This window comes from Pinus tabuliformis, chromosome X (genome assembly GCF_031772625.1).
Source record: "Pinus tabuliformis cultivar Carrire ecotype Pingquan chromosome X, CPIR1, whole genome shotgun sequence".
In the NCBI taxonomy this organism is placed as follows: domain Eukaryota; kingdom Viridiplantae; phylum Streptophyta; class Pinopsida; order Pinales; family Pinaceae; genus Pinus; species Pinus tabuliformis.
In genome coordinates this window covers 166,504,253-166,576,341 of record NC_142308.1, presented here as the reverse complement: position 1 = coordinate 166,576,341, position 72,089 = coordinate 166,504,253, and positions in this window count along the sequence as shown.

Sequence of the window (72,089 nt, the reverse complement as noted above, 5' to 3'; positions counted from 1 at the left end):
GATCAAGTTTATAGTCCAAATATTATTATGAGACAATAATATTTGACTTTTCTATTTTTTGATAGCCAGTCTAAAAATAGACTTTGATCACTCACACTTTGATCAAAAATAGAAGTCCATCTATTTTTCCCAACTTGACCAATCATCCATAAACAGCAACCTGCAATCCATAGACATGATCCATATGTCTAAAAATAGACTTGCACCAAAAATAGCCTGCGGGCCCACTTAGTGAAGGCGACTCTTTTCACTAAGCTCCGTCATCTTGTTGCACTCTCAACAAGCATTTCTTGTTGCACACTTTTCAACAAATTTTTCCCAAGTCTCAGCATCAGGTAATTGGATCATCAGCATCCTTCTATATATTTCATCTGTCTCGATGTACTTGGAAAAAGTAGGCTTATTAACAAACAAGTGTTTTACCTCATGTTGGAGGTAAAACAAGTTTTCAAATGAGTAGTATAGCACTTTGCCTGTTGGCAATGCCATGACTGATGATGTACTAGCCTGTTATTTTGCTAGTTCTCTGATTTTGTTGTTGTAATCTTGTTGAGTCATGAGCTTGTCATTTATTACTAAGGGACTGGGTATCCCTTTCTCCCTCAAAATTTGAAACTTAGCCATAAATCTACCAATGGCTACTTGCATATTCTGACATTTTTCCTCCAAGTTTAACATCATGTTTCTCTTGGAAAGGACCTTCCTAACCCTCAAAATTATTTCTATTCTATCCTCTATATCCAATTCCTGAAGCTCATATCTATTTTTACTGTTAAGGAATTGGATGATTCTGGTGGCATCTTCGGGCATCTCTCCTAATTCCTCTTTTACCTTTTGGATGCCTTATGTAGCCATCTTTATTAGATCTATCTATTCAAAAATTACCTGAATATATGGCAAAATATCATTGACAAAGTCAATGATATTTTCCCATAGCAGTTCCTTAGCTTGTCCAAGAGGTTCTTTTAGTGTTAGGTACTTTTCCATGGCCTTTAATCTCTCATTAATTCTGGCAGCTTTCTGCACTTCTTCCTTGTGCATGATTTTGGCAAGCTTGTAGTCAGTTTCCAAGCTTGTCACCTTCTCTTCCAACTTATTCATTTTTGTAGCCTGTATGGACATCTCTTCCATAGCCTTGACCAACTTTTCTGCTTCTTCTCCTAAAGTACCTGCTATTGATGTAGACTGTGTTGAAACTTGTTCTGTTGTGGCCATAGGAGATGTCGGAGCCAATGAAGTTGCCAATGTAGAAGGAATAGCTGTTGAGACATTGGGATGACTTTTACAGATGTAGTGGCAATATTACTTTTCTTCAATTGAATTAAAGTGTCTAATTCCTTCTCTACTTCCCTTAACTAATCATTGAGTTTGAAGGCTAAGTCCATCAACTCGTCATGCCTAGCTTGGTTTTCCAAAACTTCTTGTGTCTAGGGATGATGCAACTGAGGTATCTTTAATTTCATTTTAAGGGCTGCAATGTCATCATTCTTCTTCTTGATTAGTTGCTCACTAGCTTTGATATCTTTGGGATCGTGTCCCAATTCAATCATTAAGTCTTCCAAAGACTTAATTCTAGTATCCTTAGCTTGTGAGGAGGCATTCTCCAACTGATACTGAGCTGAGATATTTGTCAATGAATTCTGCAATTGATGGGAAGCTATGGCTTTTCCAGTTAGGGTGGATTAAATAATTTCTCCAGCCTGTTTGTGGAATTCAATTTGGTCAATGGGATGAATATCCCTTGCTAATACCTCAAAATCAATCTTTTTATAATATGTTGATGTCTTTGGCTATGGTACAATTGAGTTCACAAAGGACATTTTCATCTTTCCCTCCTTGATGTCAAAAGATAACATCAACCTCATTTGATTTGTAGGTGTAAGCTTGAGATACTGATCATAAGACTGTGCCTTCAGTTTCTCATTTCTCATTTTAATTTCTTGATACATGTCTTTAATGTCTTTGTCTTTATCAGTAGGCCTACTGAATGAGGAGACTTCTACACTGAACTGCCTTTCCAACATTTGAGTCTGTGATGTGTATGGCTCTTGAGTTTCTCCAGATGGAGTTATGCGCCTGCTTAGGTAAAACTCAGTATTAGTTACCTCTGTTGAGCCTTCTGTGTCTTCCTATTTTGAAACAGGATTGAGCCTTGGCCTTTTGCTCTGGATGACTTCGTACTACACATTGGATGTGTCCATGGCTGAAGTGGTGGCTCCCTCTCTTCTCTTTTAGGATTCTTTTCCTCATTCTGAGGGATCTGCATAATAGTAGGGGTGCTCATGGTTCTTTCTTGTTGTTCAAGTACCTGCAAAAATGAGCTTTCATCAAGCTGTATTTCTAAATCAATCAAGGCATTCTCAACATCTACCTTTGTACTGTCCCTATCTACAAGAGTGTTTTCCAACCACTCATATTGATTTGCATATCTTTCAATATCTAGTATGGGATGATGAATGTAAGGCCCTAATTCGACCTTTTGTCTAATTCTGGTCATAAGCCCTTGAGGGTCATATCTACACATAAAACTATTTTGAAACTTCATCTGTTGTAGAATTAGATCTGCCTCCTACCCTGCTTATCTAGAGTTGAAAATGAAACGGCCTAACTAATTTTTGACTTTGAATTGAGTTCCTTTCTTGGCCGATACAAAATTGACTTCATTAGAGTTCATTATTTTCCTATAATACTATAGAGAAAATAACCTCATGGGGAGGTATTTGGGGAGTTTGTATGGGGCAAGCTGACACCCGTAGATTCTTATCTCAGTGTGGTTTTGGTAAAGGTACCAATATCCCAACTTACATAACTTGGACAACTGAAGGAATCTTTTGATATCTTGGCTTATTCTGGGTGGAGGACTTCCTGTCAGCACAATCATGACTGGATGGACAAAAGAATCAATGAAGTCTGTATAAGTGTATGGTGATGAATACTTGTGGAGAAGTGGTGTCCAAAATATGACAGACCTGGACTAGCCTCTGGTATCAAGCTTCTAGAGGGTAAAGGGAAATTTGTCTGACTGGTAATATAGAAACAAGTGGTAAAATAAAGATGAGTATAGGAATACTCTCTCATTGTGCATTCTGGTAAATTGTTCATACATACTCTCAGCTATGAACTGGGCATAATTGTATATTGTAGTAGGAGGATTTCCTAGGGTAAAAATGGACATGAAGGCTAGGATTAGCTCATCAAAAAATTCATTAGTGGTACAGCCTAAAACACATGATATCATAGTCACAATATGTTTGCCCCTTTCAGAGAAAATGGCAAAAACATATGGAGGGGCATCTTTGGGAATGTGTTTCTCTTCTACAATGAAAGTTTGAAACAGTTAGGTTAGTTTTGATGGACTCAACTTGGTGTATTGGTCTAACAATTATCCAATTGAGAGTGAGGCCAGGTTTGGACCTAGTTGGACTTGTAACATCTCATTGATTGACTCAGCTCTGATGGTAAACAGGACTTTCTGGTCATGGGACATTATAGCTCTCTGGCTGGGAATGTAACAGTCATGGAAAATATAGTCAATTTCTGGGAAAACCATGTACTTGGGGAAATTGGCATTAAGGAAAATTGGATTCCCAAAGACCAATGTCATCAGAATGGTTCAGATATTTGTCCCTACTCAAACAATGAAGTTTGATCAGGACCTCATATGCACTTGTTTCTCTGATTTGGAAATCCCTATCTGCCAGGAGAAGGTGGTCTAGGTCTAAATGGGGAGTTGTGATAGGTCAGACGTCCATGGTGATAGGGGCATCCATAATTCAGTTCTTGTGGACGTGAATTTGGCAGTGTAGGGTTGTATCAGAGGTTTTGACAGAAACTGGCAGTTTTGAGAAGGGTTTAGGCAACAGACTTTCAAATTTGAAGTAATTTTAATGAATTTTACTTAATTAAAACACTTTACAGGTCGAAAATTTTCAAATTTGAAAGGGTGAGTGGTAATTCATGGTGAAATACCTAGAATTGGGTGAATTATCTTCAAATTTGGATTTCATGGTAGCTGCAGAAGTTCGAATGGATCTGGTATGGACTGAGAGGTTGATTGGGGTCTCTGTAGCTTCTTTAGGAGTGAATTTGGAGTTCAATTGGTGAATTCGGCGTTTGCAAGAATCACACTGGTTTGCAGAGGTTCACAAAGAAAACGAGCGATAAAAGGCGAAAAAGGGCTTCTTGGCCTTCTTAAGGAGCAAAGGCCTTTTTTGGCGGTTGATTTTATGAATGAACAGTATATGGTTTATCAGGTTGAGAGGCTAGGTGCTTTCCCAGGCCATCGCACCGCTTTTATAGAGGAGGTGGTATTGACGAGGGGTCACCTGATCTACTCCAGCGCTCGACACATAGTAATCAGGGGGCCGAGAAAAACCACCTTATTGGGCGGGTAAAGGTCGGCCGTCAGGTGCAGCCAATATGATTGTGGACCATCATATGAAGGGGATGGTGATCAAAAGACAGTCGGGGGAGGGAGGTGTGTGGGTGCTAAGAGCATGGGCGTCAGGGGGGGCCAAGGCTTTTAATCTTCAGTGATTTGGAGTTAATTAGAATTTAATCATGGGTTAAAATGATCGGTTGGGGCTTAATGACAGGATTAGCTTAACCCTACCACACAATGATGTATTAAATGGATTTTGTCAGGAATATGGGGTAAGGGGTCAACTATAGTTTATAAATAAACTAAGGTTTGGGATATTTATTTAGGGGATTTATTTAATTTACCGGAAAAGATATATCAGGGGATTTATATAATTAAGTTAGAAATTAATATGAAATGAGCAGAGTGAGCATACTCTTAGCATAAATGTAAAATTTGCGCATTTTATTCACATATATTTCATACTTAGGATAAAACACTTTTATGGGTTTTTTGAGTGAAATAGAATTTACATGGGGGTTTTCACTTTTCCTAGGCAAATGAAGCTTAACCTTAGGAAAAGGGGGTTTATTAGGGTAATGAAGGGGGAAATGAATTTCATGAAGGAGATTCTAACACTTGATGTCCATAATTCATTGAGCCAAGGGTCCGGTCCCACCAAAAGTCAAAGAAATGCTCTGAGCCTCTTTGATTTGAAGGATTTAAAGTGTTAGAATATACTTGTGGATAGGAAATTAGTAAGGGGAAAAATGAATGAGGGGGATTTAATAATATTAACTTGCAAACCTTTATTTTTGCTTCCATAATTGATCATACATATAGAAATATGTGTCTAAGCATGATGCATGTGTTTTGATCCAATCAACTTTATACTTCAGCAACCTTTCTTCTACTTACCCATTACTTACCCTGCCATTTTTTCTTCATTTATTTGGGTGCATTTAGGCTAGCAAACCCTTATCCTACCTTTTATTTTATAAAATAAACTATCTACTTCTAACATTATATCATCCAAGGGCTTGGATTAGACTAATGAGCTTCTTTATTTTCTCTACCTATCAAATGATCTGCCAAGATTAAACTGTTTGGTTAGATTTTATTCTCCGATCTATAAACATAAAATTCAAAGCATGAAATAACCAAGATTAAACAGTTTGATTACCATGGATGTGGCATGAATAAGAAGTTGCACACAATCATTATTATGAATAAAAGTAAATAGAGTGGCATTTAGACTTGCACACTTTCATGGTCTCTTTTTGTTTTTGGGGTTCATATATTTTTATTTTTTCACCTTCTCTTATTCTTTTTGTCCTTTGATTTTTCTTTTAGGACATACCCTCTTTACATTTTTTTATTTTTTAATATGCAAAACATTTGCAGAAAGAAAAGGTATGTACAATATTACAAGGCTTAACCTTAGTCATTCAAAATTATTACTCCTATTGGTATAGGCCTAACCATGGCTCCACTTGGGGATGGCATTTTCTAGTGAAACGTCAAGAAATCTAAAGATCAGTAGCCTTTGAATTGTTGCTAATGTTACCTTGCAAAGTGTCTTTCTGAGAATCTGCATTATTGATACTTATGATAGTAAATCTTTTAAAGCTTAGGGCCTTCTCTTCGGGCTTTAACTTCAAAGATCACCATCCAACCCAAACTAGACTTTGTAAATAAATTATGTACAAATGAGAAATGAAAATTAGTAACTTGGTTCAAAGTAATGTTTTAGCATTCGACCATTTACTGGCCCACCTTCTGCATCTGTACCATTAATTTCTCTCAAGAAGAAAGCATTATTTCCTCTGTAAGCATAAATGACATAGGGACCTTTCCATAGGAAACAAAATTTCCCATGTTTTCCTTTGTCTTCCCTCCTTGAATCCCACTTAAGCACTTTGTCACTAATGTAGAAATCTTCTACCTTGGTTCTCTTCTCAAAAATCTTTTTAATATTTTCCTGCACAACTTGAGATCTGACATAGACCTCTTCTCTAGTTTTTTGTTGATGAATAGTTTGGTTGATTATTCTTTGGATACTATTCAGTTAAACCTACAATTCTTGAAGTATCTTCATTACTGGTACTCCCAAAGAGGATGGTAAGACAACTTCCATCCCATACACTAATTGATAGGGAGAAGTACCAATTGATTTCTTAGTAGTCAATCTGTCTACCCCTAAGGCATTGACTAGCTTTTTATTCCAAGTTTTCTTATTGTCCTCTAGTAACTTCTTGATGATTTTTACTAGGCTTTTGTTTGAGGATTCTACCAGTCCATTACCTTGAGGGTAATAAGTTTTGGAATGGCCAAGGGTGATATGGTATTTATTGCAGAAATATATCATTATTTTCGATTTAAAGGTTGTTGCATTATCAGTAATGAGCTTAGTTGGACATCCAAATCTTGATAGAATATTGGTTTCAAGGGAATGATAACAGTATCTGTGGGTTGCCTTGAAGGTATGGCCTCTATCAATTTTGTGAAGTAGTTTGTGGCTGTGAGGATCCATTTGTGTTGGGCAAAGGAGGGTGGGTGAATTTCACCAATGAAGTCTAAACCCTATTTTTGAAAGGGTATTTGGCTTGAGAGGTAAAGATAAGAGCTTGTTCTTCCCCTCAAAAATTTGGCATTTGTGACAAGAGGTCACATATTTTTTGACATCAACAAACAAGGTAGGCTAATAGAAACCAGCTCTAAGGATTTTATCTACAGTGGTCTTCCAGTATAGGTGTCCTCCACAGTCACCTGAATGAAACTCTTTCGAAACATTGTTACCTCATTTTTTAATAAGAAATTGAGAAGAATACCTTCATGATCTCTCCAAAATAGAGAATTGTCTAATATACAAAATTTCAAGGATTTCATCTTCAAAAACTTGCTTTTAGTCCTAGATAATTTAGAAGGAGCTTGTAAATTCAGTAAAACATAAATAATATCAACTTACCAAGGTGATTCAATAAAGGCCTGGCTGATTAGTGGAGTCGCCATCTCCTCTTCATTATCTATTTCTGCAATAAAGTTTATATCCAAGGCCTAACAGTTTGATTCAGCCATGAGTTTGGCTAAACCTTGGCCCTTGATTAACTTAGTAGGTTTGGTTTCTATATCATACTCCAAAATAGTAGCAATCCACTTTCCCCTCTTTCCATCAGGACCATCCTGAGTGAGGATGTCTTTAACTACTGAATTGGGAATGTAGGCTACTATATGAGAATATAAGATGTATACCCTAAAGTCCTTAATGGCTTTGACTAAAGCCAAGGCTTGTTTTTCCATAATACTATATTTCAAGGTGGCATCTCTCAGGGATTTACTGAAGAAAGCAATTTGTTGTCCATAGCCCTAGTCATTTTTCTGCAATATAACTACAACAATTGTGTGCTCAGAAGCAAAGGAAAACAAGATGAAATCTCTGTCAAATTTAGGAATGGTTAACACAGGTGTTTTAGTCAAGGCTAGTTTAATGTCTTCAAAGGATTTTTTAGCCTCAATAGTCCATTTTATGGTGGATTCCTTTTTCAGCATGTTGTTTAGTGATCTAATTAACTCTGCTAGATTAGATATAAATCTTCTAAGAAAAATAATTTTTCCTAAGAAAGCTTGTAACTCTTTAATGTTCCTAGGGTGTTTTATTTGTAGGATGGCTTCTATTCTAGCAGGGTCTATTCTTATACCATCTTTTGAAATTATGTGACCTAACAACTTTCCTTCTTCTAACCCAAACAAGGAATTTTTGGGGTTTAAGGAGATTCCAAATTTCCTGCATTTAATAAAAACTTGCCTTAGATGATCCAAATGTTGATTGTCAGATTTTGAAAATACAGTAATATCATCTAGATATATCACAAGGAAATAATGAATTTCTTTTGTGAAGGCTATATCCATATCCCTCTAGAAAGTGGCTCCTGCATTCATTAGCCCAAAAGGCATTTTCACATACACAAATGTGCCCCAAGGAGTAGTAAAGGCAGTTTTGGTTTGGTCATCTGGATGAACCAAGATTTGATTGTAACCAGAAAATCCATCCAACAATGAGATTCCCAACTACTCTCTGTAAAATGTGGCCCATTTTGGGGAGAGGGTAATTATCTTTTAGTGACACTTTATTGAGGTTTTTGAGATCCACACAGCTAATCTCACCATTTTTCTTTCTAGTTCGCACCAAGTTTGAGACCCAATCAGAAAATATCATTGGTGCAATTATTTTGGCATCATACATCCTCTGAATTTATTTTTCAATTGTAGGTAATTAGACAGGATTGATCCTTCTAATTTTTTGTTTGAAAGGCTTTTGATTTTATTTAATAGGAATTGTGTGCTGGATGATGTTGGTGTCATAGGATTTGAGGTCCTCATAACTCCACACAAAGACATCCCGAAATTCTTTCAACAACTCAATGTATTTCACTTTTTCAGTTGGGGGTAATGATTTTTAAATTTTGATCAGTTAGGATCTTCATCGATGCCTATATTACATTCCTCTATATCAAACCATAAAGGTTCCATTTTAGGTTTCCCAGGAACATCATTTGAATCAAATAAATCTTCCAGAGGGGTTAATCCCTTTGGTAAGAAGTTATCCTTGAGATTAACTACTACGGTTTCTTCATTGATTATCTCATCAATCTCAATTTTCTCTAAGATATCTACGTCTAATTTGGTAAATTTAGTTGGGTTAAGTCAATCTATTTCATCACCATCTATCTCATTTATTTCTATCTCATCCTTAGTGTCATCATCTATTGATGCATCAATATCTATATTGTTCTTGGTAAACTCTTCTTCTGAAATTAAAAAGTTATTTATCTGGTTATCATCAGAAAATATTTGCCATTGCTTCAAATTGTCTATAATTGCAGGTCTATGTCTAACTTCAGCCGTGTACTGATGGTTAGGTTGGAAGGGTAACTTGTAGGTGCTAGAAAACATTGCTAAACTATGGGCGTGCATGTTATGTTTTCTAGGAATTATTGCAAGCCTTGTTTCTAGGAAAGTGTTAAGTATTTCTACAATAGTTCCCCTATAACAACTTAATCTAGGGTCCTTTGTCATATATACACCATCAATATATTTTATAATTAGTTCAGAGTCTCCCATGATAGAAACTCTTTTAGCTCCTAGATTCCTAACTAACTTAAGACCTAAAATTAATGCTTCATACTCAGCCATATTATTGGTACATTTAAAATTCAATCTATATGCATGGCCTTCTGAGTAATCATTTTCCAAATTATATATCCACACTCCTGCTCTTGCTCCTAACCTATTGACTAATCCATCAAATTATAAATGCCATAACATCTCATGATCTATATTTACACTATCTGGTGCAACAAACTTTTCATCATTTATAGCAATTTGACCATCTTGTTCATTGAATAGTTATGTAGTCTAGTTAGTTTCATTTTGTGTAGAAACTGCAATTTCTTTTGGTTTTGTATTAGTATTGTTTGAAATTTTTTCTTGTGTTTGATCAACATTATACAGGATAAAATAATCAATATCTGAGTGTATGGAGTAGATGGGAAATTTTTGAGGTTGATCCTGGCTACTTACCATATATTTCATTAAGGTTTCTCGATACATTTTCTTAGGTTGTCCAAAAACAGAGATTGTTGCATATGACATATCTAGTTGTAAGGATCCCTGAAGTTTGGATCTCCATGATCTGGATAACAGCATGCCATACTTTGGTGGGATGTCAGAAACTACAATATCCATAAGGAAGCTTTTCGCAGGATATGGACTAAAGTGACACACAAGACTTTAATCAATCCTAGACACTTTACATGACTGGAGTCAAATGAGAATAAGTATTTATAAGGCCTTGTAATGTCTAGGTTTAATTTCTCCATCACTGATTTGACCATTAAGTTGTGAGAGGCCCCAAAATCCAACATTGCATTGTCTAGAATTTTATCATGGATACTAAGGCTAATGTAAAAAGGTGGAACTCCTCCTTCTAATGGTTTTCCATTAACATCTGGGCCAAATATGAGTTCTGGTTGGTCATCAAACAAGTTGACTGAATCCTCATTTTCAGTAATGCTTAAGGTCTAGGTTATCTTTGATTTATAAGTTTCATTATTGATTAGTTCTGTTAAAGGAACTGAAACCTTTAGATTTGCTATCTCGGCTCCCAAACTGAATGGAAAAGAGACTTTTTCTGTAAGAAGGTTTTTAGTTTTTGCAGCAGGGATTTGAGTAGGTTTGTCTTCTTTCCCTTTAATTGGGTCCTCCTTATGTGGATTTTCAAATATGATGTTTTGAGCTTTGTCCACTGGTTCCTTAGGTGGAATTGAAGTGGATGGTTTATCAGAAGAAGGTTGATCAGAGGTTATGTCTACAATTGTGGGGCTAGAAGGTTTAGGGTTTTCCCTAGGGAGAATTTGAATACTTTTTGAAACAAGGTCCTCTTTTATTTTCTTGGATTGATTTTGTATTGTTCTCTTAGTTTGGTTAGGGACATCAACATTATTTTTGCTTCTTAGGTTATACTGTTTATGAACTTCAAAGATGGAAGAATCATATCCCTGTTTGTAATCAAATGATTCCCCACACTATACCTATAATTGTTGTAGAATATACAATTCCTGCTCATCTTAGGTTAGAAAAACAGTTTCCTCATCATTTATTTCCATTAGCTTAATTTGTGTATCTTGTCCTGGATCTTCTAGATGCGATGTCTCTGCAAAAATTTCTTGAAAAGGAGGCCTAATGTTTTGATATGGTCTGTTTTTCCCAATGTTTTGGCTTTTTTTGAAATTGGGGTTTCTAACTGGAGGTGCTTGTTGGTTATCCCATGGGGGTTTCCTTTCCATGTTCTTTATTATATCCATTAGTCTTTCCATACTTTTAGTTAAACTATCTATTTTAATGTCAGATGGTGAAGTTTCATCCTTTGCAGTTCCTCTCCTTTCATTTCTAACTCTATCCCTTTTAGCTAACAAATTAGCTTCAACACTAATAACTACACTTTGCATTTCTTCTAATGTTGGGAGGTTTCTTTCCCTAAGTTGGTATGCCATATCTGTGTCAAAACCATCAAGGAACTTTATTAACTCTAAGTTAGGTGGGGGTCTAAGGTTAACTGGGATTGCATTATATATATTATTGAATCTAGTGCAGTAAGCTTGAACAGTTTCATTAGGCCCCCTTCTAATGTTCTCATATTCTGAAAGGATTTGTAGGGGATTATTTTTCTTTTCCCACCTATCAATAAATAATCTCTGAAAATTTGCTAGGTCTACAATAAGGTTGGCTGGAAAGGCTTTAAACCACTTCTTGACATCACCAGTCAAAGTTTTCGCAAAGAGTCTCATCTTGACATCTGCTTCATATATTGCATGTAGTTCAAAAAAGTTAGACATCTATTTACATGTTGATGTGCAGTGTAATGACCAGTATCATCAAACGGGAAAACCTTACTCTGATAATCTGCAAGCATAGAATGAAGTTGGGCAGGTAAAACATGAGCAGAACATCTGTTTGCCATTGCTATAAGTTGGGAGGGGTTGAGATGTGGGGTTGAGGTACTTGGAGATGATGCAGCAGTGGATGAAGAACTCGGACTAGTATATGATGAATGAGTAACAATAGGTTGGCGAGGGAGTGTAGGTATAAATGGTGGTGAAGAATGGACTTCAGAAGGTATTATTGTTGACATTGAAGGGAATAATGATGAACCCAAAGTAGTGGACAATTGTTCAGAAAGCTCAGGGGTCGTGGTAGTATTAATGGATGATTGTGGAGATTTCAATATGTATTCATCAATTGATTTGCTGGCCTATTGAAATTCAAGGTCTACAATAAAATTAGGATCCAGAACAGTTTCATCGATAACATTTTCAGATTTTGTTCTGAATAATGAAAGATCAAATGGCACATCAAAGGGAAGTTATTCTAAAAATAACCACTCATCATGACATGAATTAGATTTAACTAATGGTATTTGGTTAACCAAACTTTCTTATTTTTTAGATTTTCTTGAAATTAGGTTGGGATTATCAACTATTGGGGCAGGGTTTGGATATGGATGAGCCCTAGTGAAATGAGTCTTCCTAGAAGCCATAATTTCAAACTTTTTAATTGTTTTTGTGAAATTTTTTCAAAATAACTTCTAACAAATGACCCTAAGAGGCTCAAAATGTAGATTTAGAATTTTCTTAAATATTTATTAGGACTGAGGATTTGTTGTTCCCCAGTGGAGTCGCCACTATGTTATCACTCAAAAATTTCTCTAGAAGTCATTAGAAGAAAGAAAATGACCGAGGTAACCACAAACCAACTTTGGAGCATAGGTTCTAGTGAACCTAGGCTCAAAGAGGGCTCTCTCTATATGATTTAGTTTTGTTTTCTTTGATTTCAGGCTAGTTATGAATGTTCTGGGGGTTTTTTATTTGTATTCAAGATTAGATGGTGGGATCCTTGGAATAGATGGATAGAATAATGTCTTTAGACCATTGGGTTATGGAGTCAACAGAAAGGCAGTGAAACTGGATCAACTCACTAAAGGGAATGTTCAAAGGGAAAGCTAGCAAAGTAAAGTGCACGTCTTTGGAAAAGGGGGTTGAAATGGCTTTAATCAGGGTGAGAGAACAATTAAGGATTCTCAGACCAATATATAAATGAGGAATAGAGGGTAATCGAAAACAAAGGGAAATTAATAATCCTTTGATCTGGATTAGCAAGAAACAACCTAAACTAAGGAGCAATTAAGAATTCCTTAACTTAGATAACAGTTGAAAACATTTACATGTATTACTGTTAAGGTAGAGTGTAATTAAACAAATTCTGTGATATTGTTCCAGTTATAGCATTCAGATTCAAAAATACATTAAACATTATGGAAAAATATTTAAGAAAGATAACAATAACATAAGGAAATACTTGTCTGCACTTTGCTCAACACATGAATCCTGTGAAATATCTTGTCTTTATTCATCAATCCAGCTTGTTCGCCCAGTCAATGATACAATAGCTTTATAGTCTTTTTTATCAAAATTCTATAGAAATGTCTAAGAATCCACACCTCATAATTCGATTTGTGAAGTATTCATACAAAAATTATTACAAAATATCTAAAAACTAACTTGAGATTTAATCTAGGAAATAAAAATATCTTCTTGCAAGAAGATAAAGACAGCTATTGAACTACTTTTATGGTGTCCCTTTTATTATGGTATTGCTAGCATTTATTGTTTGATTTTATCCCTTTGTGTTGCTTTGCTATTTGATATTTCATGCTGGAATCTTCATTTACTTTTTCTTTTATTTGATACTCTTTGACACTGATACTCTTTGACTCTGCTGATCTGTCTTCACCATTTCACCTAGTTGTTTTACTTTCACTGTACACTAACCTTTTTACTGCATTTTTCTTACAGTAAATCAGTCAATTTTTCGAAAGTCTCAGCATCAAGTAATTAGATCTTCTGCATCTTTCTATATATTTCATCTCCCTGGTGTACCTTGAAAAAGTAGGCTTATTAACAAACTAGTCTTTTACCTCATGCTGGAGGTAAAACAAGTTTTCAAATGTCGGGAATAGCACTTTCCCTGCTGACAATGCCTTGAATGATGATGTACTACCCTGTTCTTTTGCTAGTTCTTTGATTTTGTTGTTGTAATCCTACTGAGTCATGAGCTTGTCATTTATTACTAAGCGACTGGGTAACCCTTTATCCCTCAAAATTTGAAACTTAGCCATAAATCTATCAATGGCTACCTGCATATTCTGACATTTTTCCTCCAAGTTTAACATCAAGTTTCTCTTAGAAAGGACCTTCCTCACCTCCAAAATTATTTCTATTCTATCCTCTATATCCAACTCCTGAAGCTCATATCTATTTTTAATGTTAAGGAATTGGATGATTCTAGTGGAATCTTGAGGCATCTCTCCTAATTCCTCTTTTACCTTTTGGATGGCTTCTGTAGCCATCTTTACTAGATCTATCTGTTCAAAAATTATCTGAATAGATGGCCAAATATCATTGACAGAGTCAATGGTATTGGCCCATAGCAGTTCCTTAGCTTGTCTAAGAGGTTCTTTCAGTGTTAGGCCTTTCTCCATGGTCTTTAATCTCTTATTCATTCTAGCAGCTCTCTACACTTCTTCCTGGTGCATGATTCTAGCAAGCTTGTAATCAATTTCCAAGCTTGTCACCTTCTCTTTCAACTTATTCATTTTTGTAGCCTGTATGGACATCTCTTCCATAAATTTGTTGCTTCTTCTCCTGAAGTACATGCTACTGATGTAGACTGTGTTTAAACCTGTTATGTTGTGGCCATAGGAGTTGTGGGAGCCAATGAGGCTGCCAATGTAGAAGGAACAGTTGTTGAGACTGTTGGGATGACTTTTACAGATGTAGTGGCAATATCACTTTTCTTCAATTGAATTAAAGTGTCTAATTCATTATTTCTTTCCCTTAACTGATCATTGAGTTTGAGGACTAAGTCCATCAACACTTCATGCCTGGTTTGGTTTTCTAAAACTTCTTGTGTTTAGGGATGCTGCAGCTGAGGTATCTTTAATTTCTTTTTAAGGGCTGCAATGTCATCATTATTTTTCTTGATTAGTTGCTTAGTGGCTTTTATATCTTTGGGATCATCTCCCAATTCAATCACTAAGTCTTCCAAAGACTTAATTCTGGTATCCTTGGCCTATGAGGAGGCCTTCTCCAACTGGTACTGAGTTGAGATATTGGTCAATGAATTCTACAATTTATGGACAGTTATGGATTTTCCAGTTAGGGTGGAGTAAATCATTTCTCTAGCCTGTTTGTGGAATTCAATTTGGTCAATGGGATGAATATCCCTTGCCAATACCTCAAAAGCAATATTTTTATAATCTGCTGAAGTATTTGGTTGTGGTGCAGTTGGTTTCAAAAATGACATTTGCATCTTTCCCTCCTTGACGTCAAAAGCTGACATCAACCTGGTTTGATTTGTAGGTGTAAACTTGAGATACTGAGCATAAGATTGTGCCTTCATTTTCTCATTTCTCATTTTAATTTCTTTATACATGTCTTTAATGTCTTTATCTTATCAGCAAGCCTACTGAATGAGGAGACTTCTACACTGAGCTGCCTTTCCAACATTTGATTCTGTGATGTGGATGGCTATTGAGTTTCTCCAGATGGAGTTGTGTGCCCGCTCATGTCAAACTCAGTATTAGTTACCTCTACTGAGCATTCTGTGTCTCCCTGTTCTAAAACAGGATTGAGCCTTCGCCTTTTGCACTAGTTGCCTTTGTACTGCACATTGGATGTGTCCATGGCTAAAGTGGAGGCTCCCTCTCTGCTCCTTTTAGGATTCTTTTCCTCATTCTGAGGTTTCTGCGTAATAGGACGGGTGCTCATGATTCTTTCTTGTTGTTTAGGTACCTGCAGAAACAAGCTTTCATCAAGTTTTCTTTCTAAATCAATCAAGGCATTCACAACATCTACTTTTTTGCTATCCCTGTCTACAAGAGTGTTTTCCAACCACTCAGATTGAATTGCATATCTTTCAATCTCTAGTATGGGATGATGAATGTAAGGCCCTGTTGTGCTGTACAACACCCCCCCATTTCATAAAAATTTTCTTTAAAAATCATAATATGAAATGGGTCCCTTTTAAACATAGATGTGTGAATAAATTGGTATTAACTTATTATTAGAAAAAAGGTCCGACTGAAATATGATATCCCTTTTAAAAAATGATAAATAGGTCTTTTAAACAAATCATAAATATTTTTATTATTACGATAAAGCGATCGCAAGATCGCATATCGCAATAATAAGAGAAACATAAATAAAGGCCCATTGAATTACTCCCATCCAAAAAGGGAAATCGCTATCGGATATTGGGGAAAGGCAAAGCGCATCATTTATAAGGCATCCCCCATTCCTCCGATGCGATAAAAGGTATCGCTATCGGCAATCGGTTGTGGTAATCAATGCATTAACTATGACACCTTCAAATCCTCCGATGCGATAAGGCATATCGCTATTGGCAATCAGCGATTTTGCAATGCCATAAATAAAGTGACCCGAGCCCTATCCCGATTGCGATGCATTAAATCAAGGCGCGTGTTTCTAAGCATATTAAAGATTGGCATGCATTATATCACCTTTGGTGATTGAACGATATTTTGGACTATTATGAAAACCCTCCCTTTCACGTCGCCAATCATCAAATGCAATTAGCCGCCAAAAATCTAAGCCACGCTTGAATCAATTATTCACCATATAGACGTTATGATGGATATTTAAAAGCTCCCTTATCATGATTGACAGGTAAAGCAGCCCATTAATGAAGCAGTTATGCCAATATTTTCCACTTAGATTATATCTGCGGCAATTTCACTATGATCTTTGATTGTTCGTTAAAAGATATAACTCTTCCATATTGGCTCATGTTATCTATTTCTCTGTATCACGCTCATTTCCTTCCTTGTGTATAATTTCATCGAAGTATCAAGTTTAAAGCAAATGGAAAAGAAATCTAAGAGATCCACTGTGGCAGCGGCCCCTGCAGTAACAGTCCATCCCACCAGTGACCCAGGACCAAGCAAAAAGGGCCTAATTTCGGACACTACATGTCTCGGCCTTGGAAATACAAGCTGGCAAAGCATTTATAATTTAATTGAGGCAGAAGAACCGGAGGAAGTGTCGGAAGAAGCTACTGCAGGCTCAACTAATAAATCAGAAGCCTCGCTGAAAGATTTGGCCAACTCATTTTTACACAGGATAGTAGCTCGGGAGAAAATTCTCCCTTACACTGATGTGGTCAGATGGGTGGTAGAACAAATTCTTGTTTCTAATAGGACCTTTTGCACAGTTGATGGAAGAGTTTTCGGTTCATTTCATCCTGACGACTTGAGGAAAATGTACCATTTTCCTGAACCTGAAAAGAAATACAACAAAGCTTTTCTGGAGAAATTCGCAGAGGAGAATGAGACGGAATCAGCCCCGATTAGACATTGGAGATAGAATCCTGCAAAGCACAAACATGAATCATCGGGTAAGTACTCTGTGGATTCCTTAGCATCTCCTTACTGTTACTCTAGGGCAATGATGTGTAGGATATGGGGAATGCATGATTCAGCAAAATTTAATATCGAAATGGTTCCTTTAATGGAAGCGGCAACTAGTAGTTATGTCATGGATTGGGCGAATATATTGTCTGATAAATTAACCTCTGCAATTCTTGATTTTAGATTCAATTCATGCAAAACCACCAGGACTATTCCCCCCTTTTATTACAGTGCTTATGTTATGGATATGCTTTGCTTTAATTCTGAATACCCGATACTTGGGTGGAGGTGGACGCCACAGGACCCTAAGCCAATCCACATCTATCATCAGATGTTATGGAAGGCATATTATAAAGACCACTTGTATCAAATCTGTAATGGTTTCATGTTGCCTATCTATTATGCCATTTTTTATAAGCCTTCCCCAAGGATTTCCGAGGAGGCAGAAGTTGACTTGACTGCTGTGGGAAATTGGTTCGGGGAAGATAAATTCACCTATATAAGGGTGTTTGGTAGTGCCACAAGACCCCATGTCCTCCCATTGTATGTACCTGATAAACTATTGGCACGAGAATTAGCTTACCAAACAACAACCATTGGAATGTCCAAAACTCTTAGGACTTCCAAAAAGCAGCTATGGCCCATATTCCCTTTGAGATATGGTGTTTATACCATACTTGACTGGAAACATGCTGAGAAAGAGATAGGAAAAATTAATATGCTCAATCTTGCGACCATTCCTAACAGGCAATTCGATCCTCGGAAGGTTGCCTATAATGTGCTTGAACAGGCCAAACTTACTAAGTTTGACCATGAAAAAGATGAATTTGATGATCTATTTTCTTCAGTAGAATCATTGTCTCAGGTTAAAACATTGGCCAAGATGTAATATAATGATGAAGGACTGGTAGAATTCGATAGGCTCAGAGAATAGAGGTTGCAAACTCTACCTCTAGATTTATTGGCTACTACACCAACAACTAAGTCAAGCGAGCTTGGGCAGAAGAGTATTGACGAGCCTCCTGCTACAGAGAAAATTCCCGAAAAGGGAAAAGAGTCAGAAAAAGGTAAAGAGAAGGAAACAGAGTAGGAGAAAGAAAAGAAGCAGGACAGTGAAGTTATTGATTTAGAGACTCAAATTGATCCCAAACTCCTCCAAGAGTGGCAACAATTTGACTCTATTATAAACAATCCCAAGACTTCTCAAGGATTCGGCACACCCCAAGTGACAGTCAGTCAAGAAACAACCACAACTACGGTTCCAAGTGAAGGGACCAGCGGCCTACCCAGTAGCAAAGATGCAGAAATAATTCCCAAAGATCCATCCGATCAGATTGTTTTACAGATAGAAGACATACCACCATTAGATGTCTTTTACAGTCCTAAACACAGGGTTGTGGTGAAAAGACAAAGGAAAAGGAGGAAACTTGATCAATCTTCCCTTTTGCCAAATCAAACAGAGATGGCTAATGTGGTGTGGAAGGAGGAATTGAACCCTTCCGATGACCTTACGAAACTCTCCCAATATGCCGGAGCATATTCAGCAGCCACCATGGATAAAGCCTCAGAAGTGAGCAGTCTCCTTAAGGAAAAAGATCAAATGATTGATTCATTGTAGTCGCAGGTGTCTGAAGCACAGCGGAAAATAGAACAATTGGAACAACAACTATCAACACAGTGGCAGACAAACAGCCAATTAAATGAGCAATTGCTCAAAGAGAAACAGAGGATAGATTCGAGTGCAGTGCAGAAACAGAAGGAATTGTCCGAAGCATTGACTAGATTAAAGGTGATGAATGAACAAATGAGCAAGACTAAGGATGAGAAAATTGCTCAAATGTCACAAGAAGTAGAAAAGTTCAGGAGCCTTCCTCAAGTAGCAGAGTTCAGAACAGAAGCTCTACAAATCAATAAGGCATTGATTACACAGCTAAAACTGCTATGTCATAACATTTCTCTAGTTGAACCTCTTTGTGAGATTACTACATCGATAGTTGATAAATCATTTGAAGCTAGACAAGATTTAGAACAGGCCGATGAGACCTTAACCAGTTTTCTTGCTTGGCAAGACTCCCTTGAAGGACAGGCTTCAGATCTGCCCAAAATTCTAGAGTCACACAAAGACATCTTGTTCCTAGAATGGCAGACGCAACTAATGAAGCTAGAAAGAGAAACCTCAATATGTCGGTTATCTACTAGCAATTTAATTGAATTTGTCAACGACACTCTTTATCTGTCTAATATGATTTCACAGTGTAATCCAAGAAAATTGGCAGCGGCCAAAGCCTTGGAACAAACATGCAATCAAGAATTGGAAAAGAAAGGAATACTAATTGTTGGCATCCAAAGTTTAACTTGGGATACCTTTTGGTTTTCTTAATCAAGCCATACAGTCAGAGGGTTGCACTCAAATGTTTAACTGATGCCATCAGTTGCATGATCCCCGACATCCAAGATGCCACATATTCACCTCAATTGAATTCTCGCCTAAGTCGCCCTCCAGAGTTGCAACCGATGCTAGATATCTGCCAACTCAAACCGAAGGGAGATCATCCGAAACAATGAATCATGCTGCCGACTGAGGACAAGCTGATTTTGAGGAGATATTCATAGCATAGTTGTACCAATTAAATAGCACTTTTATTTTGTAATTAGTTAGCTTAATTAGTATTTATAGGCCCTTTCATGCATTTGGAAAGGGTCCTCAGTTTTTGTATAAACTCAAATCAGGAAGTCACACTATTGTGCTTCTGATCTATTTTTTATAAAGACTGGGCTAGTATTCTGAATTTTGATGAAGAAGGCTTTAATGATATGTGCACTATTGCCTTTTGTGGAAGTGTTTCTAAGTTGGAAAAAGGAATTTGAATGCGATTGATATTGGGAGTGACTCAAATCAACATATGGTACTATTATCTATGCTCTTGTGTCATTTTTATGTGAATTGGCATTCGTTTAAATTTTGCTATCATTGAATATACGTATGTGTTTTAACAGCAATCCTTGTACTTTTCACTATTGAATGTCTAAGGACTATTATTCTTTCAGTCATATCTATGTCTATGATATATATGAGGAATAGTGTAATAATGTTTTCTCGATTGCTTTGTTCAACTATTTGGGCTTAGTAATTATCATATGAATAAACATCTTTGCTTACCAACAAGAGTCATCTATATGCCTGTTTGTAAATGAGGACCATCCAAAGTTATACTAAAAGCAGCAATTTCCCGGGATAGGATAGTTGTTTATAATTTTACTTTTAGATTAAATCATTCATCCATTATCATTAGATATTAGAGAATCAATCATTTATCCATCCTATTTACCAATCATTGGGAAACGGGTCCCATTATATCCAGTCGGAGCCACCACACCAAACGGAAAAGGAGTTGCCTTTAAGGTCCAGACCGGGTGGTTATCCCCGATATTGATGCAGCGATTTTCGAGGCATCAACAGGCCCTAATTTGACCTTTTGTCTAAGTCTGGTCATAAACCCTTGAGGGTCATATCTCCAAATAAAACTATTTTGAAACTTCATCTGTTGCAGAATCAGATCTACCTCCTGCTCTGCTTCTCTAGAGTTGCAAATGAAAGGGCTTAATTGATTTTTGACTTTGAATTGAGTTCTTTTCTTGGTCGATACAAAATTGACTTCATAATAGTTCATTATAATACTCTAGAGAAAATAACCTCATGGGGAGGTATTTGGGGAGTTTGTATGGGGCAAGCTAACACCCGTAGATTCTTATCTCAGTGTGGTTTTGGTAAAGGTACCAATCTCCCACCTTACATAACTTGGACAACTAAAGGAATATTTTGATATCTTGGCTTATTATGGGTGGAGGACTTTCTGTCAGCATAGTCATGATTGGATGGACAAAAGAATCAATGAAGTCTATATAAGTGTATGGTGATAAATACTTGTGGAAAAGTGGTGTCCAAAATATGACAGACCTGGGATGGCCTCTAGTATCAAGCTTCTGGAGGGTAAAGGGAAATTTTTTTGACTGGTAATATAGAAACATGTGGTAAAATACAGATGAGTATAGGAATACTCTCTCATTGTGCAAACTGGTAAATTGTTCATACATCCTCTCAATTATGAACTGGCCATAATTGTATATAGTAGCAGAAGGCTTTCCTGGGGTGAAAATGGACATGAAGACCAGGATAAGCTCATCAAAAAAATTCATTAGTGGTACAGCCTAAAACACAAGATATCATAGTCACAATATGCTTGCCCCTTTTAGAGAAAATGGTAGAAACATATGGAGGGTCATCTTTGGGAATGTGTTTCTCTTATACAATGTTAGTTTCAAACAATTGGGTCAGTTTTGATGGACTCAACTTGGTGTATTGGCCTAACAAATCTCCAATTGAGAGTGGGGTCAGGTTTGGACCTGGTTGGACTTGTAACATCTCATTGATTGACTCAACTCTGATGGTAAACAAGACTTTATGGTCAGGGGACATTACAGCTTTATGACTAGGAATGTAATAGGCATGGCACATATGGACAATTTCTGGAAAAACATGTACTTGGGGAAATTGGTATTTGGGAAAATTGGATTCTCAAATACCAATGTCATCAGAATGGTTCAGATATTTTTCCCTACTCAAACAATGAAGTTTGAGCAGGACCTCATATGCACTTGTATCTCTGATTTGGAAATCCCTATATACCAAGGGAAGGTGCTCTAGGTCTAAATGGGGAGTTGTGATAGGTCAGACATCCATGGCAATAGGGGTTGCCGTAATTCAGTTCTTGTGGATTTGAATTTGGTAGTGTAGGGTTGTATCAGAGGTTTTGATGGAAACCGGAAGTTTTGAGAAGGGTTTGGGTGACAGACATTCAAATTTGAAGTAATTTTAATTAATTTTACTTAATTAAAATACTTTACAGGCTGAATGTTTTCAAATTTGAAAGGGTGAGTGGTAATTCGTGGTGTAATACCTGGAATTGGGTCAATTATCTTCAAATTTGGAGTTCACGGCAGCTGCAGAAGTTTGAATGGCTCTGGTACAGACTGAGAGGTTGATTGGGGTCTCTGCAGCTTCTTTAGGAGCGAATTTAGAGTTCAATTGGTCAATTCAGCGTTTGCAAGAATCACATTGGTTTGCAGAGGTTCACAAAGAAAATGAGCGAAAAAAGGTGAAAACAGGCTTCTCGACCTTTTTATTAAGCAATGGTATTTTTTTGGTGGGTGATTTTATGAATGAACAGTAGATAGTTTATCGGGTTGAGCGGGAAGGTGGTTTTCCAGTCCATTGCACCGCTTTTGTGGAGGAGGTGGTATTGACCCAATCTACTCCAGCTCTCGACACGTAGCAGTCGGGTGGCCGGGGAAAACCACCTTATCGGGCGAGTAAAGGTCGGCTGTCGGGTGCAGCTGATATGATTGTGGACTATCAAATGAGGGGGATGGTGATCGAATGGGAGTCAGGCAAGGGAGATGTGCAAGCGATAATAGAATGGGCTTCAAGGGGGCCCAGGGATTTTAATCTTTGGCAGTTTGGGGTTAATTAGAATTTAATCATGGGTTAAAATGATCAGGCGGGGCTTAATGATGGTATTAGCTTACCCCTACCATGCAATGATGTTTAAATGTATTTTGTCTGGAATACGGGATAAGGGGTCAACTATATTTTATAACTAAACTAAGGGTTGGGATATTTATTTAGGGGATTTATTTAATTTACAGGAAAAGGTGTATCGGGGGATTTATATAATTAAGTTAGAAATTAATATGAAATGAGCGGAGTGAGCATACCCTTAGCATAAATGTAAAATTTGTGCATTTTATTCACATACATTTCATACTTAGGATAAAACACTTTTATGGGTTTTTTCAGTGAAATAGAATTTACATGGGGGTTTTCACTTTTCCTAGGCAAATGAATTTTAACCTTAGGAAAAGGGTTTTATTAGGGTAATGAAGGGGGAAATGAATTTCATTAAGGGGATTCTAACAATTGATGTCCATAAGTCATTAAGCCGAGGATCCGGTCCCACCAAAAGTCAAAGAAATGCTCTGAACCTCTTTGATTTGAAGGATTTAAAGTGCTAGAATATACTTGTGGATAGGAAATTAGTAAGGGGAAAAATGAATGAGGGGGAGTTAATTATATTAGCTTGCAAACCTTTGTTTTTGCTTCCATAATTGATCATACATATAGAAATGTGTCTAGGAATGATACATGTATTTTGATCCAATCAGCTTTATACTTCAGAAACCTTTATTCTACTTACCCATTACTTACCCTAACATTTTTTCTTCATTTATTTGGGTGCATTTAGGCTAGAAAACCCTTATCCTACCTTTTCTTTTATAAAAAAAACTATCTACTTCTAACCTTATATCATCTAAGGGCTTAGATTAGAATAATGAGCTCCTTTATTTTCTCTACCTATCAAATGACCTGCCAAGATTAAACTATTTGGTCAGATTTTATTATGTGATCTATAAACATAAAATTCAAGCATGAAATAACCAAGATTAAACAGTTTGATTACCATGGATTGTGGCATGAATAGCAAGCTGCACACAATAATTATTATGCATAAAAGTAAATCGTAGTGGCATTTAGACTTGCACACTTTCATGGTCTCTTTTTGTTTTTGGGGTTCATATATTTTTATTTTTTGACCTTCTCTTATTCTTTTTGTCCTTTGATTTTTCTTTTAGGGCATACCCTCTTTACATTTTTTTATTTTTTAATATGGAAAATATTTGCAAAAAGCAAAGGTATGTACAATATTAAAGGCTTAACCTTAGTCATTCAAAATTATAACTCCTACTGGTATAGGAACCTAACACATACCTCCTCCATTTTTTCCTGGCCTCCTTGGTGATCCTTCCATCACAAATTTTTCATGTGTATCTCCATCCACGAAAGAACCCAATGTTGATCATTTGCAGGACACACCGATGTCAGTCCATCATCTAAAAATGGAGAGTACCAATCATTATTTGAACATCCACTTGATTTTTTGTCTATCATTTCCAAAAAGGCAGAGGATGAACATTCTTGCTTCTCATCTACCCTTCTGTGTGATTCATCAAATCATGAGAATGCCAACCAACATCCTGAGTTTTTTGATCTTGGTTTTTGTGACCTCTTTACCTCATCATCTAATCACAATGTTGATTCACTCGTTGTTAATCCATCTGAGCCACTCATATACGATGATCCATCTGTTAATGAAGTTGAAACCCTACAAACTTTGGAGGCACTTCAAACCATGCTGATGGTTATGTCAAGCCCTCGTTGTCCTAATGTTGGTTTCACTTCTTATCAGGAAATTGTTCAAAGATACACGACTCCTCATCCCTCATTTGTATGCATTGAAGATCAGTCTAACACTCAAATTTCACTTCCTTCACTCGAACTACACGATCCCATCACTCATGCATTGGAGGAATCTTACTTAGCCAGCACACTTACACAACGTAAGTGGTCTACCTTCCTCATGTTTGCTTGCATGTCACAACCAAGAGTGTGTGTATGCATAACATTTGTACATAGTATAGCACAGCACCATGGAAATTCCATAAAGTGCATGTCATGTGCTTTCACTCATTTTTATTCTATGGATGCTTATAAGCTCAAAGTGTGTCTGTTTTCACTTTTGTATCTTTCACTTTTGCTAGTTTGCATAACTGGGTTGTTCGCGGACCAAGCCTTCACCAACATGGGTTAACCACTGCGTCGATCGCTGCATTGGAAATATCACTTCATGTGATGAGGCCCATGCACAGTTATCTTCGGAGTAGGAGTAATGTTTTCTTTCAGTTTTCTTTCTTGAATGCTTGTTTTCTTTCTTGCTTATTTTGCTTACTTGTTTGCTTGCTTGTTTTCTTACTCACTTTTCTTTTTCATTTACTTATGCTTTTTCTTTGCATTGTTATTTGATTTCTTGTTTTCGTTCATAGGTTAGTTTCGCATGAAATCATGCATGACTCTTGAAACAAGCTGGGTAAAGTACAAGAGGCCTTGTGCAGCTATCACTACTTGTTTATCTATCATCCTTCCTCTATATCAAGAACTTGTCACTTTTATTCCATGATGTGTTGGAAAATACATACTATTCGAAATGAATCTTGGTGAAAACATAACGCTTGTGCACTAACTAGTGTCACCTACTCTAGTCAATTGTTTTTGGGTTAAGCCTTGCCAGCTCAGTCAAGTAGAGTAAGGTGAGGGGGAAAACCTTAACAGGCATGTCCGAGGTATATAATAAACTACTTCTCTGAAGGAACAACCTCTTCTTCTCTCAAGAAGTCGAGATCCCTCTTCCGCCTCTAAAATGAATAAGTGTTATGCACAATTATAAAGAAACAAAACAAACGAAAAGTGAAAAATGGAAAAAAAAATGAATAGGGTGAAAGAAGAGAAAGCCTTCCTGCGCAGAGAGGCGATGCAAGTAACTCCACCGGGGTACTGACTAGGCTTGCTAGCAGCAGAGCGATGCTTGTGTTCCTGCGTGACTCTGTCGGGGTACTGTCCAGGCCTACTGGTAGTGGAGCAACACCAAAGATGAAACTAAGACTTTGATGACTATATTGTTTGTGTACCAATATACCCTTCGAAAAACTATCTTGACTTGGCTTGCAATGTGTGTCAATTGACTAAGAGCTTGGAAGATGCTACATCTTACAATCAAGCAAGTGTGGAAAACAAGACGAACTAAGAACTGAACAATACTTCTAGAGGTGTTAGACTCGCTTTTCATGAACAAGGTCCATTCAGAGAGTTGGAGTTCTACGAGTGTGTCACCGAGTGTTCTAGTGGCTATAGCTGTTGGTGCACTAAGATTTATTTTTACATGACACCTTAATTCCTACATTAATTGTCAACCCAAGGCAAGTCTTTTTATTTCAAGAGTGTCATCGCTATATATGCAATGAATTCAGAGGTTAATTAATAATAAATTGTTGCAATTGCTAATGACTATCTCTTCAAACTCAATCCAAACAAGTCTGAAAGAAGTAATTCTGAAATAAAATTATAACATACTTTGCAATTCTACTTAACCTATTATGACAGCAAAGGAATCTAAATACAACTGAAGAAATCACACTTGGAAACATTAAATGGAATTGAAACTAACTCACTCAATCATTAAATAGAACTACGGCAATTGAACAACAAATCCCAATTGAACAACGAATGATAATAGAACAACAAATGATATGTGAACAGAAAATAACTATATTACAGAAAGCGATCAATTCTATCTCTAAAATCTATTATAACATTGCTTGGAATGAATCAATGATCTAATGCTAGAACTAACATAACCAATCCAATGAAAATCATTACTCATATATAACACACGGCTAAATCTGAATCTCGAATGAACAACAAAAGAAAATCAGAATTGACAGTCCTCATGATAATCAAAATGATATTAACTTAACATTAAAAAATAGTAAATAATAAAATAGAAAAGATTATAGCATAGGCTAAGCAGTAGATCTTCTCTTGACTGGGCTTAGAGTAGCCAGAAGTCTCCGCCATGAGATACTCAGAATATAATTATGATTTAAACGCAATCTTATTTGTTAAAACGAATAACAGAGTTACAGCATCACCAAAGTAAATATATTATATGTCCAAAAGAATAATTATAAAGTGTGAATTTTTGAACTAGACGTGCAGTTTTCCTTTCAGCCTTATATATAAAAATTATAAAAGTAAATAGATAAAAATGAATCCCCATGATCAAGGGATCCTAAGGATTTCACAATACTCGATCTGATTCTGTCATAAAATAGCATCGGTCTTTCCAGTCTTCTGTTGTCTTGCTTTTCCTCTGACGTCACCTTTTTCCTTTATAAGATGTTGTTGTTCTGTCGATTGAAAAACTGTCGTCAAATTCACATCTTTTGCACATAAAGATAGTAAAAATAAGTTTTTCCTACTTAGATTCGTCTAATTTGTTACTGATTACTTTTACCCAACTTTAGTTGTTATTTCCTCTACTTTTATCCATAAACAAAGATAATCATGTGAGGATGAGTGCTAAATAAAGCTATTACCAAGGAGAAAACATACTTTTTTCTTGACCCAACATACTCCCCAACTTACCTTGTTGCATGTCCTCATGCAATTAAATGGTTTAGGTGTCGCTGGGTTAGGGAATAGGAAGGGTATACCTCCTCCATATAAAATTTGAAGCCATTTTTCTTCTTAAGTACAGTGAAAGCCTGGTTTACTTCTTGATCCTTCAAGTTGTAGTCACTATGGTAGGTTCTTGGCCCTTGCTGTTCTGTTGATAGGTTTTATGGAGGTGGGGCCAGAGTAAGATTTACAATTTTTTCCCAAGTTAGTTGTTGTTGGGCCAATCCATGCATGATAATAATTTTAATCAGTCCATGATGACTGATTATTGTGTGTGGGTCCTTGGCTTTCCTAACTCGACGAGCGACATCATGCAATAGGGACTTCAAATAAAACGACAAATTAACTGAAAATTTCTATTTTAGGATGGCTAACAATTTGAGTTGGTGGGGATTTACCACATCCTAAAGATCATCGCGTGTGATGTACCATTGCACAATGACTGCCAATTCCTGCCATGGTTGTCTTAATGCTGAAGGGTGAATCCCTTTCCCTGTTCACACCAATTGCTCGCCTGGGTCCTGGAACACCACAACCACATTGTGTAGAAGGACGTGTTTGTCTATCCATTTTTTTCCCTCATCCATAAGTCCAGTGACTTTAGCTATGACTACTTCAGAGACCGTTATGTCCCTGCCTCTTATTGTGGTGCTACCATTCTGCAAATTCTGCAGGAATTCGAGTGTGTTTTCTTCGTGAAATCCCTACAACTTATTCAGATATTGCAGCCAGCCATCATGCTCAAGAATTGCACAAGCCTGGTCTGATACCATGAGCATGGTGAGTTAATTTCAGATAGCTCTACCTCCCATGGTTGTTGTTTTTCTGTGACAAGTTCACTCGCATGCACTTCTCTTGTACTTTCGCAGTTTAGAACAACAAAAAAGAACGTTAAAGCAATTAACAGGAAAATGACGTTGTTTTGGGAATTAAAAGCATATACAGTCAAGTCATTTGTCTCGTTAGCTCTATTTAACGTAGGCTCATAATCAATCTACATGCCATCCATAATGGTCATCATCCTTTTTCCAATCAGAAATACTTTGATAATTATTACACATACACAAATCATCATGCAGTCCTTTACCCGGAAATCAATTTAATAATTATCACTCAATTATTCATAATTGTCACACATGTTGTTCATACACAGACCATCCCCCCTCCAATGAGAAAAGGGTGTCCACGTCCGCCAAGCATGTGAAAATCAAGAGAAAGAATTGGTAATTCATAAATGCAGGCAACCAATCCATAAAAGCGGTGCGATTTATGACAAACAAATTAAATAAATACACATATGAGAGCTGAAATTGCTGAAAAATAAAAAACAGATATTTAAATCATTATTTCAAAATATTTTCACCTTAAGTGGTATTAGTAACAAAAGAATAATTGGCGGTAAGTATTAATGACTATCATAAAGTGATTGTACAAATATAATATAATGAATATATAACATAAGTTACCATGCATGTTGGCTTGTAAGAGTGTTGTTCAAATGGGAAATTTCCTTTAGAAACAAATCCATAGGTGGTAATAGAATAGAGATCATTTGGTAGTGTAAGATAATACTCTGATACCACAAGCAGAGCCACTGCTTCCAGCAGGCATTCATAGCCTCGACAGGGTTGCCTTTTAACCCCACAAATGAGCCAGAGTCATCATTTTAGCATGTAGATTATTCTTTATTTTCTTGTCATAAAGAGACCACTATGCTGGCATGGTGACTAGATAATCATAGTGCCATTCACCAGGATATAACGAAGTGATCAGGTTGGCTCGTGATGAGACCCCCTATCCTTCTGACAATTTTAATTATCAAGAAGGTCATTACCTTGGTTTAGTGGTCAACCTGAAATGTCACTTGTTACATCCTTATGATCATGGTAGGTTGGCTTGTGATGAGACCTCTTATCCTCTTTTTGTTGTATTTTCATATTTTGTTATTATCATATTTTGATGTTTTTATTGTAAAGAGGGAGGCTCATTTACTCCTTAAGAGTCAGGGATGGTGTAAGAAGTAAGAAAAATGCCAATGAAAGTTTATACTTTTACCCCTATCTCATCATATCAAAGGGATTTAGCCATTCAAAGTGTGAAAAATAAGTCAGCATGGTTTTAAAATAATGAATCATTTTATGATGTGTCCAAAGAAAATATGTTCAGCCAGTCATTATACAGATGCACCATATCAGCTTTTTAACAAAGATAACCATCAAAAGGCTTCATAGGTCATGATGGTATTAAAATTACTCTTTTTCTTTATGTTTTACATAAATCCACTCGGATGGTGTTTATTCAAAACATAAAAGAAAAGAAAAAATGATGGCACAATGACCGGCAATGAAACAATAAAAGAAATCATAATTCTTCCTATAAAAAGCTCGAAAAGAAAAGAAAATTTTGGTTGAATTGATTGAACAGCAATCATTCAATCATTTGAACAGCAAAATCGAAAAAAATAAATAAATAAAATGTTGTTCAATTGATTGAACAGCAAAATCAAAGGAAAAAAATGAAAAAGTGTTGTTCAATAGATTGAACAACAATCGTTCAATTGTTTGAACAGCAAAAATCAAAAAGAAAACAACACAAAAGTGTTGTTCAATCGATTGAACAACAATCGTTCAATCGTTTGAACAGCAAAAATCGAAAAGAAAACAACGTGAACGTGTTGTTCAATCGATTGAACAACAATCGTTCAATCGTTTAAACAACAAAAATTGAAAAGAAAAATAACAAACATGATAGTGTTGTTCAATCAATTGAAAAACAATCGTTCAGCAAAATTGAAAAAGAAAAACACAAAAGTGTTGTTCAATCGATTGAACAACAATCGTTCAATCATTTGAACATCAAAATTGAAAAAGAAAAACTCAAAAGTGTTGTTCAATCGATTGAACAACAATCGGTCAATCGTTTCCACAGCAAAATTGAAAACGAAAAATGCAAAAGTGTTTTTCACTCGATTGAACAACAATCGTTCAATCGTTTGAATAGAAAAATTGAAAAAGAAAAACTCAAAAGTGTTGTTCAATCGATTAAAAAACAATCATTCAATTGTCTGAACAACAAAATTGAAAAAGAAAAACACAAAAGTTTTGTTCAATCAATTGAACAATAATCGTTCAATCATTTGAACAACAAATATCAAAAAGAAAAAAATGAAAAAAGTGTTGTTCAATCAATTGAACAATAATCATTCAACTGTTTGAATAGCAAATCAAAAACACAAAAGTGTTGTTCAATCGATTGAACAGTAATCGTTCAATTGTTTGAATAGCAAAATCGAAGAATGCAAAAAGTGTTGTTCAATCAATCGAACAACAAAAATAAAAAATGAAAATGCAAAAAGTGTTGTTCAGTCGATTGAACAGTAATCATTCAATCGTTTAAACAGCAAAATACAAAAAAAATGCAAAAAGTGTTGTTCAGTTGATTGAACAACAATCGTTCAATCGTTTGAACAACAAAATTCCAAAAATACAAAAACATGTTATTCAATTGATTGAATAGAAATCATTCAATCGATTGAATAACACTTACCAGAAACAAAAGAAAATCTCATATTTACATTGCTATTCCTACTGAATTAAAATCAATCAAAATAACATATACATTATTTACAGTCTAAAGAAAATCACAATTTTACGAAAGAAAATTTGTCGGGTCATCACTCCCTGCAACTAAGATTTGCATGGAGGGGTCCTCATGTACCTGTTGGCAGAAAGACTCCTTGGTGAGTGGTTTATGGTAGAGACGCACCTGATGCCCATTCACCTCGAAGGAATGGCTAGACCCGTTAATGGTAGTTAAATTGAGAGTACCATTGTTATGTAGTTCTTGAATTTCATAAGGGTCGATCCATCTTGTTTGCAACTTTCCTGAAAATCCTAGAATCTAGAGTCATAGAGGAGTGCCCAATCCTCTTTTTGAAACGTCTTCTTTTTTATAAGGTTGTCATGCCACTTTTCCCTTTGTTGTTGAACAATTGCGGTCTGTTGTAGAGCAAGCAGTCGAGCCTAATCTAGTTCGTTGATTTGTTGAAGTCACTTGGTTTGGGCTTCTGTTAAATCCAGTCCCACTTCCTGAGCCATTCTTAGAGTCTTTATTTCGAATTCAATCAGAAAAATAGGTTCCTTGCCGAACATGAGTTGGTACGAAGAATATCAAGTAGTATTCCTCCAAGTCATGTGATATGCCCACAAGGCCTCTGGCATTCTAGCAGCCCAGTCTCACCGATGTGTTGAGACTGTCTTTGTCAGAATTGCTTCAGTGACCTTATTGGTGCTTTTGACCTGCCCGTTCGCTTACAGGTGATAGGAGGAAGTGATCATGTGTGTAATGTGATGATTTCTAAGAGTGGTTGTAATCTTGTGTCCTACACATTTCCCTCCTCCATCTGTTATCACTTCCTACGGTAAACCATGTGGCACGAATAGCCCAAAGAGGAAGTTAATCACTGCTTCCTAACTCTTGGTAAATCTATTGTTTCCTACCATTTCGTCACATAATCTATGGCAACCAATATGTAGGCTTTTTGATTTTATGGCGGATGGAATGGGTCAAGAAAGTCTAATTCCCATTGTTCGAAGGCCTCTATGACTAGTTGGGGTTGTAGCGGAATTTCATCAGATTGGCTAGGCCAGCCCATCCTTTGGCAGCTATCACAAGCCTGGGCATATTTCTTAGCATCTTTAGAAATAATGGGCCAATAGTAGCCCATCTGTAGTATCTTATGCCTTGTCCTTCAATCTACGAAGTGTCCCCCGCAGGACTTGTCATGGAAATACTTCCGAATGTCATAAATCTCATCCTCACAAATGCATCTGTGTATACACATATCGGACCCTATGTGAAAAAGATATCCACCAATCCAAGAGAATCGAGTTCTGCACTGAACGATCTATTTCCTTTCCCTTGCTATCAAATGCCTGGGTAGATTCCCCACTGCCAGATAATTTTCCACATCTACATACCATGGTGTCTTGACTGCTACGGCAAACAAATGTTCATCTAGAAATTGGTCGTCTACTGCCAGTGGATCATTTATCTTCGGAACTTGGGATAGAAAATCAACGACTGGGTTTTCCTTCCCGGATTATCTTTGATAGTGATGTCAAACTCCTACAAGAGAAATAGCCAACGAGTCACTCGACCATTTGTGATAGGTTTGTTAGCTAAATACCGAATGGAAGAGTGATCAGTATATAGAAAAACTTGGTAGCCAATTATATAATGTCTAAATTTGTTTATGGCATAAATGAAAGATAAGAATTCTTTTTCTGTTACTATATAATTGAGCTCTATAGCAGTAATATTTTTGCTAATATAATATATATCATATGGTTTTATGTCCTCCTCCTGGTCGAGGACAGCGCCTATCGCTGCATCCATGGACATGTGAAAAGGCAACTCCAGTTTGGTCCTCGTAATAATGGTGTCGTCAAGACTAGTTTCTTTAAACTTGTAAAAGTAATGTCACATTTGTCAGACCAAATGAAATCAACATTTCCAGTTAAAGCATATAAAGGCACAACAATTTTTGAAATTTTTTAATAAACCTACGATAATAGCCTGCATATCCTAGGAAGCTACATACCTCTGTCTGAGTACAAGGTGTAAGTAATAAAAGGATTACTTGCATTTTTGTTGGATCTACCTGTATCCCTACTGCAGAAATATAATGCCCCAAGATTACACCTTCAGTAATCATCATGTGACACTTGACATTGCTTAAACATAACCTGGTAAAAATGCATCATTCTAAAACATTTTCTAATGTTTGCAGTGCTTGATCAAAGTCATCCCCATATGGAGTAAAGTCATCCATATATACCTCAAGTCCTTCATTTATCAGGTCAGGAAAAATGTTGACTATAGCTCTTTGAAATGTGGCTGGGGCATTGCATAAGCAAAATGGTAACACTTTGTAAGTGAATGTACCCCAGGGACATGTGAAGGTTATTGTTTCTTAATCTTCAGGGGTGATTTGAATCTTATTGTAGCCGCTAAAGCTATATAGAAAGGAAAAGAACTGCTTCCCTGCCAAAGTATCAAGGACCTGATCAATAAAGGGAAGAGGGAAGTGATCTTTTTGTGTTGCCTTATTCAATTCCCGGTTATCCACATAGATATGCCACTTCCCACTTTTCTTGGGGACGACCACCAATGTAGAAACCCATTTGCTATCTGAAACAGGATAAATGAAATTTACATCCAACAACTTATATAACTCTTCTTTCACAGTGTCCTTGAGATGCAGATTCAATCTCCACTGAGGCTGCCGGATAAGGTGAGCATCCCTTTCAGTATAGATGTGATGCGCACACAATTGTGGGTCTATAGCCTTCATGTCAAGATAATCCTAGTCAAAAGCCCCTTTATATTTTTGCAGGACCTGAATGAGCTTTTGCTGCTAATCACTGTCTAGGCTATCATTAATGTTTAAAACTTTGTCTGGTTCAATTTCCACAGGCTTGTTGTTCTGAACAACAGTCGTTTGGATGTGCTGATCATCGGTATCCTTCAAGGGATCTTCCAAGGTTTCATTATCCAGAATTGCTTTTAACATTTGACACTTCACATTGCTCACATTATCTGGCTAATTGATAAAGTTGTTGATAGCATCATCTTTAGATTGATCTTTGAATTGAAGTGCCTCTGCCACTATGAGTGGTGAATGGATTCCTTCTTCTAGGTATGTTGGTGGTTATTTACATATTTTTACAATGGGAAGACTTGGTTTGGCGGGGAGATATAAAACAAGAATTTTTACAGCATCCCCCTTTGCAATAGTCATGTTACCCTCTCGGAAACCTATATATGCATCAGTTGTCGCCAGCCAAGGTTGGCCCAGTATCAGAGGGTGCCCATCAAATCGACTCTTTGGGTTTATAACAAGAAAATCTACTTGATACTCCCATGAATCAACAGAAACCATAATATCTTGTAAAGTTCCTTCTGGCCTTACCATCGAATGATCAGCAAGTTCTAGTAAGGTGGTGGTTGGTTCCAAGGCTGTAATACCAAGTGCTTGACAGGTTTATGCTATTAAAATGTTAATGGCTGCACCCAGATCAACTAGCATATTGGCAAAAGAGCGACCATATATTTGAACTGTCACTATGGGATTCCTAGGATCTTCATACTTTACTGGAGTTTCCCCTCCCAAGAGTAAATCAGATAAGGTTCCCACAACATGAATGGTGGGTGAAGTTTTTGCTTTCCTCACAGGCTTCTTTACACATAGCGATTTATTTTTTTTAGCATATATGGAATGTCCTGGATGGCCTAGAGGAGCAGAATTTTTATACAAAGCCTAGAGGAGCAGAATTTTTATACAAAGATTTTTTAGTTCCCCTACAATATCAACATCTGGGTATACAATCGGCTTAGGCATCGTTAACCTTTAGGGGAATGGGGGAGAAGTGACTATGAGTTCCTCGGGATCTTTATGCTACTATTTCTCTTCTCCTTGTTTTATTTCAGTATCAATTACAGGTGGTGGTATATCTACAGGTGGTGTTTCGATCTCAATTGATGGTTGATCCCTATTTTCCTTAGGGATGATGATACGTCCTGACCTCAGTTTTAGTTCATTACATTCTTTTTGTTCAATATCATAGTCTGAGCTTTCGACGATCTGCACCTGCTGAACGGTATGTATTGGGATTCGGATTCGATTGCACTGGTAATTGAGGGTGCAGAAGAGGTTGAGGATTTTTTTGTAATGGATAAGGAGCTGAAAATTCAGGTTGAGGTTGAGGACCTATCCCCATAGGAATATTGGATATTCCCAAAGGTCACTACCAATTTGTAGACCAATTCAGCTTTTGAGAAGTGGAGGCAGGCCACTGGGATGGATAGGGATTACCTTGCCAAACAGGAGTAAAAGGAGAATTTGGCCAGCCATTACCAGAAAAGGATTGAGTTGACCATGGTGTCATAGGGAATGAATGAGGTTGCTAATTTGAGTAAGGTGATTGGCCTTGACAATGTTGCCCCAGGGTTTTTTTGTTGATTAAACTGTGAAGAAGGAAATAACAGGGATGCATCTTGTGACATACCTATAGGTTTGGCCTGCCACTATCGACGTTGGTTCAATAGATATATTGGCTCTGTCTCTTCTTTTGTTTCCTTGAACACTACTTTCAGCCCTGGCAGTGATGGACATTGTTAAGTGGTGTGACCCTTGGTACAGATAACACTTGTTTGAACCATGTCTAATGGACACTCTCATTGGTTATGCTTCTTTCAACAGCGTGGACAAAAAATGGCCAAGTTTTTTTTTCTGCTAAGACTTGTTTCTGTTTATCCTGTAGGATGTCCCGCTGCATCATGAGGGTGCCCAATATGTCCATCTTGAAATCTTCCAGGAGGTTACTGATTTCCATTCATGTTACACCTCCATTGTGTGGTTTGTTTCCCCTACTCATAGGATCTCGGCTTCCTACTCTTGTACGTGTGCTTCCTCATGAACACCTGACACACAAGTGAACAATTTCATCATAATCTTCTTGAGAAATATCCCCTTTCCCCATTAATTTTATAGTTTCTATCCACTCTTCTTTCATTAATTTAAATAAGATATCTCTTAGGAATTCTTTTGGTAAGGTGGTGTGTGGAGATCTCTACAAGTTATAATGAAACCGTTCGGCGTATTCTTCTAGAGTTTCATTATCCTTTGCAGCGATCTTAAAGATTTCATCTTTTAATCTCCCTAGTCTTGTAAAAGTCCTGGTATCTTGTGAGGAAGGAAGTCTTCATATCATCCAAAGAATTAATATTGCATCCACCCAGACCCATGAACCATCTTAAAGTTGGACCTTTCAGAGTAGAAGGGAACATTTTTAGCTTTTGAGGGTCAGTGGTGTAGTCATACCCTCTGCAGAGGACATTAAATTCAAACAGGAAGGCATCAAGCTCCTTTGTGATCATCCCTTGAAAATTTTGGATGCTCTGCAAAGGAATAGCCTTCATGGGGGCATTAGCTACTTAGTCAACTATGGGGTATTCCAATGTCGAGGTTTGACCTTGAGGTGGTTGATTTTCCATTTGGTCAAAGATGTGCCAATATCCTTCAAGGATTTTAGGGGGTGCTTTTTGAGTAAGTGGAGGATTAGCAATCTGGGTTGGCTTTGCAGCACTGCCTAGATCTGGGATCACAGGAGATCCTTGTTCCAACAGCTGAGGTCCTACCTTAGCAGTTCCACTGGTTTCTCCCTCTCCTTCTCTTAAGTTACACGACTTTCCCTCTTGTAGAGGATCAGAATGTAAATTTGTTGTAACCTAAAGACTCTATTCAGATCCTCCAATTTGGCTTTGAATCTCAATGTAAGCTACAGATGGTGAGCCTGTTGCCTGAGGGATTATAGTAGGACTTTTTCCAGATACAGCCCGGAATCCTACTGATGCTTGAGACTCTGCTTTTCTTACAATTTTGTCTATAAAGGTCATTCTCCCAAGGTTCACTGATCCCTTGGGTTTTGTGGATTTAGGTTGGGGGTTTTGATCTTTTTCTATCTTTCTATTCATAGTCAGTCATAAAAAACTATTCCTATTTAACCTCTAAGCTTTTGCTGAAAAGTGGGATGGTAAGCAAGCACTTTACTTGCTAGGTATGTAGGTTCTTACCTCCCACTTTTAAAACCCAATTCTTTTGTAGCAAGATAAAAAGGAAATCACTTTGAAACACTCTCCCTGGCAACGGCGCCAAAATGTTGGTGCACTAAGATGTCTTTTTACAGGCAATCTTAATTCCTACATTAATTGTCAACCCAAGGCAAGTCTTTTTATTTTAAGAGTTTCAACACTATATATGCAGTGAATTCAGAGGTTAACTAATAATAAATCATTGCAATTGCTAATGATTATCTCTTCAAACTCAATCTAAACAATTATGAAAGAAATTCATAACATACTTTGCAATTATACTTAACCTATTATGACAGCAAAGGAATCTGAATACAACTGTAGAAATCACACTTGGAAATCTTAAATGGAATTGAAACTAACTCACTCAATCATTAAAGAGAACTACGGAAATTGAATAGAAAATGATAATTGAATAGTAAATCTCAATTGAACAACAACTGATAATTGAACGGAAAATTATAATAGAACAACAAATGATATCTGAACAACAAATAACTATATTACGAAAAGCAATCAATTATATCTCTGAAATCTATGATAACATTACTTGGAATGAATCAGTGATCTAATGCTGGAACTAACATAACCAATCCAACCAAAAGAATTACTCATATATAACACACGGCTAAATCTGAATCTCGAATGAACAACAAAAGCAAATCGGAATCGACAATCCTCACGATAATCAAAATGATATTAACTTAACATTAACAAACAGTAAAGAATAAAATAGAAAAGATTATAGCATAGGCAAAGCAGTAGATCTTCTCTTGACTGGGCCCAGAGTCGCCAGAAGTCTCCACTATGAGATACTCAGAATATAATTATGATTTAAACGCGGCCTTCTTCATTAATACGAATAACATAGTTATAGCATCACCAAAATAATTGTATGATATTTCCAAAAGAATAATTATAAACTGTGAATTTCTGAACTAGTCATGTAGTTTGCCTTTCAACCTTATATATAACAATTAGAAAAGTAAATAGATAAAATCGAATCCTTGGGATCAGGGGATCCTGAGGATTTCACAACACACGATCTAATTCTGTCATAAAATAGCATCACTCTGCCCGGTCTTCCATTGTCTTGCTTTGCCTCTGATGTAGTCTTTTTCCTTTATAAGATGTTGTTGTTCTATCGATTGAATAGCTATCATCCAATTCACATCTTCTGCACATAAAGATAGTAAAAATTAGTTTTTCCTGCGTAGATTCATCTAATTTGTGACTGATTACTTTTTCCCAACTTTAGTTTTTATTTCCTCTACTTTTACATACCTTTTTCTTGACCCAACAATAGCCACCCTCCAAAATTTTTCCTTAGCTTTGTTTTGGAGCCTCCCTACCAAACTTTCACAGTAGCATCTCTTTCCTTGTCAAGTACACAAGCTTCAGTGATTTTCTTGCAGAATGCCAGCATTTCCATCAAATCTTATTGCATCTCCTCACGGGTTATTTCACCAGACTTGGGTCTAGTGGTAGGCTAAGCGGCGCCCTCAAGAAATTGGCAATTTTGGAGGGGAACTAGCCTTCCCTCCAAAAATTGCACAATTTTGTCTGGTAGCCTATTGGGCTCCATAATTGTGTAAATATAACTGTCACTGTTCACAGGAAAAATTGCGTAATACCTCCCAGCAGGACTACTCCGCCCAGAAATTGTGCAATTATGGGCGGTAGTCAGCTGCTTGATCCAGGTGGATATTGGTGGCCACCTGCTAAGTCCACCTGGACCCCCACCATTGTTTCACTCAGCATTTTCAGTTTCCTTAATTGTAGCACAACTTACTATTTTTAGCAGTTTTTCGGGTCCTGAACTTCTGGAGCCGTTTTGAGGCCCTAAACGACGTTTTTTGGGAAATTTGGGGGCAACATGGGTCCATGGACCGATGTTTCCCTTCCCAAAGTGGTAGTGCTCGGATAGATCTTTCTAACGAGCTATTGTACGCGTCAAACGGAGATCGTATGCCAAAGTTACGACCCCGGGAAGTTGATGTACCAATTTACCCAAACAGGGCCCACAGTTTGGCGTTTCATCTCTTAGGGTTAGGTTTTGGAATGTTAAGGGTTTTCCATTGTTTCTCAACAATAAATAGGCCTTTGAGCCTCATTGTAACACAGTTTAGAGGCATGTAGCCACCACATCTCTTCTCAGAGATAAGCTACCATCGCCCTAGCTGGTTTATTTCCATTTTTGGTTGTAAGCATATTTCAGTATTTTCCATTAATGAAATGAAGTATTATTTCCGATGCATCTTTGTGTATATGGTTATCTCTGTAATTTGTTGCGTTCCTATTTAAATCTGGATCAGTGGTATCAGAGCGGTATGCTTTTTCTCTGTTTTTCTTTGCATGTCCCCAACAAGGTTGGGATATAAGGAGTTAGGGCTTGAACTGGTCGAACCTTTGCAAGACCAGCCTCGCAAATCCCGACGGCCTCCCATGGCGGATGAGAAGAAAGACGAGGGGGCAGGAGATCCCATCAAAATCTTGCTTAAAGAAGCCCTCGAGCGACAACGGAACGCGATGATGGACAGCTTTGCCCAGATCCTTCAGCGGCTACCCAAAAGCGACGCATCGGCTTCCAGCAGCTACTCTGGAAACGCCACGCCCTTTAAGGTACCAGTTAATTTTGAAATCCCCATATTCGAGGGTTAGATAGACACAGATGCCATAGATAAATGGTTAAATCTGCTAGAGGGTTATTTTTCTGTTCATGAATTTTCGAGTCGGGAAAAGATTGTTTTCGCTCTTCTCAAAGCAGCCCCCCACATCAAGAACTAGTGGGAAACCTACTACGAGCAGAAGGATGAAAGTACTGGCTCACTATTTTCAGCCGCGCCCACCTGGAATTCATTCCGGGATGCCATCAAGGAGCAGTACTACCCTGTCGGAAGCTATGAGGATGCATACATAAAGTGGACCACGCTGCGGCAGGGAAGGGACCAAGACGTGCCAGAGTTCACCAATCTTTTCCATACCCTTCGCACAAAGTTGGGTATCAAGGATTCAGAGCAACATTTGATACTCAAATACCGTGGCTGCCTGCACAAGTACATCCATGAAGAAATACAATCCCTGAACATCTCCTCGCTCGGCGCAGCTTACCGATATGCCATCAAGGTCGACCAGAAGTTTAAACAAAAGAAGCGAGACTTTGGAGCTGCGAATCCAAAGCAGGGGAAAGGTGCCCCTAAACCACAGAACAAAGGACAAAGCCAAGGCGGGACAGCCCAAGACAACCCGCCGAAGCTGCAAGCAAAGAACAGTGCCGCAAAGCCGAACAAGGACACTAGAAAATGGTGTGAGTTCCATAAGAGCTCCACTCACAACACAAGTGAGTGTCGGGCCAAGCAGTCACTGGTGGCTGAGCTAAAGGTTTCAGAATCAGATGCATGTTCCGACTCTAAGTCAGAACCCGATAAGGGGAATGACAAAGGGAAGCAGATCATTGATGCGGATCCCAACGCCACTGTTGCTACCGCTAAGATCCAGAAAAATGAACCCGAAAATCCAGAGGAGGAGGAGCATCTCTTCCACTCCCAAATGTGGGTAAAGGGCTCCCCGATACAGTTCATTGTTGATAGAAGGAGTCAAAAGAACCTCATTTCCGCAGAGGTCGTGAAGCAGTTGGGCTTACTGACCACAGCACATCCACAACCATACACTATTGGGTGGCTTCACCAAGGACGAGATCTTCGCGTGAGCCAACAGTGTTGCCTTCCATACAACATCAAGCCCTTCACGGATGAGGTATTGTGTGACATTGCTCCCCTTGAAGTTTGTGATGTATTATTAGGACAGCCATACTTTTGGAAGCGTCATGCTGTGTATGAATCAAGGCCCCGTGCTATTATTATTACATTGGGAAATAATTTGTACAGGATACCATAGGTAGCACCACCTACCGCCATCTCTTTGATTACTGCAAAACAATGCAGTAAGATCATTTCCAAAACCAGGAAATTTGTTTTCCTGATGATACACCCTCAAGGAAAGAAGAAGATGGTGGCCGCGGCCTCCAGACGGGGTCCCTCTGCACGACAACTACAGATCGACAAGGTTGTGGAGGAGTACGAGGACATCTTCACCTCCCCTGCAGGGGTTCCTCTGCACTGTCAGGTCAAGCACTCCATCGATCTGACCCCAGGTGCGCCGCTACCCAATGGACCAATTTATCGGCGCTCCATTCTGGAGAACAATGAAATAAAGAGGCAGATTCAGGAGCTCCTGCAGAAAGGTCACATCCGTCTGAGTTCATCGCCTTATGGGAGCCTGATCGTGTTGGTACAGAAGAAGGATGGGACGTGGAGACTCTGTATTGACTATCGGGCGCTGAACAAGATCACTGTCCGTAATAGGTACCCGATCCCGTGGATTGATGACTTCCTGGACCAACTAAAGGGGGCGAAATATTTCAGCAAGATCGATCTGAAGTCAGGATATCATCAGGTACCAATCGAACCCTCTAATGTGTGGAAGACTGCCTTCAAATCCAAGGAGGGCCTTTTCGAATGGTTGGTTATGCCTTTCGGATTGACGAATGCTCCTGCAACCTTCATGAGGCTAATGGATGACATCTTGCGGCCATTCACCAACTCCTTTGTAGTAGTATACTTGGATGACATTCTGATCTTCAACCAGAGTTGGGAAGAGCACCTCCACCACATCCGACAGGTTCTCCAAACACTGCGGCAACACAAGCTATGTGCCAATTTGGAGAAATGCACTTTTGGCATGACCCAGGTTCAGTATCTGGGATACATCATTAATGAACAGGGGGTGCATGTCGATCCAGCCAAGATCCAAGTCATTTGAGATTGGCCATCTCCAACCACTCTAATAGAGCTCTGCAGCTTTCTAGGTCTTGCCAACTTCTACCGCAGGTTCGTGTTGGGGTTTTCTCATATTACTTGGCCCTTGAGTCAAGTCACCAAGGGAGGGGCGAAATAAAAATTCTTTTGGTCTAAATCTCAACAGAAGGCATTCATGGAGTTGAAGGATCGCCTCTACACGGCACCAGTACTCGCGTTACCAGATTTACAACAACCATTTGAGATCGAGACAGATGCCTCTGACTATGCTATTGGGGCAGTCCTTACTCAACATGGACCTCCAGTGGCATATCACAGTGAAACACTTTCAGACACAGTTTGGAAGTACCCCACTTATGATAAAGAGATGTATTCCATTGTACAGGCTTGCCGACAATGGAAGAATTACATTTTGGGGAAGGAAACAGTCATCCACACAGACCACCGACTCCTGCAGTTCATACAGACCCAAGGGAAATTGCAGAATGATCGCCATCAGAAGTGGTCTACATACCTGCAACAGTTACACTTGAATATCAAGTATAAGAAGGGCAGCACCAAAAATGTTGCAGATTGCCTCAATCGACCACCGATCATGGCGTTAACCACCGTGCTCAACTCTTGTGGGCACGAGACTTCTGATTGGCCACTTCTCTACAAAAGCGACCCAAAATTCGGCCACACATACCAAACACTCTTGGAGTGTCGGCATGTTCCAGATTTTCACCTCCAGGATGCCCTATTATGCCACCTGGGTCACCTTTGTGTTCCTTCAAGCGAGCGTGCCAAGATGATTTGGGAAGCACACTACAGTCGAGCTGCTGGGCATTTCGGGGTCGAGAAAACAGTGGAAGTACTGCAAAATTATTTCTATTGGCCGAATCTTCAACAGGATGTTAGGAAGTACATCAGATCATGTACTGCCTGTGCCATTGCCAAACCGACCATTAATAAGCACGGCCTCTATACCCCGTTGCCTACCCTTAGTCGACCTTTGGAATCCATCTCCATGGATTACATGTCAGGCCTTCCTTCCACTAAGCATGGAAATGACTGTGTTTTTGTGGTCGTCGATAGGTTCTCGAAGATGGCCATTATGGCGGCCTGCAAGAAGAATATCACAGCAGAAGCCACTGCTAAACTCTTCTTTTAACGAGTGTGGGTGCACTTTGGGATCCCACAGTCTATCATCTCAAATCGTGACAGTCGGTTTCTCAGCACATTTTGGTCCAGTCTCTGGTCAATGCTAGACACCAAACTCACGAAGTCCACAGCCTTTCATCCTCAAACTGATGGCCAAACAGAGGTTGTCAATAGGATGATTGTGCACATTCTGCGCATGTATAACTCAAAGCATCCATGCACATGGGACGAGAGCCTCCCCTATGTTCAGCACAGCTACAACCGAGCTCTTCACAGCTCCACTGACCATATCCCTTTTCAGGTGGGTTTGGGATTCCAGCCACTATGCCCCATTGATGTGGCCATGCCACTTGCAGCTACTCACATAAATTCAGCTCATGTCCAGTCCGAAACAGATAAGGCCGCCAGCTTCATTGAGCACATCCAACATATTCGCCAGCAGGTCCATGAAATTCTGGAGAAATCAAATGCCAATTACAAGCAGCGACATGATCAACATCGGGTGCCACACAAGTTTCAAGTGGGCGACAAAGTCTGGTTGCATTTGCAAAAGGAACGCCTTACTGGAGCCTATCGGAAATTGAGACCACTCTGATATGGTCCTTACACCATTACTAAGGCTATGGGAGACAATGCATTTGAGCTCAGCATTCCCCCATTCCTTAGCCTGCACCCAGTGTTGAATGTGGACCGCTATCGGCCATACTTTCCACCATTGCTAGACACATCTGACATTGCAGAACAGCTAAAACCCACAGAATTAAATCCAGATTGCATGGAACAAGCTGCAACTGATCAGATCATGGACACACAGATCAAGAACACTCGCCAACAGAATATCCAACTGTATCGAGTTGTCAAAGCAGGCCAACTCCTTCAGCAGGGCAAGTGGCTCACCAGGGAACAAGTTCAGCAAAAGTTTCCTCATCTCATGGAGGAACTCAACGCAATGGGGACCATTGCTTCCTAAGGGGGGAGGAATGATCCAGGTGGATATTGGTGGCGACCTGCCAAGTCCACCTGGACCCCCACCATTGTTTCTCTCAGCATTTTCAGTTTCCTTAATTGTAGCACAACTTACTATTTTTAGCAGTTTTTCGGGTCCTGAACTTCTGGAGCCGTTTTGAGGCCCTAAACAACGTTTTTTGGGAAATTTGGGGGAAACATGGGTCCATGGACCGATTTTTCCCTTCCCATAGTGGTAGTGCTCGGATAGATCTTTCTAACAAGCTATTGTACGCGTCAAACGGAGATCGTATGCCAAAGTTACGACCCCGGGAAGTTGATGTACCAATTTACCCAAACGGGGCCCATAGTTTGGCGTTTCATCTCCTAGGGTTAGGTTTTGGAATGTTAAGGGTTTTCCATTGTTTCTCAACAATAAATAGGTCTTTGAGCCTCATTGTAACACAGTTCAGAGGCATGTAGCCACCACATCTCTTCTTAGAGATAAGCTACCATCGCCCTAGCTGGTTTATTTCCATTTCTGGTTGTAAGCATATTTCAGTATTTTCCATTAATGAAATGAAGTATTATTTCCACTGCATCTTTGTGTATATGGTTATCTCTGTAATTTGTTGCGTTCCTATTTAAATCCGGATCACTGCTCTACCTAGAAATTGTACAATCCCTCTGGGAAGCCAACCCATCTCCCTCCCAGAAATGCACATTTTTTCCTCCTAGCTAAGCAGACTTTTGCATGTGTAGTTGAGTTGACAGGTTCCCTCTGGGACCGAGAAAAACTGATTTGCATGCATGGGCTGTGTCTCCCAAGGAAGCATGCAAAGGAATCTCTTAATTCAAGGATCAACTTTTAGCAGCTCGAGGTTACATGCAAGGATCATTTCATAAACCTCCCATCAAGTGTCAATCTTCCTAGATTTGTGGCATGCACGTCACATCTTCGATTTTATCGAAACTCATGAAACGGATGCTACATAGATCATTCCTCACATCGACCTTGCAGCTATGACAACCCACATTACATCTAGGAGTCATCGGCACATTCGGCTCAGTTGTTTTAGGGTAAGCCCGACTTCCATGTCTTGTGTTGCATTTCTGTGGTTTTTTTGTTTCGCTTTGTGTGACTATTGTCTGCTTGATTTCAGTGAGTGCTTGTTGTCCTTTTGATGCATGTTAGCTTGCAGAAGAACCATTTTAGTTTTTGTTAGCATCTCACTACAGTCTCATGCATGACACTATTTTTCACGGGCGGTCATTGTTGCAACGACTCACTTCACACACATGCATGCTTTTCTATTTTTTGAATCATGCACTTATTGTTTGCATGAACGGTCATTCACTCTTGTTTTAACTCATCTCATCATGCATTCACACTTCTCGTGTTTTCAATCGCCTGTCGGTCGGAGTGGATTGCCTTGGCCTAGACCGTGCCTTGCCCAGCTAGCACTGCACATTTCTGGAAGCAAAGGCTCTGCCTTCCCTCTAAAAGTTGCACAAGTCTAGCCAGGCACTGACCTCCAGGCATGCATTGTGCAATTCTTGGAGGCGGTGTCATGTTGGCCCCAAAAACTGTGCAACGCAGTTTGTTGGTTGCATGTCACTGCTAACTGAAATTGTGCATTACGCAGTTTCAATCCTCATCAGGCCAATGTGGAATGTGCATTGTGCAATTCCAATAGTAATTCAGCCTCATGACAACCCAGACTGTGCTTTGCACAGTTTTGGCAGTCAGTCTCCCAACCTCTTGGTGGAAATTATTCCACCTTCATGATCAGTCACACAGGTATGTTGCAAGTCGGTTCTCAAGTTCGTTTTGGTTTTCGACTGACAGATTGCTTGCCATGAGTGTTTCCATGTCTGAGGCTATCACAGGTGTTCACCTGCCTCTCAATATCATAGGTACAATGGTTTCCAGGAGGGCAGAGTCGAATACACAGTTCGGAGCACACTTGGGGATGTAGTCGATCAAGTGTCTATGGAATTGCCTACCCATAAAGATATCAAGTTGTTCATAGACAAGGACATTAAGATATGATGGTAGCAGCATCACAGCAAGTAGCACCATCAACAGCATTTGAAGGCAGCATACATGATGCAACGAACGTAAGAGGAAGGTTGTTGACAACACAAAGGCGGAACAAAGTTGCAAGCTCAATCAGATCCACTTGTGATGAAAGCAACTTTAGAGACTTAGGCTATGAGGTGATGGCGCGACGTGAAGATCACGTGAAGGCAGAGAATGGAACAGAGAAGGAGTTTCATATGCTAAACCATAAACTCAAGGAATAACAGGAGCTACATAGACGAGAGAATGAGTTTTAACATGAACAAGTACAACAGGGGGTGCAACATGCACACACGGATGAAACTGTGCCCATACAAGCTATAGATCCATCCAAGCAACTGGCATGGAGTAGACAAGGGAGCAAGTTTTTTTATTGCGTGCAAGGGAATGCAGTAGCATGCATGTCACTGTGCACACTCATGTGATCCCACCCTTTTGGCACGCTCATCAAGGCAAAGACAAGCAGAAAATCTTATTAGAGTTGAACATGTACTTTGATAAGTTGATGCACACTGCCACTAGCACATGCTTGGAGAGCAGCGTAGACACTATGAATCAATATGTTGCTCGTTCGGTCACACTAGGACAACCATGCACATGCTATCAAATGAGTTGGACAGAGGAGGCATATCAGTGCATGCGGATGCAACAAAGGCAAGAGTTTGCTTTAGAAAGATGTCACCATTGAGCGCATGGACACCATCACAGATAACTAAGCTTGGCATCAGCTCACCACATTCGACTATCACAAGCATGTCAAAGATTTAGTCTCACCACAATGTTCCAAGTGTCAGTGATGTCTTGCATGGATTTATCAAGCCATTTTTTGTCTCACATGGGAACATGTGCATTGTAATGTAGCATCTTGGCAAGTGGAAGTTCAAGTGTCAATAGTTGGATGTAATAGTCATAGAGTAGATGAAGAGTCATGAGGGTAGATGAACTGTCACAAAGGGGAATGTCAAGGGCCACCCCACCCTTTGTTATAAATAGTTCCTCATAACTCATTGTAAATGCTTTTGGTCAGCCAAGCTTCGATAGGAGTATCTTAGAGAAATCCTGGACAGTATTGTAATGCACCTTGGATTCTCCACTGTGCAGAGCTAGTATATCTCTTTGGATGAGCAAGTGGTTGTGGTTGTAATGTTCCACTATTGGAACTAGCGGGTGTACATGGATGTATTGTATGACTGGAACTTACACTTCTTCATATAACAAAGTCAGCACTTTTTCATGCATATGTTGTTATTATAGTTGGTCTATTCTGGTTGTTGTGGAAATGTATGTTATTTAACTTACGCATTTGTGTATGAACTATTTTGTATGCAATTGTATGAATCTTGTTGCAGATGTGTTGTTGGTTTGAACATCACTTTGGATTTCTTGCTATCTTTCTTTCCTGCTGGTGATGCATCTTTGCTCATGTGTTCCCTTCTAAGCTGATGACGCAGGTGGAAACAGTGGCTTAAGAAACCCCAGCTATCACCCCGCAGTTCACCTCTTGTTAACAAATTCGCCTTTTCCTTTTCTACTAGAATGCCTTTGAAAAAAAAACCAAAACAATGATTCTCCTTTTTAAATTAGGAGCGCTCGACGGTACACCGTAGATCACGATCTAAATGAACCAATGGTCCAGATTAAATCTCATAATCATCAGTCACAAGGATCTCCGCCATCCATTACATCCTCCGATCCAACGGTCAATATTCACTCCGAAGTTTCAAACAGTCCGTTGATCCTCCGTCGTCGATCAACTCGCACTAGATCCAACTGCTTTCAGAGATTTTGGGTGGACAAATAGCATGGGAATTACCCGCCCGAAAAGAGGTTTTCCTCTCTCCTCAACTGCTACGTGTCGAATGGTTAGTGGAATAGGGTGCCCAACCCAAATTACCAAATACCAATCATGCCTTGCCCTAAATACCACTTCCTGTTGCGAAACTACTTTCGCGATCCAACAGCCACAATTGTTCATGATCCAATGGTCACAATGGAATCGCACAATCACAAGTCGCAAGTCCACTAGTCAAGCTCCTTCTACTTCAGAGTTGCGATGCGATTGAGGTCCACAAACCCAATAAAGTTAAAAGCCTCCGACTATAATATTTCAAGTCCGGATTTCGGATCCGCTCTATGTTTTTCACTCATTCTTAGTGTAAATTGGATTTCTACATGTGGAATCAAAACCATGTAAATAAAATTCACCGATCCGATATCGGTGATCCAACTGTTGGGATTAAAGAGGCATCAACCAATGATAATTCTATAAAAAGCCTCTGACTTCTATCAATCTTATGATTTAGGTGTGAATCATAAAAAAAACAGAGGAATAATCACTCTGCCACGAATACAAAGAATCTGAAAGCATAACAAGGATTTCCGCTAGATTGGTAATTAATCACACACACAACATCATTATTCACAATAAAAATAGTTATAGAGTCTCAGCCTTAGCCCGATTACATAATTAAAAGACCTCTGTTTCAAAGTACAATCCACACACTATTCTTGCTCTCGCTCCACTCAATCCCTATTTTCAATCATTCTAATAGCAAATCTCTAATTCCTAGCTCAACCACACACCTATGTTAACAACTTATATTTGAACCTAAAATAAGACAGTTTCTAACTATTAAAATAATGAAATACAACTCATTTCTTGAGAGATCTAACCCTCTCAGTAAAACTGACTTTTGACCAATTAGGTCAATGAAATTCAACTTGTTTAGCCACAGCATGTGAACAAACTTTCGCATTGCTGGCTAAGTCCGGATGCTCCTGCATCAGACTCCCAGGGAAGAAAAGAATCGTCCTTCAAACTTTCAGGACTTACTCCATACAACTGCAATTTTGTTGTTTTCAACCAGCTAGCATCCTCCACTGGTTGTCCTTTCCATTTGACTAGATATTGGAAATAAGTCTGTCCTCTGGCTCTTTTGGATACTCTTTTCTCGAAAACAACTTCCACTTCTTTCTTAGTTATCTTTAGCATTTGTTCTTCCCAGTTCACAATTTGAACTTCATCTCTTGTAGTTTCCTCATGTAGCTTTGTCTCTGCCTCTTTGTATGGATACAAATCTGCAACATTGAAGATAGGCGATATTCCAATCCCTTCTAGCAACTCAATTTCATATGCATTAGCTGAAAACCTTCTTACAATTCTAGATGGTCCTATCTTTTTCATTTTAAGTTTATTGCAAGTCTTGGCAGGAAATGTTTCTTTTCTGAAATACACCATCACTAAATCTCCCACTTGGAATTCTTTCTCTCTTCTTTTCATATATACCCTCTATTTGTATTTGCTATTGCTTTCTTGCAATCTGCCTTTGACATCTTCTTGTAGTCTCTACATTGTTTCTGCAAACTCTTCAGCTTTTTCACTTCTTGTCTCTTATTTACCCAAATTCCTAAGCTCATATAGACCTCTTGGATTAATTCCAAAAACAATCTGAAATGGACTCATTCTAGTACTTCGGTTTGGAGTATCATTATAAGCAAATTCAGCCTGAGCTAGTGCTAAATCCCACTGCTTAGGATTTTGATACACTAAACTTCTCAATATATTACCCAAGCTCCTGTTTACTACTTCAGTCTGTCCATCTGTTTGAGGATGGTATGCTAAACTAAAACTGAGGTAAGCTCCTAGTTTCTTCCAAAGAGTTCTCTAGAAATGCGCTACAAACTTTGTATCTCGATCAGACACAATACTAATAGGTAATCCATATAATCGTACAATTTCTGAAAAGAATAGATTAGCTATGTGTGTTGCATCAATAGTTTTCTTACGAGCAATGAAATGTGCAATATTGGAAAATCTATCTATTAAAACATAAATGGAATCATTCCCTCTCTGGGTTTTTGGTAATCCCAAAACAAAATCCATGCTAATGACATCCCATGGTCGGTCTGGTATTGGCAATGGCTGATACAATCCTGTACTCTGGCTCCTTCCTTTAGCATGCTGACATATCCTGCACTTCTCAATAAATTTCTTAACATCAGTCTGCACTTATGGCCAATAATAAAAAGCATTCACCTGAGCAAAGGTTTTATCTTGTCCAAAGTGATCAGATAATCCTCCACTATGTTTCTCCTTTATCATGTTTTCCCTCATAGAACATTTGGGGATACACAACTTGTTGCTTTTACACAATAAGCCTTCTTGAATGAGATAGTCCAACCACTGACTTCTGTCATGAACTATTGGATTCTGAAGTATTGTATATTGGATTCTGAAGTATTGTATAGATATATTTGAAATATACATCATATTTGTACATTTCAACCATGTCTTCAAATCCTACAACACCCACTATGAATTCTTGCACAATAAAACTTACCCTGCTCAATTCATCAGTGACTTTATTTGACTTACCACTCTTGTGTTTTATCACAAAAGTAAAACTTTGCAAAATGTCTAGCTGGTTATTGATGAACTGTAAGGCATGATTATCCGAATACAATATGAATTATTTTGGCAAAAAATAATGTCTCCATTTCTTCAAGGCTTGTACAATAGTGTAAAACTCTTTATCATAAGAAGAATATTTTTTCTTTGCTTCATTCAATTTCTCACAGAAGTACGCTATCGGTCTTTGTTCCTAACTTAGAACTCCGCCAACTGCAACTCCACTAGCATCTATTTCAACTTGAAATACATTTTCAAAATCAGGCAAAGCTAAAATTGGTTCCTCTGTGATTCTCCTCTTCAGCAATTTAAATTTTTTGTCTGTTGCTTCTATCCACTTGAACGGCTTATTGATCTCCTTAATTGTTTCAAGAATTGGTGCACAAATCTGACTAAAGCCTTTGATAAACTTTCTGTAAAAACTTGCAAGACCATGGAAACTCCTTACCTCAAATATATTTCTGGGAATAGGCCAGTTCCAAATTACTTGGACTTTCTCTGGATCCATTTTCAATCCTTGTTTAGAAACTACAAATCCCAAGTAAATCAATTCTTCCTTCATGAAACTACATTTCTTCAGATTTATCAGTAGTACCTCTTTCTACAGATTTCTTAGAAACAACTTAAGATTCTCTAGATGTTCTTCTTTACTTTTACTAAAAACTAGTATCATCAAGATAAACAATAACAAACTTGCCTGCATATTCCTTCAAGACTTCATTCATTATTCTCATGAACATGCTAGGTCCATTAGTGAGTCCAAAATGTATCACCTGTTTGTTTTAAATGCAATCTTCCATTCATCATCTTCTCGAATTCTTATTTGATGATATCCACTCTTCAAATCTATTTTAGTAAAATATTTGGATCCACTCAAACAATCCATCAAATCATCCATGCATGGTAAAGGAAATCTATACCTGATAGTGATCTTGTTTATGGCTCTAGAATCTGTGCACATACGCCATTCTCCTCCTTTCTATGGATTGAGTACTGTTGGTATAGTACATGGACTAAGACGCTCTCTGATTAGCCCCTTATCCATCATCTCTTACACTTGTCTTCCAACTTCTACATTCTCTTGAGGAGTTAATCTATATGCTGCTTTGTTTGGCAAACTTGCTCCTGGTATTAGATCAATATGATGACTAATACTCTTGATCGGTGGCAATGCAGTTGGCAACTCATCCACAACAATATCAGCAGAATCATTCAACAAAGTTTTGATTTCCTCAGGTAAATCATATAAGTTTGTGGAAGTCAAAATTACCTTAGTTCTCCCTATGACAACAAAATGCATTTCTTCACCTTTTTCAACCTCTTGTAATAGCTCCTTCCCAGTCATCAGCATAACACTACTTCTAGGTGTTCCTTTGTCAGCGTCATCCTTCAATGGCAGCAATGTATGTTAGTTCCATCATTCTCCAGAGTATAAGTGTTTCTCCTCCATCATGAATAGCTTTTCGATCAAATTCCACAGTCTTCCCAGTAATACATGGCATACATCCATGGGGATTACATCATATAATATCACATCTTTATATGTACCAATTTGTATCTCAACCTTGCATTGTTCTGTCGCAATAATCTGATGTCCTTTTTGTAACCATGATCCTTTGTAAGGAGTAGGGTGTATTGTCTTTGCTAGTCTGAGCTTGTCCACCATCTCTGTAGAAACAAGGTTGTCAGTGCTTCCACTTTCAATTATTACTTTACAAAACTTACCTTTTGATTTATAGGTAGTTCTAAATAAATTCTTCCTCAACGTTGGTTCTTCAATCTCCTTCTCTGTCTTAAGCAAGGTCCTTCTCAGTAACAGGGATTCTCCTACTTCAGGGGGTTCTTCCTTTTCCATAATTTGAGGTGATTCTGGCTTTGCCTCAGCCACATTCGCATTCCCCTAACTTGCTAGTTTATTATGAGGACAGTCCCATGACACATGTCCCCATTCTCCACATGTGTAACACCGAACATCTCTTCCTCGACCTCTTCCTCTGGGTGCAAATCTTCCTCTGTTAAATTCTCCCCTCTGTGGTGGTCTGCTACTTGAGCTACTTGCTTCATGTTGATGTTGTTGTCCCCTTGGTTTGGTAGTTCCTCTACCTCTTACTGAACTTCTTCCTCTATTCCTCTGATTCTTTTTTCTCAACATCTTCTCTTCTACCTTCAAACCTGCTTGATAGGCATCTTCAATAGTCTTCAGACTCAACAAGCTGATCTCATCCTGGATGTCATACCTTAAGCCATTGATATATCTAGCTACCTTCTCCATGTCATCTTCTGCATGTCCTACTCTAATACTCAATCTATAAAACTCTTCTGTGTATTCCTTAACAGACATTCCTTTTTGCCTTAAATTTTGCAATTGTTTAAAAAGATTTAACTGATAATATTTAGGCATAAATTTGGCTTTCATTTTACTTACCATTTTGTCCCATTGCTTGATCTTGGACTTTCCTTTCCTCGTTCTAGATGTTTGTAATTCATCCCACCAAATAGTTGCATGACCCTTCAATCTGGTAACTGCAAATTTCACCTTCTTTTTGTTGTCAGCTTCCTCTTCATAGTCAAAATATTTTTCCAATGAATTGATCCAATCCATTAGCTCTTCTGCATTGAGACTCCCTTCATATGTAGGAATTTCCATCTTTGGTTTTCCTCCTACTTTCGCCAACATCTTGATAACTCTGGTAGTTTCATTTTCCTCCTCTTCTTCTTCCTCGGAAGATTCTTCTTTAGTACTGTCAGCTCCTTCATTAGGTGTTCTCCTCTGAGCAGTCTTAATTGTTTCCATTCTTGTACGCAGATTCCGGATCTCCTCTAACAAAACTGCATTTGCTTCAGGTCTTCCTCGACCAATGCCAGCTCCTCTCCTTGGCGACATTTTTGCTACAATCAACCTTAACTTCTGCTCTCATACCACAAATGACATAGGCAAAAACAGTGGCTTAAGAAACCCCAACTATCACCCTGCAGTTCACCTCTTGTTAACAAACTGGCCTTTTCCTTTTTTACTGGAATGCCTTTGAAAAAAAGGCCAAAACAATGATTTTCCATTTTAAATTAGGAGCGCTCAACGGTACACCATAGATCATGATCTAAATGAACCAACGGTCCAGATTAAATCGCATAATCTCCAGTCACAAGGATCTTCGCCCGTCCATTACATCCTCTAATCCAATGGTCAATATTCACTCCAAAGTTTCAAACATTTCGTTGATCCTCCATCCTCGATCAACTCACACTAGATCCAATGACTTTCAGAGATTTGGTGTGGACAAATAGCATGGGAATTACCCACCCGAAAAGCGGTTTTCCTCTCTCCTCAGCTACTACGTGTCAAACGGTTAGTGGAATCGAGTGCCCAACCCGAATTACCACTTACCACTTCTACCTCACCCAAATACCACTTCCTGTTGCGAAACTACTTTCGCGATCCAACGGTCACGATGGAATCACACGATCGCAAGTCACAAGTCCATTGGTCAGGCTCCTTCCGCTTCAGAGTTGCGATGCGATTGAGGTCCATAGACCCGATAAAGTTAAAAAGCCTCCGTCTATAATATTTCAAGTCCGGATTTCATATCCACTCTTATTTTTTCACTGATTCTTATTGTAAACTAGATTCCCGCTTGCGGAATCAACACCATGTAAATAAACTTCGATGATCTGATATCAGTGATCCAACAGTTGGGATTAAAGCAGCATCAACCAATTATAATTCTATAAAAAGCCTTCAACTTCTATCAATACTGTGATTTAGGTGTGAAACATAAAAGAAAACAAAGGAATAATCACTCTGCCACGAATATAAAGAATCTGAAAGCATAACAAGGATTTCCGCAGGATTGGTAATTAATCACACGCACAACATCATTTATTCACAATAAAAATAGTTACAGAGTCTCGGCCTTAGCCCGATTACACAAATAAAAGACCTTTGTTGCAAAGTACAATCCACACACTATTCTTGCTCTCGCTCCACTCAATCCTCTCTTCATTACATTTTTTTTCCCTTCTTTTTATCAATCGAATATCACTCTATTCTATGCCTAACAACTCAATCCCTATTTTTAATCAATCTAACAGGAAATCTCTAATTCCTATCTCTACCACACACCTATGCTAACAACTTATCTTTGAACCTAAAAGAAGACAATTTCTAACTATTACAATAATGAAATTCAACTCATTTCATGAGAGATCCAACCCTCTCAGTAAAACTGACTTTTTACCAATCATGTCAATGATAGAAGTTGAACATGTGAACTTATTTGTTCACATGTTGTTTAGCCACAACATGTGAACAAACTTTCACATTGCTGGCTAAGTCTGGATGCTCCTACATCAGACTCCCGGGGAAGAAAAGAATGGTCCTTCAAAATTTCTGGACTTACTCCATACTTCTGCAATTCTATTGTTGTCAACCAGCTAGCATCCTCCGCTGGCTGTCCTTTCCATTTGACTAGATATTGGAAATAAGTTTGTCCTCTAGTTCTTTTGGATACACTTTTCTCCAAAACAACTTCCACTTCTTTCTTAGTTGTCTTTGGCATTTGTTCTTCCCAGTTCACAGTTTGAACTTCATCTCATGTAGTTTCCTCATGTAGCTCTGTCTCTGCCTCTTTGTATGTATACAAATCTGCAACATTGAAGATAGGAAATATTCCAATCCCTTCTGGCAACTCAATTTCATATGCATTAGCTGAAAACTTTCTTACAATTCTACATGGTCTTATCTTTTTCATTTTCAGTTTATTATAAGTCTTGGTAGGAAATATTTCTTTTCTCAAATACACCATCACTAAATCTCCCACTTGGAATTCTTTCTCTGTTCTTTTCATATCTACCCTTTGTTTGTATTTACTGTTACTTTCTTGTAATCTTTCTTTGACATATTCTTGTAGTCTCTGCATCTGTTCTATAAACTCTTCAACTTTTGCACTTCTTGTCTCTTGTTTCCCCAAATTCCTGAGCTCATACACACCTCTTGGATTCATTCCAAAAACAAATTGAAATTGACTCATTCTACTACTTCGGTTTGGAATATCATTATAAGCAAATTCAGCCTGAACTAGTGCTAAATCCCACTGCCTAGGATTTTGATACACTAAACTTCTCAATATGTTACCCAAGCTCTTGTTTACTACTTCTGTTTGTCCATCTGTTTGAGGATGATATGCTAAACCAAAACTGAGGTTAGCTCCCAGTTTCTTCCAAAGAGTTCTCGATAAATGCCCTACAAACTTTGTATCTCGATCAAACACAATACTTATAGGTAATCCGTGTAATCTCTTCTTTTGATGTTTCTTGATCCTTTTCTTAATCCTCTTCATACTCTCTGTAAAATTATTTCTTCTCAACACACTTATGACCTTTAGTGCATTTTCTATCACAATTGTAACAAAGCCCTTTTTCTCTTTTTTCTTCCAATTGTTTTGGTGTAAACCTTGTAGGTTCTAGAAGGCTAGGAGAAGAAACACTTCCATAATTATAGTCATGAGTGGTTGGATTCCTTGTTTCCATAATTTCGCTTTCAATTTTTCTTGCACACTAGAATGCCTTCTCAAATGAATCAGGTTCCCAAAGACGAACCTCATGTTGAATGTTATCCTTTAAAGTGCCTATGAAGACATTAATCCTTTGCTTCTCTCGAACATCATTTAACCTTATATTCAATTTTTGAAAGTCCACAATGTGCTCTGCCAATTAACACTTTTGTTTGAGATTTATCAATTGGCTAAACAAGCTGTTTCTCTTTGTATCCTCATAATGTGCTATCATTTCCTCCGTGAAAATTGACCACGTAACAAGTGGTTGACGAGAACAAAGCCCTTTATGCCATAAAAATTGATCTAGTTCTAAATATGAAGATTCAATACATACCTTTTGTAATAGTTTCACCTCATGTAGATCAAAATATTGCTCCATCTGTCGTATCCAATTTATCGGATCCTTGCCATAAAACTTCCTCATATCGCCTTTTCTTGATTTTAGGATATCGATATTGAAATGAATATAAATTTGTAACTTCGGCTCTTCCAGTTCTGAAATTGAGACTTGAAGTATCCCTCTATTTCCTCTTTCCAATGCCACTAGTCTGATCAAAATTGGATTCTCCAACAAAGAGTTATCCACAATCTCCCAAGATGACCTAATTATATACCTTTTTAGAAGAGCGAACTTGTATTAAGTGCCACGTGTCACTATTTTGACCTTTGGATCTAAAAAATATAAAAAATAAAATATAGTCCATTCTCTTTCTGTAACTTCTAACGAAATTTCAGTCTGATGCATAGAGAGACAGTTATGACGATATTCCCAAGGTGGCTTGTTTGGAATGTAATTTGGGGGTCTGTAAAAACCCTAACTTCCTTAGACTATATCTATGAAACTATAATGAGACAGGATCTGAAATTTAGGGCGAAGGTTTCAACCGATTTATTCTCAAATGGTTTTTTGTTTTAGCTTCTGCAACTTTGTAGCGAAAGTGATATAGTGAAAATCCCACGATGACCTGTTTTAGTTGAAATTCAAGAGCTTGCAAAAACCCTAAATTCCTCAGATCATATCTCTGAAAATGTAGCGAGCCAAGCTCTGAAATTTGGACCTGACATTCAACACAAGTCCATTTCAAATGGGTTTTTTTTTCACTTCTGAAACGTCGCAGAAAGAAATTTATAGCGAAAATTCCACGTTGACCTATTTGGAGCAGTGAAACTCTAGAATCCAAAGCTATGATACCAAATGTTATGAAACCAACTCACAAAAAGATAGAAAAGATAAATGAACGCCTTCGAAATAAGCCTCTTCAAGGGGGCAACCTCCTTTACATTACACAAATGAACAATTCTTAGATGAGACAAATGACAACACCTCCTTTCTATATATAGGAATCTAAGGGGTCATAATATAATCAGAGTTGACATAACAATAATAATGTGAGGGCACAATAATAACTATAATGGGCTTCTATGTGTCACAATAATAACAATATGGGGACTACATGGGCACAACAATAATAAGTGGTTTGTATTAATAATAAGGGGTTACACTATAGTATAGGGACCTAACAATTGCCCATCCCTGCCTCAATCTGGACAGAGGTTTCTATGGATTTCATTACTGGTCATCCGAAGTAAGGCAACAAGTCAGTCATCATGGTGGTTGTGGACAGACTTTCTAAGTATGCTCATTTTTGTGCCCTACTCCACCCTTTTACACCTGCTTTGGTGGCTCAATCTTTCATGGACCAGATCTTCAAATTGCATGGCATGCCCACTTCCATTGTGTCTGATCGTGACCCAATCTTCACCAGTAACTTTTGGTAGGAACTCTTCAGGCTACAAGGTACCCAACTACAACTCAGTACTTCGTATCATCCCCAAACTGATGGTCAAGCTGACACAGTCAACAAATGTCTGGAGACATACCTCAGGTGTTTCACCTTAGAAAAGCAACATCTATGGGTATAGTGGTTACCTCTAGCCGAATGGTGGTATAATACTAACTATCATGCCACCACCAAGATGACTCCATATGAAGCAGTTTATGGTCAACTCCCCCCTTCACCTACTTCTTATATCCCGGGATGCTCTAAGGTACAAGCAGTGGATCAACTCCTACAGAACCATGCAACCATGCTTGCCCACCTCAAAGATAATATCCATCAAGCTCAAAATTGCATGAAGCAACAGGCAAACCAACATCGTTCAGAGCGCACATTTCAATAAGGGGATCAGGTATTCTTAAGGCTACAACCATATAAGAAAACATCACTCAAAGACAAGGGTTGTCTGAAATTATCTCCAAAATTCTACGGACCGTATCAAATACTTCAGCGCATTGGAGAATTAGCCTACAAGCTAGCCTTGACAACCACTGCAAAAATCCATCCCATCTTCCATGTCTCATGCCTCAAGAAAGTGGTTGAGAATAATTGCAAAATTCAAACCAGTCTAACGGAACTGGATGAAGAAGGTTCAATCTGGCTCCAACCTAAACATGTTCTTGACACGTGAGAACGAAACCTGCGTGGCCGCACGATCAAGGAAGTCCTCGTCAACTGGAAAGACACCTCTCTAGAAGATGCGACCTGGGAACCAGCCATTGTTCTTCAGCAGTGTTTGCAGCTTCGACCTTGAGGACAAGTTTGTTTTTATGGGGGAGGGCCGTTAGGTCCAACCCTAACCCCCATATTTATGTAATAGGGTCAAGTCATAGTTATAGTTAGTTAAAGAGTCAATAAAGCCCATATTAATAATTGTAAGTGGTTGACCCACATTTAAAGAAGGGACCATAGTTAGTTGCAAATGGGCCATGGTATTAGATAGATGGTGTTAATAAGAACCATGGTACTGACCCATGGTATTGCATGTATGAATCCTATATAACAAATAGAGACTCCCCATTGAGGAGCGTCGTGTCTTATTTTGTAATCGAGCCCTGCTTTATTGGAGGTTGCCCCCTCGAAGAGGCAAGTGAACATTGTTTTCCTTTCTGAATAATAAAATACATGTTGTTATTCTCATTGTTCTGTGTTTTGGGTTATATTTCTGCATATTTGGTATTCTAGTATCTTCTCGTAGGTCAAGTGCATAACAAGTGTTATCAAAGCACTTTCCAGGGCCGATGGGATCTCCATTTTTAGCAGACTTTTTTTTGGCTAGAGACGAGTTCCGGTGTCTTTAAACCACAGGATCTGTCATTGAGCACATAAAATTGCGGATTTTGGGAGGCATGCACGCAGGAAATGCAAGAGGTGGTCACACTTGTTGGACTCCCTTGTAACCCCTGTGGATACCCCTTCGAGTAGTAGAGCATTAGACAGAACCGCGCACAAGCTATCTTCCAAGTACCCTCTAGGTATATCGAAAGCCACCTAGGCTCACCTAAAACCTCGCCATAGATAAACCATTGGCCATCTTGCTGCTATAGTACACCGAGAACAGCACTCGGGGAGATTACTTGCGCGTACGATAGGGTAGTCGAGTAGTACAGCTAAGGGTTCAGTTGATCCTCCTTAGTTAGTGCCCTGAAAGATTGGGCTGAGCACTGCTGTTGGACCCTTTTGTATATTGTGATCTGTAGCACCTGACACTCCTTGAGACCATAGTTCCCTTGTCTCTCTATAGATCACACATCATCTTCTTTGCCAGATCAGATCTAGTAGGTTGGGTTCTTTCGCAGCTGCAACAATCAGATCCGCCATTCAGATCTAGCAACGGGGGTTCGATCACTGCCACATTCCTACTCATACTCTGCAGTTGAGGGTTTCGTTGACAGATCTGACTATTTGTGCAGGGAGGCTTGTGGCTCCTATACCTTGGAGTGATTCTCACAGGACATTGAGAAGAATTAACTTTTTTGGGAATCGGCTACTACAGTATTCCTAAGCGAGAAGTAAAACTCCCTTTAGAGTAAAAAAAAAAAAACAAGTCTGAGACCCTCCCGAGACGCTTATAGGAGACTTAGCCCATAAGAATCAACTCAACAGGCTGAGCAAGGTGGTACCATTCACTTTTCAGCGTCAAAAATTTCGGGTGGTCCCAATTTTTTTCACAATAACGACAAGTCCATTGGATCTGTGCATGGTACAAACCAGAGCTCAAGCTATGGCCAATGAGAAGATAGACACCCTTGAACAAAATTTGGAGGAATTAACGAAGAAGATCCAGTCCTTAAATGACACAATCACAAAGGGCAAGTCGAGGGTACAATCAGAGGCATATGCTTTTAATGAAAACCATGAGGGCGAATCTAGCCATTCTCTTCACTTCTATGGAAACCACCAACAGTCCCATCCTCGACCACCCAAGATGGACATGTATAAATTTCATGGCTCTCATCCGGCCATATGGCTATCACAAATGGATCAATATTTCAAATTGAATCACATCAGAGATGATGAGACTAAGCTAAGTGTGGGAAGCCTTTACCTGGACCAAGAAAGATGGAAATGGTGGCAGTAGCATCAACGATGTTGTGCAAGGCTAATGACTTGGCAGATATTCTCAAAATCCCTTTCTGATCGCTTTGACCATGAATCTAACCTTTTGGGTCATCTTACTAAGCTCTGACAGACAAGCACAGTGCAAGAATATATTAAAGCCTTTGAAGCGTTAGCCTTCCACACAGGAGGTCTAGAAAATGAATTCTTCTTGGAATGTTTTATCAGTGGTCTCAAAGACACCATACAAGCCCATGTCTAGATGCACCACCCAGTCACATGGTTAGCAGCTTGCACGACAGCTCATGAAGTAGAACATGTGTTAGTGGCTCAGTCTACTCGTCCAAATTTCATAGCCAAGGGACGCCCCACCCAGGCTCCGAGCACTACCCAAACACTTAAGGTTTAAAAGGTGTCACCATTGGAAATGGCGGAAAGAAGAAAGCAAGGATTGTATTACTACTGTGATGAAAAATACTCCCCAGGGCATAAATGCAAGGAACCCAAATTATTTCAAATTGATTCTACTGATCACAGTTCATCTGAGGAAGGTCCACCATTTGAGGGACCAGAGGAGGAAGATGAGGACAACCAGCAGGACAATGAGCTCCCAGCTACACTAGAAGAACCACTTATCTCGCTCCATGATTTGGCAGGAATTTATTCTCCCCAAACTCTCAAAATCAAAGGTTTTATTAAAAATCTCCCTGTAGTAGTCTTGATTGATAGTGGCAGTACGCATAACTATATCAATCAAATGGTCGTCGAAGCAGTGCATTGTTTTATCAGAGTAGTCTCTAATTTCTAGATCCATATTGCTGACGGGCAGACAATCAAAATGTGGCGGCCGCTGTGAAAATGTCAAACTTCAAATGGGGGATTATCACCTAAAAACCCACATGATTTCCATCAACATGGGTGGGTGTGACATTGTCTAGGGTGTTGAATGGATCCACACTCTCGGCCCAATCACAATGGATTTCCAAGAGTTATATATAATCTTTAAGCAAAATTACCACATGCATACCCTCCACGGACTCCAGGCAGGTGCTCCTTCTATCATCAGCTCACATAGGATGGAAAAGTTGTTAAAAAAGGGCCACCATGGAGTTATAGCCCAATCTAATACCATCCAAGCCTTCGAGCCCACTTCTCTTCATATTCATCCTGAGATGCAACAGGTCTTACACAACCATCTACAGGTCTTTCACAAGCCTCATGAGCTTCCACCCTCGAGAGGGGAACATTATCATAGCATTACTTTGGTCCCACGGGCATAACCAACAAATGTGCACCCATATAGATATCCTTTCTCCCAAAAGAATGAAATTGAAAAAATCATCAAGGAGCTTCTAGAAGCCGGTGTCATTCATCCTAACATTAGTCCTTATTCATCGCCTGTGGTCATGGTGTTCAAGAAAGATGGGGAATGGCATATGTGTCCAAACTTCTGAGCCCTCAACAAGCTGACGGTCAAAGATAAATTTCCCATCTCAGTTGTTGATGATTTGTTGGATGAACTAAATGGGACTCAATTCTTTACTAAGCTATACCTTCGCTCGGGCTATCACCAAATTCGCATGAAAGAAGTAGACATTCCAAAGACTGCTTTCTGAACTCATGAAGGCCATTATGAATTCCTAGTCATGCCATTTGGTCTCTGTAATGCCCCATCCACTTTTCAGAGCCTCATGAATCACGTGCTCAAACCATATCTCAAAAAATTTGTCCTTGTTTTCTTTGATGACATCCCCATCTACAGGGGAAAAACATCTTTAGCATGTAGACCTGCTCTTGCAACTGCTCCAGAAGCATAAATTATTTTTCAAACTGTCCAAGTGCTATTTTGGCATGAAAAAAGTCGAGTATTTGGGCCACATTATGGGGCGTGAAGGTGTCAGGGTGGATCCCAAAAAGATCTAGGCAATGCAGGATTGGCCCCAACCAAAGACCTTGAAGAGTTTGAGAGGATTTTTGGGTCTCACTAGCTACTATCAAAAATTTGTTCGCGATTATGGTCGCATTGCTAGACCCCTCACTCACCTTCTCAAGAAAAATTCATTCCTCTGGAATGATGAAGCGCAACAGGCATTTATAGCTCTCAAACATGCCATGTGTTCCACTCCCATATTGGCACTATTCGACTTCACCAAATCTTTTGTGATTGAATGTGATGCTTCAGGTACGGGTATTGGGGTTGTCTTAATGCAGGAAGGTCGACACTTGGCCTTCACTAGCCAACAACTAAGTGGGACAAGTTTGGGACAATCTACCTATGAGAAGGAGATGATGGCCATCTTACATGCAGTGGATACCTCGTGACCATACTTATTGGGGCGGAGTTTCCAAATCCACAGAGACCACCAAAGCCTTAAATATTTTTTGGAGCAACACCTATCCTCGTTGTTAGTGTCGGTATCTTCATCCCTCCATTAGTGATCAAATTTCTCTTTTTGCATGCATATTAGGTGTCCCATCCGATCAGCTACATTCCATTAGGTCATGGATGAACTGATGGTAGTGGTTCATTGTCAATTTTCCTCATGGCATTTACCTGTTGACCTGCTTTCACATGTTTTGATCATTTATTGTCTTTTTGTGTCATTTCATTTGCAAAAGCCAGTTTTAGGGTTTAGGTCTCACTAGGTCTAGGGTTTGCCATCATGGTCATCCAAACCTCAATAAAAGGTTAGCAGGAACATGAGGAGATTTTATAATTTTATAAGATCAAAAATTCACTGAGGATGTGCTCAATAAATGGTTTTTACCTCAAAACTCTGTTTTGAGGTGAAAACAGGGTTTTTTTGTTTTTTGTGAAAATTTATGTAATTTAAAGTGTTTTTATATGTAGTAAGTTCCAGTTGTTGCTCTTGCTCACCTTGTCAACTCCAGCCACTGCAAACAAAAGCAAAAACATCAATGCATCAGTTCATAAAGTGATCGGGAAAAGTCAATTCAAATGAAAAACAGAGTTTTAAAGCAAAAGTGACTTTGACATTAGAAAGTGGGTTTGAAAGAACGAAAAATCAAAAGCCATCCATATATAAAGTGAAAAGAGTGATATTCATTCATTTCAATGTGCAAGATGCCCTTGGAGAGTTAAAATCGTGATTTGGAGGCAAATTGAACGAAGGAAGTTGAAAACCTTGTTTTCCAAGCAAATTTGCAATGCGCTATGTATCAGTGGGTTTCTGCCAGTGTTAATTTGCAAGGTCATTGCGCATCAGGAGGGCGCTATGCACATGGCCCAGTGCGCTATGCATCAATCCAGAAACTGCCAAAACGTTCCAACTCACCCAATAACCCTCAAAAACACTGCATTTCTCTTCTACAAGTAAGTCTTCATTTGCATTTGGGCTCAATTTGATTTTCTACATGTGTTATTCATGAGTCTTGCATTTTCAAAAGCAAACCCTAACTTGTCTCCATTACTTTCCATTTCATTGTACCAGTTGCACTCCATAACTTCCAAAAACATAATTTTTCCCTTCTCTATCTTACATTGCCCTAAATCAATCCATAATCCCATTTTCCATATCCCACTCCCCTAAAACAACTCATTCCCTTCATCAAACCCTAAATCCCTCACAAAACCCTAGTTTCCTAAAACCTATCCCTTCATTCCCCAACTCCTTTTCCCATTAGTAAAATATCTTCATACTCATCTCCCTTGTCCTCCCTCATTTCTATTTTCCACTATATTATCATCACATCACTTCCCCAAGACAAGCACCAAGCACCATGGCAAGAAACAGTGAGTCAAGTTCTGAGGGAGAAACACTAAGTGACAGCTCAAGAGAAAGAAATGTACAGCCTAGGAGACCTCGTAAGGGTGGAAATCATATCAGAGAAGAACCTATTAGCATTACTAAACTACTTGCTTTCCCCCTTGCTATTAGTTGTTTCAGATACCAGTCTTGCTTTGAGTGTTGTGAGATGGTTGAGAGGGTTAAGTACCATCATGAGTTGCAAGGCAGTTTGTCATAAACATGGAGAATAATGTGGTACACCTTGCTAGGATCAATTTCACTCTTTCACCAACTATTATTGTAGAAGCCACTAGAACACCATATGTAGGGGAAAAGTGGAACAAAAGGCAAAATATCAGCAAGCAACATTATGAACCATATATTAAGGCCAAATATCATAGTAAACTAAGCAGGGTGTTTCCTTTCAAGTTCTTGGAGGACCGGTATGTTCCACTTATGAAACTTATCATCAAATACTTCACATGTGAGGGTAGTTTCTCCAGACTCTATGCCTACCATATAAGATTACTTATGCACTTCACCAAGGTCAGAATGATGAGTATTCCATATTTCATATGCAAAAACATAGAGAGGATGACTGTGATTGCAAAAATAAAACCATACCCACAACAAATCAACAGTATTTATTACTTTGATGTCATCAAAATTTTTGTTGTGCATCAGCTCACTCAATTGGGAGTGTCATGGGAAACTTTCATTGCCCATGAAATCTTCAAGGGGCCTCAAATTTTTGCAGATCCTCAAGAGGAAGGTGAACCTTCTGAGAAACAAAAAGAGCTTGAAAGTAAAACTAAAGAGGCTCACATTCCTGTGTTTACAACTTATGAGAAAGGCACCAGGAGCCTTTTTGCAGCTGCCTAACGAGTATTATCTCCACCAGGGGTGGAAGGGGTCCCATTTTCTTCACCGGATCACATGAAAATGTTATCTTCACCTGGGGTGAAAGGGGCTTTGCCTTCTTCTTCAACTAAACAGATACAGGACAAGGACAAAGGAAAGCAACAAGTGCATGATGAAGAGCCTAATGAAGGGCAAGATAGAGATTTTGTCTTGGTTGAGGAGGATGACATTGATTTGGGCCCTCAAAGCTCAAGACTCAAGGATATGATCATCAAAGAGAAGGAGGCTGAAATTCGGGCCTTATCACTTGACCTTGAGAGAGATAAATTGATCATTAACTTCATTGAGAAATAAAATAAGCAACTGGAGGACAAAAAAGCAATCATGGAGCTGCAAACAATTAGAGAAAACCGGCAAGTGACAAAAAGAAGAAAAACCAAGATGACATCCCTAGAGCAAGAAATTGAGGCTGACCAAGAATCATGGTTGGAAAGAGTGAATATCCACCTTGAGAAGCTACTTGATAAGACTAACAAGGAGAAGAAAATGTTGTGCCACATGGCTTATCATTATTAAGCTCGGAAAAAAATTTGCAAGACAAGGATAAATGGCCTAAAAGCTAAGTTAAAGAGAGCCTTGAGAGCCAAAAAGGAACAAGACAAACTTAGAATTTTGGCTGAAGCTTCCTTGGCCTAGAAAAGCAATTAGTAGGCTTGTCTCTTGCCAAATTTGAAGCAATTTTGAAAAATTGTCATTTCACAATTTTTAAATGCAAAACACAGGAATTTTCATCTGATGCGCCGCGCCACCGGCGCTGCGCATTGAGTTGGCTAGGAATTTTGCAAAATGGCTTGCATTTTTGGATTCCTCATGAAGAAATAATGAAACCCAAGAAGTTTCATGAAATCTGGAGGAGATCTGGGTCACCTAAAGGGCAAGAAACACCTAAAAAATGCCCTCCTTGCCACTTTTTGGACCCACAAAAACCAATCTTGGGAGAAATGAATTTTGAAGGGGAAAATGGACTCCAAATACAAATATTCTAGTTGGCCTAAAAAATAGATAGGTAAAGATTTCTAGCAAGCTATATTGGGCTTAATTTGGTGAATTGGAAGGCCTTCAAAAGCAGCCTGGAAGTGGCACTACACATCAGGCTCAAGACGCTACGCATCAGGCAAAATTTTGCCATTTTTGACTTAAATCTCATAATTTCGCCTAGTTTGTTACCAGTTTGACTTTTTCTTCCTTCTTTGGTACATTGATAATCTAATTTAATGTAACTTGATGTACTATGATGTAAAAATGATGAAAAATGACTTGAGAAGGTAGATGCATTAGTTAGAGTTGGTTTGAGGATGAATGAAACAGTTTCCATAGTTTTAGAGGCAAGTTGTTCCACTGCCTATTTTTCAGTTCCTAGTTTAGATCTTGTTGAAACAGCTCCTTGACTCATGTATTCGACCCCTGATGGCTAGAATAGGTGGTTTGATGCCTATGTCTTGTACTTTCTTAGTCATTTGTCAAGGTTGGACTCTTGTGGATACATTGAGCTACTTTGTACATCACTTCTGCAGTTTGGCAAGGAAATAAACCAGGGTTTTGCAGCATTTTGTGGGATTCTTGTGGTAATGTGAGTTAGCATTGTTTTCTCCTCTGTTATTTAGTGTTTCTCTTATGTGTTTATGTTCCATCATCTATGTTTTTCTGCATAACTAAATGAATCAAGATTAAAGGGTGGAATTCATTGGTGTTTAGTGCTCTGCCTTGGGGTTTTATTTAGTTTTAAATGTTTTCTACTATTTGAAGAGGACTCGTGAAACTTGCATGCCCTCTCTGACTCCTCACCATTCATTAGACTCACCATGACATTCATTTCAAAGTGCTAAAACACTTGCCTACCTCGCCCCACAGAAACCTCTGCAAATCTGAGTTGATTTCCCAGACCCAAAGCTGCCTTCCTCATCTGATCCAGCAAACAACCATTAAAACCAATAAAATTCCTATAAGCATATACCTAGCCTAAAATTAGCATTAATTTTCATTCCTCTCAAAGCCTTAGTTTCCATATTCTTTTGAGATTGACAAGGAGAGAGCCCTCTCCCGACTTGGTAGGGCTAGCTACTAGGTTAAGCATGGTTTGATGTTACCCTCGACCTACCTTTCTTAGCCTGAGGTAGATTTAGGCTATAACACTCACCACAACAAAATAAATGGCTAGCTAAAATGTTGGGATATGATTATGAGATAATTTACAAGAAAGGGCACGAAAATGTTATAGCGGATGCTTTATCACGCCTATTTGAGGAGGAAAGCACCCTGCTAGCAATCTCTCTTCCCATTCCAAAGTGGATTGAAGAGGCTCGCAAGGAATGGTTTTCACATCCTTTGCTCTCCCAACTCATTAATAAATAACAGGCAGATCCAAATTCCACATTGGGCTACTCTTGGCAGGATGAATTCTTCACCATAAGGACAAAGTAGTGATATCACTAACATCCACCCTCAAAAGTCACATTTTGGCAAAGTTGCACTCATCTCCCACTGCAGGCAATTTAGGCTTTTAGAAGACGTATGCTCGCACTCAATGTTCATTCTTTTGGACAGGCATGAAAAAGGACATTCTTACTTTTGTAGTTGAATGTGATGTGTCTCAGTGCCACAAAGGAGAAACAGACAAATCCCCAAGAACTTTACAGCTATTGTTGTTATGAAACCAGCTCACAAAAAGATAGAAAATATAAATGAATGCCTTAGAAATAAGCCTCTTCGAGGGGGCAACCTCCTTTACATTATACAAATGAAAAATTCTTAGATGATAGAAACGACAAGACCTTCTTTCTATATATAGGAGTCTAAGGGATCATAATATAATTAGAGCTGACATAAAAATAATAATGTAAAGGCACAATAATAACAATAATGGACTCTTATGGGTCACAATAATAACAATATGGGGACTACATGGGCACAACAATATAATAAGGGGGTTGTACTCATAACAATAAGGGGTTATACTAGTAGTATATGGACCTAACATGCCCCTCTCCTTCAAAAAGTGTTGTCCTCAACACTTGAGTAGTTCTTGACGCTTCTGTACAAATTCTTCTCCTCCCATGTGGAATCTTCAGCAAGTAAGTTATTCCACTTGATGAGATACTCTGAAATTGATCAATTTCGTAGCTGTCGGGTTCTCGTTTCTATGAATGCTCTAGGTTCCAATATGATTTTTCCTTCCTTGTAAATTTCTGGCAATATTGTTTGAACTGGGATCTTGTGCAACTTTTGAATGATTGGCCACACTTCTTCATCCTTCGTCCATTCATCCATTGCTTCATGTATCCAATCTGGTTGGATAATAGAAATAGCACAAAAAAATGCCTCCACATCCTCATCCTTTCTTGAGAGTGCATCTGAAATAACATTTTGCTTCCCTTTTTTCTAGATGATTTCAAAGTCATAACCCATGATATTTGTGACCTGTTTTTTCTTTTCTTCAAAAGATAATATTTGTTCTAAAAAGTATTTAAGACTATCATGATACATTTTTACCTCGAAGTGTCTTCCCATTAGGTAAGGTCATCATTTCTTAAGTGCATATAGTATTGCCAACCTTTCCTTCTCATAAATTGCTTGCTTGAGATGTAGCCACAAAAATTCCCAATCGCCTACATCAAAACTTCTTTCACCATGATGTTGATCTGCCTGTTGTTTCATTCAACTCTGCACCAACATGGCGTTATCCTTTAAAAGTTGTAGAACTTGTTGTTGATGCTCGATGTGATATTTAACTGCTTGAATGTTTTTCTTCTTGATATGTCCTTCTATCTTGAGATTTTGAGGAGTGGTAATTTCTTCCAATGCATTACATGATATGGTCGGACTCATTTCTTGATGCTCGATGTGATCTTTCACTTCTTGAACATTTTTCTTCTTGATATGTCCTTCTATCTTGGTAGTTTGAGGAGTGGTAATTCCGGCCAATGCATTACAAGATATGGTCAGATTCATTTCTTCTTTCTCGATGTGATCTTTCACTTGAACCTTTTTCTTCTTGATATGTCCTTCTATCTTGAGAGTTTTAGGAGTGGTAATTCTAGCCGATTCATTACAAGATATGGTCAAGTTCATTTCTTTTTTCTTGATGTGATCTTTCACTTCTTGAACAAATTTCTTCTTGATATGTCCTTCTATATTGAGAGTTTGAGGAGTGGTAATTCTTACCAATGGTTTACAATATATGGTCGGATTCATTTCTTCTTTCTCTGGGGTTGGGTCTTAGCGTATATTCACTTATTTTGATGTTTCTTGATCCTTTTCTTCCTCTTCTTCATACTCTATGTAAAATAATTTCTTCTCAGCACACTTATGACCTTTAGTGCATTTTGTATCACAATTGTAACAAAGCCCTTTTTCTATTTTTTCTTCCAATTGTTGTGGTGTAAACCTTGTAGGTTGTGGAAGGCTAGGAGAAGAAACACTTCCATAGTTATAGTCGTGAGTGGTTTGATTCCTTGTTTCCATAATTTCTCTTTCATTTTTTCTTGCCCACATGAATGCCTTCTCCAATGAATCAGGTTCCCAAAGACAAGCCTCATGTTGAATGTTATCCTTCAAAGTACCTATGAAGACATCAATCCTTTGCTTCTCTGGAATATAATTTACCCTTATATTCAAGTTTTGAAAGTCCTCAATGTGCTCTATCATTGAAAACTTTTGTTTGAGATTTATCAATTGGCTAAACAAGGTGTTTCTCTTTGTATCCTCATAATGTGTTATCATTTCCTCCGTGAAAATTGACCACGTAACAAGTGGTTTACAAGAACAAAGCCCTTTATACCATAAAAATTGATCCAGTTCTAAATATGAAGATACAATACGTACCTTTTGTAATAGTTTCACCTCATGTAGATCAAAATATTGCTCCATCTATCGTATCCAATTTATCGGATCCTTGCCATCAAACTTCCTCATATCGCCTTTTCTTGATTTTAGGAGATCAATCTTGAAACGAATATAAATTTGTAATTTCAGCTCTTCCAATTCTAAAATTGAGATCTGAAGTAGCCCACTATGTCCTCTTTCCAATGCCACCAGTCTGATCAAAATTGGATTCTCCAAGAAAGTGTTATCCACAATCTCCCAAGATGGCCTGATTATATACCTTTTCAGAAGAGTGAACTTGTATGAAGTGCCATGTGTCACTGTTTTGACCTTTGGATTTGAAAAATATAAAAAATAAAATAAAGTCCATCCTCTTTCTGTAACTTCTTACAAAATTTCAATCTGATGCATAGAGAGACAATTATGACGATTTTCCCAAGGTGACCTGTTTGGAATGTATTTTTGGGGTCTATAAAAACCCTAACTTCCTCAGACTATATCTACGAAACTGTAGCGAGACAGGATCTAAAATTCGGAGCCGAGGTTCCATCCGATTTCTTATAAAATGGGTTTTTGTTTTAGCTTCTAAAACTTCGTAGCAAAAGCGTTATAGCAAAAATCCCACGATGACCTATTTTAGTTGAAATTCTAGAGCTTGCAAAAACCCTAAATTCCTAAGATCATATCTCCCAAAATGTAGTGAGACAAGCTCTGAAATTCGGAGCTAGCGTTTAGTGCAAGTCCATTTCAAATGGGTTCTTTTTTTTACTTCTGAAGTGTTGCAGAAAGAAAGTTATATAGAAAATTCCACGATGACCTATTCAAAGCAGCAAAACCCTAGAATCCAAAGCTCTGATACCAAATATTATGAAACCAGCTCACAAAAAGATAGAAAAAATAAATTAACGCCTTAGAAATAAGCCTCTTCAAGGGGGAAACCTCCTTTACATTACACAAATGAACAATTCTTAGATGATACAAATGAAAAAACCTCCTTTCTATATATAGGAGTCTAAGGGGTCATAATATAATCAGAGCTGACATAACAATAATAATGTAAGGGCACAATAATAACAATAATGGGCTTCTATGTGTCACAATAATAATAATATGGGGACTACATGGGAACAACAATATAATAAGGGGGTTTTACTAATAAAAATAAGGGGTTACACTAGTAGTATAGGGACCTAACATTTTCCCATCCCTGCCTCAATCTGGATGGAGGTTTCTATGGATTTCATTACTGGTCTTCCGAAGTCAGGCAACAAGTCATTCATCATGGTGGTTGTAGATAGACTTTCTAAGTATGCTCATTTTTGTGCCTACTCCACCCTTTTACACCCGCTTTGGTGGCTCAATCTTTCATGGACCAAATCTCCAAATTTCATAGCATGCCCACATCCATTGTGTCTAATCGTGACCCGATCTTCACCAATAACTTTTGGGAGGAACTCTTCAAGCTACAAGGTACCCAACTACAACACAGTACTTCCTATCATCCCCAAACTAATGGTCAAGCTGAAGCAGTCAACAAATGTCTAGAGACCTACCTCAAGTGTTTCACCTCAAAAAAGCAACATCTATGGGTATAGTGGTTACCTCTAGCCGAATGGTGGTATAATACTAACTATCATGCCACCACCAAGATGACTCCATATGAAGCAGTTTATGGTCAACTCCCCCCTTCACCTACTTCTTATATCCGAGGATACTCTAAGGTACAAGCAGTGGATCAACTCCTACAGAACCGTGCAACCATGCTTGCCCACCTCAAAGATAATCTCCATCAAGCTCAAAATCGCATGAAGCAACAGGCAGACCAACATTGTTCAGAGTGCACATTTCAAGAAGGAGATCAAGTATTCTTGAGGTTGCAACCATATAAGAAAACATCACTCAAAGACAAGGGTTGTTTGAAATTATCTCCAAAATTCTACGGACTGTATCAAATACTTCAATGCATTGAATAAGTAGCCTACAAGCTAGCCTTGCCAACCACTAAAAATTCATCCCATCTTCCATGTCTCATGCCTCAAGAAAGTGGTTGAGAAAAATTGCAGAATTC